Source organism: Gadus morhua, chromosome 10 (assembly GCF_902167405.1).
Source record: "Gadus morhua chromosome 10, gadMor3.0, whole genome shotgun sequence".
Lineage (NCBI taxonomy): Eukaryota > Metazoa > Chordata > Actinopteri > Gadiformes > Gadidae > Gadus > Gadus morhua.
In genome coordinates, this window is record NC_044057.1 from 1,929,415 (window position 1) to 2,001,503 (window position 72,089).

At 43.2% G+C, this 72,089-nt stretch overlaps 1 protein-coding gene and 1 pseudogene across 1 annotated transcript in view; both read right to left on the minus strand.

Annotated features, from left to right (window-relative positions):
• Window positions 1–29,399: 29,399 nt before the first annotated feature.
• Window positions 29,400–29,517, minus strand: LOC115552935 (uncharacterized; annotated as a pseudogene).
• Window positions 29,518–71,093: 41,576 nt separating this feature from the next.
• pcgf3 (polycomb group ring finger 3) overlaps window positions 71,094–72,089 on the minus strand; it is a 32,648-nt gene continuing 31,652 nt past the window's right edge. Inside the window, exon 10 of the mRNA XM_030369108.1 lies at window positions 71,094–72,089. This exon is cut by the window's right edge and continues 1,437 nt beyond it. The gene's annotated coding sequence lies outside the window, so the exon portion shown is untranslated.

Consider the following 72,089-nt stretch of genomic DNA (forward strand, 5'->3'; position numbering starts at 1 on the left):
TCACATTTAAACAATATCGACCACATGTAAACACTATCGACCACATTTAAACACTATGGACCACATGTAAACCCTATCGACCACATGTAAACACTATCACCCACATTTAAACACTATCGCCCACATTTAAACACTATGGACCACATTTAAACCCTATCGACCACATGTAAACCCTATCGCTATGCCCTATAACATCTATTATTTTACTCTATGTAATCTATATACTCGATGTATACACTATCGCCCACATTTAAACACTATCGCCCACATTTAAACACTATGGACCACATTTAAACCCTATCGACCACATGTAAACCCTATCGCTATGCCCTATAACATCTATTATTTTACTCTATGTAATCTATATACTCGATGTAGCCGTGACCAGCATGGAGCTTAAAAGCTGGTGGTGCAAGTCTTGCACCCAGCGCAATTTACTTTCTATACCGACACATGTATCGTTGCTAGTTTGCACCCGGCGCAAAGCTGATTTTCCCCAGCAGTCAACTCGTGCCACTAAACTTGCGCCCTGAGAGAAATGTCGGCGAAAAGAAGAGGCATGTTCCGGCGTAAAAAAAGGGCTAAGTGCACTAGCGATTAGCGCAGTTGGCGTTGCTATTTTGACGTACCATGGCAGGTCAGAACTGCAACATACGCTTACACACCAGTAGGTTATACACAGCACAAACATGCGATTGGCCTAATTGAAAAATTATAATGTTTCGGATTGTGGAAACAATTTTTTCCATAGGGTCTGCATGAATGAACACTGTAGAAGGCTATGCCATGCGTTAAAATATTAATAATATCAATAATGAACTTGAGCGAAGTAGGCTATACCCCAGGCTTCCAAAACAAAATTTTGTTTTACGGTAAATTATAACGTTGGTTAAATTGTTTGGGAAAGAACAGCTGATACAGTGGTAAGAAGTTGTACTTTTTAAACAATGCATCTGCAAACATCGTACAGCAAACACATATTTTCTTGACAGAAACATGTGTACAAGCCTATGATTTTTAGGATTGATGAGTATTTGATTGTGAGAAAACATAGATTTACCGCAAGTGAGTGTTAAAAAGAATGAATGAATGCGGGTGATGCTTGGTACGTGTGTGAACCCATCTGTTTAAACACACGCAAACTAAACACGTAACGCACAATACAGTCCATGGCAATGTATATTAACGGGGGGACACATGCATACTATGAACACAAATCGATAACGATAATTTATACAATACTGGTAACCAACGACATTTGTTAATGTATTGCCGCTTATCATCAATTAGTATATGCTACATGTGAACTTCCTAAGATGGCGCAATTTGATTGGTTCGCTATCTCGGGATATTGGGCAATATCCCATGATTGAGATCTCAAACTCGGGATATTAGGGGAAGGTCGTCTCGTCACGCTAATAAAAACAAACCGCTAATAAAAACCAATAAATCAAGGCGAAAAGTGTTATCTTGTTTATTTTTGGAGTGTTCATGGTGTTCGTGCCAAAGCACTTCTTCACTATGTAGGATACATTGATGTATCCTTTAACCGAAGCTGCTCTAGCAACTTGATTAGGATGCTTCACTAGCCTACTACCTATTGGGTCAGTGTGAACAATGACGATTCTGAAAACAGAGAATAAGTTATAGTAAGGGTGTTATCTATATAAAACAACAAACCGAACACAGCCATGTGTTCCCTTCCACCATAGTTAACATACGGTACGACATCTACATCACAAACAGCCCGTTCTCCAGGAATGGAGGAGGAAGATGGAGATGCAGAGAGGCGTATGAATATTGTATGTTTTCCATATGCCTAAGCAAGAAGGAGGTGGGGTTGAGCGGGATGTCCCCCAACGCTTTCTAAAAATACCGCCGCTCTCCAATAACAAATCATCTTCACTCACCAGGGCTGTCACAACCACGCAGCTCTCCTCTGCCAACCCGTAATCACAGAGCATTCTGAGGCATGAATACAGTCCTGACTCCTGATGGATCCCCCACTGATGGCAGGCTTTGTCTGTCTTCTAGTGGACATAAACCAGTTCATACAGCAGTTTAAATATGCCTCAGACATAATGCCATAAAGTTTCATGTTTGATTTCCGTTTTTGGGTTTAAACATCACCTATCGTCATGGGAAATCAAAACAACACAGTTTCGCTATTTCAGCTAACTGCCAAAGAGAGAACGTAAGCAATTGTAAACCACAGCTTCCTCACTCTCTCTCTCTTACACCCATACTCTCCAGGTCTTTTTATCCAGCTCATTATAATGTCTACACCTCGCTCCATCTCTCCTGATCTGCTTTTAATGGAAAATAACCCCCAAGCCACACATATTGAGGCACATGGAGGTTGGGGCGAGGTTGAAGGTGTTAATAAGACCTCTGAATGGAAGGGTGATGCTAGAAGGATTCGTATGGTGGTCATCTCCCATGATGCATTTGAAATTGGCCCTTTTGGGTGATGCAGGACCCCTGAGCAAAGCAGAGGGGTCTAGAATTATACTGAGTAGCTTATAACATGGTTACTAACTAAAGAAAACAATAATTTGACCAAATATATAACCACGCAAAAAAAAAAAAACCTCTCCTTTGCATTCTATGGTTGGACCTGTGTCCATAGCAGCTTAAACTCTTTAGCCTACTGAAAGGATTTTGGCGGCAATACCCCTTGTTAATTGTTGACATCGTCTATGTCGAGAAGTAAATCATCCATGGTTTTTGTCCCTATTGCGAGGGGCCATTCATTGTATCACAATTTATGTCATTGTCTCCTCTACTGCCTAATTTCAGAATTACACTAGGGGATGAGTTGAACAAAAAAACATGGGGGATTTATTTCTGGACATAGACAATGTCAACAATTAACCTGGGGTCATAGCAAACCGGCTAAATCCTTAAGGACTGGCCTACTTAGCATTATAACTCCAATAAACAATAAATTCCCATTATTGGTGAAGTGAGATAGAGTGAATGGGACTTCTTTCAGACATGTCATTTCATTAATTTCTATGTTCCCTTATTGCCTGGGCTTTGCAGTTGACGCCCCGTTTGTACTAGACTGGTTACAGCTGGTAGGCCTACCAAGGCCTATCACTATCGCTCAAGCAATAAGCAACTAGGAACGGAGCAATCCAGATCCTTTGCCATTACCTGGTTCAGAGGACAGGATCTTGCTCCACATTTCATATCCGTATCGTTGTAGCTCAGCTGCCCCTCATACGGCCCTCGCCTCTGTGCCCACAGGTAATATCTCTCTACTGTCAAGACCAGGGCAAGAGAAGAGTGGGACAGCCTCAAGTATTGATTGGGTTAGCATAAAAAGGGCAAAGGGATAAATACAGTTTGGTTTGTCAGGCTCAGTGAAGATGCAGCCCCTGTACATTTATTTTTTGATCTTTGAAAAGATCTTTGAGAGATCTCATCCGATTTAAATTAAGAGTCTCTTGTCAAGTCTTGATTGCCCTCTCTGCCTCATCTTACCAGATGCAGCTGTGTCTCGAACCAAACTTCGCAGTCCGTTCGCATTGGTGGAGACAGCACCTCGGAAAACCCAACATGAGCCTCTTATCTTATCTTACCTTTAGCTGAGATGGGCATTTGGTGCTTGGTAAAGAACTTTTTCTTTTTTTTTCTTTTTTGAAGGTTTTCTAATTACAGATTTAAATACCCTGTTGATTGATTTGAGGGTAGCAGATTCATTCTGTGGAGCTTCGGGCAGTGTCCACATATTTCCACCCAAATTGCTATACAGCTGGCAATCTAGTAAGTTTTACTGTTTTTAACTGATGCATAAAATGACCGCAGCACTTGATTGAGGTTTCCTACCCTGTAACTGTCAAAGTCTGGTGACATGTTTTTTTTCGGTTAACCTGTTTTAAAACACTTTCAGGTCATACCTATGGCATTGATAATTCATGTCAGGCTTTAGTGATCATTTCATGTCAGCTTTTCTTTGGTTTTGTCGATTTCTATGTAGTCCAGCTCTTTGTTGCTTTTACCTATATTATATGTTTCCTTCTTCTCTTTTTCCTTTCTTTACTGAGGACAGCTCAGTTATGAACCATGAATCTAAAAGTAATAAATAATAATAAAATATAGAAAATTCTTCCAAGGTATTTTATGATGGAGTAACTTTTCTGGCCCAGGAGTGGGGAAAGCTGACGATGTCAATTTGATTGATAATAGAACAACATTTACTTTACCTTCTGTGGATTGATATGATCTAGGTCCTCCAGTGTATATGATCCATAGCAATGCTCTGTTATGCACAGGAGTAGTCTGCTATTCTGAAATAAGAGACTGCTATCCCTTAATTGAACCAGCAGCAAGGAAACCCCACATATTTTATCAAACTAGGCCACTCACCATAAGTTCCCATGTTTTTCTATTTTTCCATCTCATTCTCTCACTCTTCCGCCATTTATTTTCTCCCCCTTCCCTCCCACCTTACGCTCTTTTTCTTCCTATTTTCTTTCTTCCTAACCCAATCCCTCCTAACTTAGTCTCTATCCTGCCCTGTATCTCTCTCCCTCTCTTTCTCATTCTCTTACCATCTCTCTCGCACCAAACCGGCGTTGGGTCGTTTTGATCTTTGCGTTCAGAAAGCCAATTACTTGTCTGTTGGACCTAATTAGGTTCAGATATTGATTACAGGCTACAGAAGTGGTTTATGCTCGAAAAGAAGAGTGCTTTTGAGGGCACGCATCCTTGAAATTGTTAGCTTGTGCCTCAGAAGTGTTCGGCTATTTCTTGTTAGGTGACGGGAGTCGGTGGCTTTGCGGCATAATCATGCTGGCGGTGACCCGGTGATTAAGGGGAGTTGAAAAGGATATTTTGAAGAGGCTCTTTGAATTTACTGCAGACTAACCTTCTCAAGCTGAATCATAAAGGGGAGCCTTCATGCATGAGTATTTTCTAATAAAAGAGAGTGGTGCTTACAGGCTTGTTGTGAAAATGACACAGAAAAGGACACGGAAAAGCTTGACTATTGACTTGTATGATAATTATTTTATATAATAATCTCTCTCTCAACACAGAACCAGCACCATGTCGAAAGGTATTAATAACCACACAGTTTGGTGAACCAAAATGTATTGTCCTTACATTGCAACAGTATTAGCATACCTTTTATAAAGTATAATTGCATAGGATTAAATGCACGTTTAACTGGGTCCAGCAAGACTTTGAGCTCTACCTCTGGTACTAAATCAACCAAAAAGTACAGTAATAAGCAACTCAGCCAGCTTATTTAAAACAAATTCGCCATGATGGCCCCATACCACCGCCAGCACTCTTTCCGGCAAACAGCCCTATTCTTAGGCCTCTTTAAAATGTTCAGCTCGTGATCCATAATGATTGCGATTGTAATGGAGTGTTAAACACTCATATGTAGCGACGCCCCACGGGACGTCCGTGCAGCGATCCTATCCAGCATGCCGCCAGCCGAACGCCAATACTCATCAACAGCTGATGAACGCCCATCACATTAGCTCCTCATCACATTAGCTCCTCATCACAGCCCCCACTAGGTGGACTCACCAGTCGGATTCAGAAACCAAGCAATACCCAGACGATTCGTGCTACGTAGCCAGGAAACACACAAACAAACTAGGCCTTTGTAGCAATACAGATGTGATCGATCGATCGATCGATCACATCTCTCTCTCTCTCTCTCTCTCTCTCTCTCTCTCTCTCTCTCTCTCTCTCTCTCTCTCTCTCTCTCTCTCTCTCTCTCTCTCAGGGCCAGAGGAGTGAGTATTTAAGCATTGTTGGTGTTGGCAAACGTGGTCAGAGTCTGCTTCCACCAGTTCACTAAATCATAGTTTTATAGTCGCTATTCATCTTTATTTATTGTGATGCCTGGGATGCTGGCCTGCACTGAACCATTAACAACAAACCCAACACCCCCCCCCACATTAAATCCTACAATATACTTAATATTTTTCAATAATTAATAATTTCCTTCCACACTCAACTAGAACACAGGGCATTAACCAACACGTTTTTAATGGTCAAATTCCCAAGCATGGAGACCGAAGCATTTGTAGTGTTATGGGAGCGTGTCACATGATTCATTCTGGCTCTGTTTGACGTCTCCGTCGCTCTTCTCCCTGATGACGGCTGCCCCGTTTCTCTCCTCTTCTGTTTATGTTCCTGTCAACAACCACAAACTGCTGAATTGAGCAATGCACTCTGACGAAATAGAACAGGCCTTTAGCAGCTGACTAGCATCCTGCATCCTGAATGGTTCCTCAAGGCTTGTCAGGAGTGATGGCTTAGGCCTATATCTACAGAGCATTACCCCAGCATAGCATTACTATGGTAAAGCCTTATAGCTCGTTAGCATTACCGCTACAAATCACTACTCTCCATAGCTCTAACACGACCTATCATTCCTATGGTGCAGCCTTAGCGCGGCAGAGCATTACCACTGAATAGCATTAGCGCTGCAAAGCATTAGCGCTGAATAGCGTTAGCACAGCATTAGCACTGCAGAGCAGGAGGCAGCACAAGCCAAGCTTCCCAGTAGAACCAAAGATCCCTCTGGAAGGCAGAGCAAGGTAAAGTGAAGCTTATCCATTGCTAGAATTAATCCATTATTCACCAGGGTATCGGGCTGGGTGAAGAGGGAATGTGGCCTGTTGTCTATAAAGGAGTCGATACTCAAATGCTCAAAAGTCAAACCATCTCAGTGCTTCCACCTACTCGTACACCCGGAGTGGCCTCGGGAAAAGTTGAATGACGGATTTTCGCATTTAACGCCGGTCCCTCACTGAGCAACAGCTATCCTCCTGTTCTCCATCTCTCTTAATCGCGCTTTTCACTCTTCCATTCTGTTCGTTGTCTTCTCTTTATTTCTCTCTGCATAAGTCTCTCTTAATTCTTTTTTTCTCCATCTTCAACAAATCCTTTATCGCTCAATATCTCTTTCTTCCCCTCTGTTCTCCATCTTTCTCTTTACATCTTTATCTCTCTCTATTCCTCTCTTCCCATCTGTTCTCCATCTTTCTCTATCTATCTTTATCTATCTCTTCCAATCTGTATCACTCTATCCTCTCCTCCCTTCTATTCTCCATCTATTTATCTTTCCGTTTCTCTCTGATCCCCTCACCCAATAATAAGCCTTCCAGTACAGCCCAATACCTGTGGTAATGAATGGGCCCCAGTTGTCCCACCATGATGTATTGATCGTATCAGTGCTTCCCAGGTTCCCTTCACTTGATCACATGATGTTAAGAGGAGAGAGTGGGTGGAACCCACGTACGATCGACTACGTTCTAGGATTGCATGAGAGAAGGAAAGCTTTTGACGTGATCATGTCCATCTTCATCTGCTGGATCAAAGCCTCCATCGTTTCATCAAGGTCCTCTGTCAAGACTGGTACAACCGTGCCAGAAGACAGACAACTGGAAATTAAAAAATAATATATTACAAGTTTTTCTTTCCATACCTAATGCTTTTCCCCTCAATTGTATCCTCCTATTGCATTCTATTCTACAAGCGACATGCTCTGAGACGAGCAGCGCGACTTCTGAGGATATTGGATGTTAATTATTCCATTATATAATAACTGGCTGATTAAATGGAGGTCTTTGGACGATGAGGAATGACAATAGCCCCTTTAGCTCTTAGCTGCAATTTGTATTTGTGCATAATTTAAACCCCCTCAGAGACTCGGCCTGCTACAGCCCAGGTCAAAGGCAAATTGGAAAAAGCAGCTCATCTGTATGACTATCTGGTTTAATTAGCAAATGTACTCCAACACTCTAATGCAATCAATCTAATGTTGATTTCTGCTTTTATTCTGACTTAGAAGTCTGTTTGGACAAAAGCTTCTTTTAAATGAAGAAAGATGACATGAACCAGTGCACAAATCTCTCCTTATTCCTGGGAGTTGCCACTGAATGTCTTGTCATAGTGTAAATCTGATTACAGAAGAGCTCTGAGGACCTAGCTGATGGATTAGTGGAATTCTGCATATAGGCTGGGCGGAGGCAATTGTGATTCTCCTCTACAACACCCAGACACACGTCCACTCCAAGTTGGATGGCAAATACTTTGAACAGGAAGATTGCTCTGTAAGACGCCATGCAGAAAGGAGATGAACATTATTATGGACTTGCGGACTCTCGCAGACTCTGATCTCCACGCAGCCCTCAGGATCACTGGTTTATTGATGTGTTTTGCAAATGCCAAGTGGGACTTTATCTACCACTCACATTTACTCCTGGAATACTAACTGTACTTTTTCGGAACATTGTCTAGTGCTCAGGGTTTTTCGGGTCAGAGCTGGAAGGTTCAGAGTTTGAACCCCAACGTCTGTCCTCTAACTGCAGACACCCTGAGAGAACTAACCTCTACATGCTGCAAATTCAATAAATCACAAAATAATGAATCATGCAAAAATCTATCTGAAAATATATGTATGGAAAATCTAAAGAATAATATAAACAAGCCAGTTTTGGTTATCTCATAATACCAATCACATTCACTAGGCTAAGTTGAGTTCTGATTTCGGAATGAACAGGCATCAAAGACCAAGTGTAACAACAGCACAACTGTTAAACTGGCTGGCCTGCAGTCCAGGTCTGTCTTTGATGGACTGCTTTACCAGTGTTGAAGGACAACCCTCTAACTATCTCTCCACTAGATTCCATACCACCAGAGAGGAACAGACAGAGAGGTTCATCCTAGTGAGAAAGATAGTAAACCCTGATGAACCAGTCTTTTTCTCCTGCTCACCTCAACGCTTCCAATTGTTCCATCAGTCTGACACAGGGCTGAACGGGGCCTTGACCTTAATTCCTCTGTAGAGGATTGATATTTGCTGGTTCCCCGCCCAGTGAACGCTCTTGACACATCAAGGTCATCAGAGAAGTTTGCATCACCTATGGATGTGTGAAGGTTAACAATTGCCACGACAAGACTCACTCTCTTTCTCGATCTCTGGAAACTCTGGTCTCACAGGGCATCTGTTTTGCATTCCAATTATTCTGTATGGCCTGGAATAATTTCCGGACAACCGATTGACAGCCATGGAAACCTCAGACTATAATTCAGCAATTAATTGCAGGATGCGATCATTCTGAGGGATGGTACGTGGGTTAGTTCCACTGGATTAATCCATGAAGGGGACAGGGCTGCACGGCTGACTGTCAGAGTGTGACCGACCTTAATTATGTTTAAGGATGAGGTGATGAGCAGAGGAGATATTATCACTCTAGTTATCTGATAATGCTGTTTATTTAATCCGGAAAAACGGGTTAGACATATAGCTAAATATATTATCTATAGCAGCCGTGAATACATTTACAGAGAGTTTGTTTTCTCAAACCCAAGTCAGGGATTCTGCTGAAAGGTAAAAACAATTTTTTATCAGTGGGGGTACAGGAGTTTAAGTCTATTTCCTGGATGCTGGCGGAAGTGATGAATGGGTTTTTTATTATGAGTGCCGACTACCCGCCTTCAACAATGACAATATTTGTAAAACTATGCCATGTAACATGTAAGAACAACATGCAGGGGTAGTTTTACTATGGTCATTCACTTCACAGCCATCTTGACTCCATCTTGGTTTTAAATGTTACCAAAACTGATCTTGTGTAAATAAGGCTCATTGCCTCCCTTTTAGATTATGGCAAATAATTTAGAACCACTCACAAACAACCTCTCACAAAGTTTCACAGAGCAAATTTGAAGACATGAAGGGGTAATCATCTTTTTGCTTTTGTCAGTCAGGATTCTGTGATCATAAAATAGAATGACACTCAAGCAATTACTGTTTACGAAAGAACATCTACTGTCAACAATCAATGAAGCCTGAAGGATTAAAAAAACTTCTTGCATCTTGTACAAATGCTGCTGATACTGGATAAAGAGCCGACAGGAGAATAAACAGGTTCTCATAACACTTGCTCAGTCCTCATGGGTGCTGTGATGGATCGTTTTATTTTGACATGGGGAGGGGGATGAGGGGGGATAGGGGACAGGGTTATAGTTTTAAATAGAACCAAACAAAGCAAAAAAAAATCTGCAGTGGAAATAGACAAATATTATCCGTCATTCACCGTATGAAGACGTCACACTACAATAACTATTCATGAAAGTAGGCCAATTAAAAATCACATTCAAAACAGATCATTACACCACACGGATTGCATTAAAACAGTCTATTAGTATCACCAACATGGCTATATTACACGTTCATATGTAGCAGTTGTTAATAGATAAAACACGAATTAAGTGTTTTAACACTGACAAACATGTCTTATTTAAAACTTTTTCTCTGCATGGTCCGCGAGTGTACACTGACTGAGGTCATATACTGTCTTAATGTCGCACCGAAATGTCACCTCTCGAACCCTACACATATTGGGGGGCATCCGTGGCCTACTGGGAGTTGGCCCGGTAACCGGAGGGTGGCCATCGAGTCCCGACCGGTACACAGAAAATGTGGACGGGGGGAGTAGTTGTGCAGCACTCTCCTACATCCTCATCCATCATTTCCAAAGAATTCAAGATAAAGTTCCCGGTCCTCTGGCCAGAGACAGCATGCAGTAAAGTCAACCTGCTGAATGGTATGGTAATCTCTAGCTAGCAAGAAACATGTTTTATATTAACTCTTGCCAAACAGATGCTAATCGCTAGTTAGCGTTTAGCATTCCAATGTGAATTCATGAACAAATTCATGGAAAGGGGAGTAATTTAAAGCCAATAATACAGTGTAGCCTATTTATAGCTTAATCATCAGAAAATCAATTAATTTAATAATTAATTTCTCCGCCTTCCGGGAAAATCGAAACTTACAGGAAACAACCACACGCCATCACTAGCAGCGCCTCACAAGTAGTGTTTGGTAAAGCACTGAGCCCCTCTGGGATCACACAATGAAAAAAAAAAAAAGTGATGTGTAAATCCGTGAAAGGATTTGTAAACTGTGCTCTCTGATTCAGAATCTGAGTGCAGGGTTTTCTCAAATTTCCTCGGATTTGGTTTGTTCTATAGAGGGGGCATTTCCCATAAAGCATTGTGACGCATATCTGATTCTGGCAGAGTGATCCGGAGAGGACGACGGCACTGGGTGGCCCGGCCCCACGCGCCCCACTGGGTGGCCGGGCCTGTACTGGCCTGCCTGACGGGTAGGTCTCCACACCCAGCCTCCACCACACCCCTCAGGGACCCTAAGACACCGTGACCGCCGCAGAGTCTGAGTCGGCCCCACCTGGAAGGACGGAGGACTCCCACCCACAGTTCTCTGACTTTCCTCCCGTCTAGACTATTGTAACTCTCTCTACTTTACATGCAGTGGCTAGGCTGCTAACTCACACAAAAAAACGTATTCGACCTGTCCTAGCCTTCTTGCACTGGCTTCGAGTCCAGTCTATTATACCATTTAAAATACTACTCATTTTGTTTATAGCTCTTCACACCCTGACCCATGTTCCCCCCAGGTCCCTCAGATCCTCCAGCCGAAGTCTCCTACACGTCCCACGGGCCTGGCTTCAGCAACAAGGTGTAACAGAGAATAATAAAGAAGAAAGAAAAAAAGATAGAAATAATACAATTAAAATATGTTCTTTAAATGTAATGATCGATTGATCGATTTTAACGATTGATTGATTGATTGAGGTCTGAGTTAGAAGAAGAAATACAGCCATGTTGCCAGCTAGAAAAATGTGACTTTGAGAACTGTTTATCTTCCAGTGTTAAAGTTTAACACTGAACTAGTGTGGGTTTGGTGCCACAAGATCTTTCTTAACAAAAGTATTGTTGAAACATTTGACGTTTCAGAAGGCTTTCTCATAGAATACGTTTTGCTTTATTCCAAACCGGTTCGGCGAACCTGTTTAAGTTAAACAGTTAAACACACGTGGTGCTCTGCTTAAAATAAAGATTCTAAAGAAACTAGAATCATAGAAATAGGTAATGCACAAGCTATGAGCAAGCATGTGTGACTCAGTGTCAAGCACGTAAGCACAGAAACTCTTTGCACAAACACCCCACACACACACGCACACACCCCTATGCACACACACACACACACACACACACTGGGGCATTCTCGACACACAGACTCTGGTAACTGACGGGTCACTAGTACAGCCTTGTGCGCCCCTCTGAGCCGAGACGCCGCTGGTCGGGGCCCCTCGGGGCCCATGCTTATCAGCGCCCCGCTCTCCCCTGCATCCTCCCCAGCTCCCACAGAGCATATAGCCCAGTAATTGGGGTCTAGATGGGTTTTTCTTTCGTGAACGGAGCCATCTGTGGGCCGTCTCCCTCAGCCCATTGCCCCCGCTTCAAACCGTCGGCTAGCAAGACGGTCCCCGTTCCTTCCGTTTGGTGGTCGCTCGGTGTCTGCCGGTAACAGCCTCTCCCGGAGCGCAGGTCAGCCTGCGTGCTGCGGAGACGCTCAAGGGCGCCGCTGACGTCTCCATAACAGCGGCTAGTGGCAGGATTGGGTGTGATCTAACATTTACAATATGTCGGCTATAACTGCGGGTGGAGGCTGACACACAGCTGCAGTGACATGATGCTTTGTGTTACAATCGAAACAAATTGTCAAAGTGTTCTGTATCAAGGAAGAGGAATGACATGGACATCCTCACAAAAACACACATACCCGCGCACACATTCCGATGGACGCGATGCATTTGCCAAAATTGGACGTCACTCCCTGTTACATTTATTCTGCAATTATTCTCCACACTTAAGTGAACCACGTTCCACTTTTTTCCCTTTCTTACATTCCAGCCCTGAGAATGTGGTGTTGGAGACACAGGTTGATCTCAGGTAGATTTTACAGGTTGATTTTGTGTAGAACAGAGATGGAGAGAGAGCGAAAGAGGGTAGGGTAAGGAGAGAGAGAGAGAAAGAAGGGCAGACAAGAAAGGGAGCGATGGGAGCATGGTAGAAACACAGAGAATGAATGGAAGGAGCTGGGGGGCAGAGCTTGAATTGGGAGTGGATCAGACATAAGGCTAGAAGAGGGGGGAGAGAGAGAGAGAGAGAGAGAGAGAGAGAGAGAGAGAGAGAGAGAGAGAGAGAGAGAGAGAGAGAGAGAGCGGGAGAGGATCACGCAAAGAGAGTGAGAGGAATGAAAGATATACAGTCTCAGCAGAAGGCAGATAAAAGAGATGGGGGAGACCAAGGGAGAGAGGGAGGGACAAAGGGGGAGAGAGAGCGGATACCGTCTGTAGCTTGCTCGTGTGTGTAAAAGATAAAAGAGATTATTCCGGGGAAATACATTCATTATACAAAGAGGAAGCGCAGTGTGAGGGAATAAGCTAACAGCACAGTTACTCAGACCTAGCCTGGGAAATACCACGCGCTTACAGATTCTGTTATCCAAAAAAGGTTATGATACATGTGCCATTCAGGAGCAGGTGTTTCATCCTACTCAGGCCTACAGGTTAGACTGCACGAATTGGGGATCATCTGTCGATACATGTTCCTAACACCAGTTATGTCCACATGTCTATCACAGCTGGGGTGTAACAAAGTAGGAGGTGGATGTAGAGTAAATCACACATACCGAGTCATTGACGTCTGTGATCCAAGATGCTGGTATTATTTCTGGACCATGGCTTTTGATAAGGTCTTCGAAGGAGTTTTCTTCTGATGCTTCCATTAAGTGATCTTTCTTATGAAAGACCTTCAGATGCATAAAGCACTGTCACAGCCAGGGTGCTCTAAAGAGATAAATTAAAAACACTTGACGTGTCCACTGTTTCAAATTCAAGGAGGAACAACCTCATTTTGAAAATATAACAGTATGGCTGAAAGGAAGCAGGGTTTTGAAGGTTGCATGTAAATACCTCTATGTCTGGAGGTATTTACATGTCTCTGCCAGTGAAAGATAAAGCCTCACAGTATTATAGAGGACCGGGCGAACAGCACGTAGTAAGGCCAGTAAGGCGGTTGATATTCAACCAAGCTTGTCCAGTACTGTCAAAGCTGAGATGCACCATGCACCACTTACTCATAGCGAGCACACAGACACATGACAGCTTTTGGACGCTTGAGAAGACAATGCTCATTTGTAAAGTCACAAACAATCAGAAAATACTGTGTTGGCACTTTGACATAAATCTAAAATCAGGGTTAGCTAACTGCAGGCTAGCGAATTGTGAATCGTACCAACCAGTTGAGTTTAGGGGAAACTCAACGACAGCTACTCAAATGCTTATAGCCGGATGTCACAGTCTCAATGTTATGGGGAAGTAGAACGAGTGGACCCAAATGCTCGAAACCAAGAGACACAGACACATATAGTCAATTATAAGGGGTTTTACTGAGGGCAACAAATAAGAAAAGGCGGGTAGTCGGACAGGCGAGGGTTCGGCAACAGGCGAGTAGTTATACAGGCTAGGTCTCAGCAACAGGAGGGTTGTCGGACAGGCGAGGGTTCGGCAATAGTATGGTCAGCAGACTGTACACAGGGAGAAGATTGTTAGTGTGAGCGATGGAACACAATGACCAAAACAATCTAGACACGAGGGCCAGCGAGGAGGTACTGACAGTTACGTGTAAACAACAATCTAGCGATGATTGTCCGGAGAACCGGGGTTGAAATACTGTGCGCTGAGGAAGATTGCCGGCAGGTGTCTAGAGCGCTGCAGAAGAATGGTAACGTAGGAAGAGAGACTCAGGCCCCCGCTAGACGGCCGTGGCGGATGGCGTGACACTCCATTTAGGTCATTATATCTACTTAATGTGATATCTCTATAGTTCAACTATGTCTGGTAATTGCTTTTCACAATTACATTCATTAAACCGAATGTCCATGACATGACCATGAAGGAAAATGCCCAAAGTGTTTAAATGTCTACTACTGTGTTAATGCTTGAGAGAGCATCATATTCACAGCACTATGCATAATAAATGAAATATAATTAATCTTGCACCACAGTGTGCCCTATTGGATGATACAGGAAAACACTTAAGGTTTAATAAATACAATGCAAAACAATTCTAATGACTCAAATCTGCAGAGAAAGGGACATTTGTTCCTACTAAACATTTGGGGACATTTAAAATATTTAAATCATAATTGCAGAATCTCACAAAGGCCATTTTCACTGTGTTGCTGCGAGGCCAAGCTCCAACCAGACTCCCAGTAACATTAATAAATCAGAAGAGCTCAAAATTATTAATGAACTTCGGATTGCTTTCAACTCAAGCGCTCTTGGTCCAGGATCTAATTGTGGATGATAATATAGATATTCTGGGCCTATGTGAAACCTGGTTAAAACCTAACCCAGTATCATGCGATTTCGTGCTCACACTCACGAAAATGTATCTCTTGAATCGTGTCCCAGAGCATGATTGTCAGACTTTTTTCATGCTAAAAAGAACAGAATCGGTTTGCGTGTATTGGCGTTTCCACTGCTAAAAGTTAGGCAAGGTCCCGAAATAAACGCGATGGGCGCCTTGCTGAGCCAACCTATTTTTCGGCACTCCTCTGTTGGGTTACCAAATCGTCGGAAAGGGTGCCGAAAACGTGGAGCTACACACACCGTAATTCTGAAATCACTTAAAAGATCCAGGTTGGTATGACCAGGTCACTGACATCTTTGCAACACAAACAGTGAGGAGGATTGACTTGATCTATAAATGAAGTCCCTCAATCTTAATTGGCTTAACACCATGACCAACATTCTGAAACATCCATTAACATCCACATTTGCCTCAAACAATGTTAGGCTTACAGTCCAGGTTAATAGTTGTGAATAATGTTCTCGTTGATCTTTAATTGTTCGTTACTCTGACCGTTACGTTTGATATCGTGGAAAGGATGGTAGTGAATGATTCAGTGAATTATGCATTTTAAATGGCATCACTTTTGGTCTTGGGTCTTTATTTTTCTTAAAACAACTGTAGTTGAAAATAAACATGGCCAAACATAGCAGCTGGTGGATTTGTTTAAATCGTATTCACATAACTATCCCTCCTCCCTGCTATTTAACAGAGCAAGCAGGTCAATGGCAACCAAGCACACAGTCCTTCCTCCCTCACTTTAAAAACCACCAGCCGCCACTGATATACACATATATATATATATATATATATATTCACTTCTTCTGAAATATATTTTTAGCTGCTAAAGGATACATTTTGTTTACTAATGCAGGCCAATTTTGGTTAGCTGTCTTTCAAGGAGATAAACCGATAATGGGAAGAAAAGACACCACTTTTAGTTATCAGTCCTCTTCTGGATCAGAGATAAATTGTCATATCATGTTTCCTGCCCCCAGTCACAGATTGGTCGAAATAACTTTAAAGCCAAAGCAAATGGAGCCTTGATCACACCTGCTCCATTCACCGACATTTGATCTCGTCTGCCATCAGACTTTAGATATTAATCCTAAATCGGATTTCTGAGATTAATCACTTACAGATCACTGCCTCAAGCAACATGATCGATCGAAGCAAATGTGAAGTGAAAAGAATTGAACAGCCCCGTTCACCCAGATTTGCGCTTGTCTGATATCTGGCTCAGATACTGAGTCTAAAGTATGATGTCTGTGTTGTGACCCTGGGAGGGGAGGTGAGGTGAAAGCTATTCCTGGGGAAAGCTTGGGTCAGAATCAAGGAAACAGGTGCATATCAAAGTGTACTCTTATTGTTTGATCCAGGAATATCTGCATAATAAGGACTGAACTCAGCTGTGCTGTTTTATTACAACCTAACAACATTCTAAATGTAAATGCTGGTGTACTTACTGAGTGCTTACTGAATACATTTACATAGTATATCTTAATATTTGAAGCAATTGTTCTGAAAATGGTGCTTGAATCTATTGTATTAGGCACAATATGAATGAATAGATATGGTGCAATGATATTATCCCTGTTATACTGTTGTTATTGTTGCTGAACTTGCCTTATTAAACACATCAAATTATACATATAGTTAGAAATAGTTCTGAGATTGAAAGAAGAAATTTATATAGACTATACTTGTATACATAGTTGTATTAAGAAGTAGTCTCCAGGCTTCAGGAGGGGAAACTGCTGCCTAAGGCACTCTGAATATAAAGTGAACAACAACTTTGCTCGGTATTTCATGTCTTTTACAACAATTCTTAAACTTTTTCGGGGGAAATAACATGAAAAAGATTTTAAAAAAATATATGTAAGATAGTGGAAGCCAGGATTGTGAATAACACGGAGGATTGTTAAGGATGGCGTGGCAGGAAGTGTGCAGCGTTGTTCCGTCCTCTCTCTTTGATCGGTAGGTAAGGCGATTAACCGGGAACACGGTTAGCGTCTTAGCATTGTTTCTGGAATGTCAGATTAGCATGTCTATTTTATTCATGCGGGCCCAGCATCACCATAGCAACAGCATCATTACATATCTTACAACATAAAAGCAGGCGGCTTACCACATTAAAATAGATTTCAAGAGATCACAGATTAAACCCGGTTCCATCACCTATCAAGTAGCGGCGCCAAAGAATTATGATTATTTGTATCCAGGGCAAATATATTTTTGACGCCACAAATAATGCTACACACTACAATATGATACGAATCAAACAACAAGCAGCAATGGTCATCATCCCTTTCCCAAATGAAAAATATGATTTATAGTTCAGTTTTGTTACATATAAGTCAGTCGGATGTCTTCCTATATATATTAACTAGAGTTTCTCCCCGTGCATTGCGCACGCTCAACCTCTAGTTGCAATTCAACCCATAGCTATAATGTGGAAACCCCAGTCGATAATGTAACAAATTTCTGAGCGCATAATATATAATATAACATTTTGCCTATAATGTTACGTATAACATTTTGGTTCACCTCTAACATAATGAAGCAAGCGTAATAATTGTAATTATCATTTTCTCCTTATAAACCGTTTTCACACAAGGCCTCCGCATTTTTGTCGCATTTGTGTATCAGGAGATTCAACCCTGAGGTTGATTCACACTTGATGGTGATTCATGCTTTATATGCGGACATCGATTTTGTTTAGACATAAGTAGAATCAATGTGGGGTTTAGGGGGGTGGGCTTGCAAGGGGCGAGATATGACGTAGGGTTTAAGTTCACAAGAGGCGGGATAAGTGCGGCCGCTGTCACTGACAAAATGGAGGCAGAACGGGCAGAACTCATCGCGATCATCTTAAACGTTGCTCAAATGATGCATCATATATTCCGTGCATCCACAAAATCCGAAGCATAGATTGATGAAAGATTGGAGCATGAGTAAGAGAAAAATAGAAGAAAGGATGAGCAAGAAAGGCGTCGCAAACGAATGCGTTACTGGATAAGAGAGCTTATTTTCGTTTCAGATATTACAAACACCGGGACAAATGTATTACATTTCTGTGTTTAACTGAGACAAAACAGGGAGTGGAGGGACGGGACCCTATGATGCAGCCCTTGGATCCCAATGAGAGAGTGTCTCGACTGATAAGGAGTCTTTATTTAGTTGTTTTAATACTCGTTACCATGCACCGTGAAAATTGTGAAAATTGAAACAAATGCAAACATTTCGAACTACAGAAACACCTAACCAATTTATTATAAAGTACTCTGACGACACAGTTGTACTGTCTCTCCTGAATAATTCCATCTGCCCCAAGATACACCAACAGGGGGTGCATAAAATGGTAAAATGTAATGACCTTAATGCTCTTAAGATTGACGCAAAGAAAACAGAAAAATTGTGTTTGGGTCAACCCCTGATTTAGACAGAACCCCTATTCTAATCCACAATGAAACAATCAAGCAGGTTTCCTCCTACAAGTATTTGGGAGTATGGTTGGATCACCTGTTTCCCTGGAAAGACCATGTAGACTTTGTCTGCAAGAGAACAAAACAGAGCATATACTATCTCTGCCGCCTCAGATCCTTTGGGGCGAGCAGTCAAATTCTTAATTTATTCTTCACCTCAGTCAAAATGAGCATTTTACAATACTGTAATATTGTATGGTATAAGAGTCTGTCTTCAAACTTGAAAGCCAAATCGTCACTGCAATTAAAAATCTGCTCCAAGATTGTTCGCCATCCCCTCCAGACAATATACGAAACAGCCTATCATAAAAACATGTTAAGGTTGGCTTACAACATCGTCTCTAACAGTAACCATGTCTTAAATAAAGAAAACAAACTGTTACCATCAAAGTGCAGATTCAGAGTACCCAAGTTTAACAAGATCAAACCGAAACACTCTTTTGTGCATCAATCAATCAATCCACATGCTCAACACTGAATCAATCTCTAGATCAAAGAGAAGGTTAAGGGACTGTGATGTCTTATGTTTGTGTCTTCTATGTTTTTGTGGTTTTCTGTTTGTGGTGTGTGATACAATGTCCTAAAATGTACACTTTGGACAAATAATGCTACATGTATGTGTTAAGTCACAATGGAGCAACTAAATAGATGCAAAACAAATTTCAGACCTTTCGGACAAATAAAGTATATCATTATGTATTAGAAAAAAAAAAAAAAATATATATATATATATATATATATTCTCGAGCTGCTCACCACATTATTATAAAACCATATTTTTTCTCTAAATATTTCTCATCACAAAAATGGCTGGGGGATTTTGGAGCGGGGGTTTTGAGGTGGCTCAGCCTTTTTTAGGGGGAGATTAAGCCCCCGCTTGCCCCCCCTCGCGCCAACGCTGAATCTATCCAACCGGGTGAAATGTGTTGTTATCTAATGAGAGTTCTGGTGACAGTCACAACGGAGAAGGGGAGCAGTGGGGCCTCATTCTCTCCTGGGGGATTTTAGTGCCCTTGCTGACATCCCCACCCACACACACACCCTTCCATCCATCTGTCAATCTAACCATCCACCGACCCAACCATCCTTGACACACTCGCACACACAGACACATACTCATCCTCCACACACGCACACACCAAACATACACCACACGAGTCACACATACAGACACACGTGTAGACGCTCATCACCCTAGCAGACACTCGACACTCCCCACAAAGACACATTCAGACGCAAGTGTGCGATTCTCCAAAAAGTACCATTAATCCCCCAGAGACTCATACAGGATATGCAAACTCCTTTGATCTATTTTATCTTACTGCTGATTCTGTGCTTTATAAAGTTAATTTGACAATGTCACTCACTAAACCCTTCTGAGAGCACTACTAGATGCAAAGTGAGGAGGGTCATTAAAACCCAATACGACAGACAATGATAGTCCACTCTGTCACTAACTGGCCATCGCCTCTGATAGCCTCCTCCAGGGAAGGGATTACAGCAGCAAAGTGAGCCGGAGCAGGTATTATCAAAACGCGACAAGCACTTATTCTGGAATATTGCCCGAACAGTCATATTTCACTGGTTGCTCTCACCGTTATGTTGTCGCTGAACAGCAGTACAGTGCATATAGTGCAGACATATAGAGGGCCATTTTTATTCCAATGACCAGCCCATTAATGTATTGTCCATCTCACTATTTATTCCCACTACGCCATAGTAAACATTTAGCAGCAGAACAGAAAACCAAAGTGTGTCTTCTTATGAAGTACAAACAAGCTCATATATTATATTATATTATCACAGTCAGCTGGAAGCCAGCATTTGTTATAATATGGACGGCCACATAGAGAATAATATGTTATTTCCCCAACAGCCTGCGGCCTGCCATTCAAGTATTACTTTCTTTTTTAATGCTGTATGAAACATTTAGCAGAAGAGCAAACAAAAGGCTATAATTGAGGCACGTGGGATGAGTGTGTCTAGCTTTAACCTCAGTTCGAACCATTCATCCTGAATGGCGACCAACGACTCGCCGGTCCTGTTTTGATCCTCTGCTATCTCTTGCCAAAGGTTATTTTACTAGCCGCCGCCATTCATTAAATATCAAATTTTATGAATAATTACAGCCAATGCTATTGTTTATCATGCTGTTAGCTATTATAATAGCTATAAGCAGCTCGCCAGAGAGGCAAGATGCTTATATGTCGGCCACCTGTGCTCACCCCTGAACCCCTGGATGCGTCCGGATGGAGGGTGCAGACAGAGCCAGAGCAAGAACCAGTCGCCATGGAGGCGAGCTGCGCACCCTCAAGCCAACAAGGGCCCATCTCACAGAAAGCATATGAACCAGACACTCTGGTTGTAGGAAACTCAACCATAAAGGATATAACCGGTAAGAAGATCAAGACATGCTACTTCCCACATATAATGGTTGATTTTATCGATCCGAAAATGGATTCAGATTTGCATGTCACATCAAATCAGTAACAGAATCTGCATATTATCACCTGAAAAACGTAGAGGAGACTTAGAGGGCTCATGCCCACCAAAAACTGTACATGCCTTTATCACTAGTAAGCTTTATTACTGCAATGGTCCCCCAAAAATAATCTAAGCCAACTACAGCTTGTTCAGAATGCTGCTGCTAGAGTTCTAACAAAGAACAAACTATTAGAACATATTACACCAATTCTTAAATCGTTACATTGGCTTCCCTAACCTATAAATCCCTTCGCGGTTTAGGGCCAAAATATCTAACTAATACGCTTCCACTACATAAGCCTTCTAGACCACTAAGATCTTCTGAGACCAATCTGTTAATTATCCCCAGAGTAAACACGAAACATGGGAAAGCAGGATTTAGTTACTATGCAACAAATAGCTGAAATAGCAGGATGGAGAGGATTTAAGACTTTCCCCAACTCTAACCAGTTATAAAACAAGACTAAATACTTTTAGGTTTGCTTTAGCTTTCTGTTAAATCTAAAATGCTATTTTAACTTTGCATTATTTTCTATTTTATTACTAAAATGCTTTTTTAACTTTGCATTTTAAATTCTACCTAGGTGTGGAGATGGAAAGCAGAACTAAAAATGACCCAGTGGTAGGGTTTGTGGTTTGAGAAAGCCGATATGTATGCTGGGAAGATGCACTGCTTGGTTCAGGTGTGAACACGTTCAGGTGTGAACACGTTCAAGACTAACGCTCATCTTAAGATTTTGGTAAATGATCACTATGAGGCAGAGGAATTGTTGAAAGCTTAATCGAAAAAGATTGACTTATTTCCATTAGAAACACAAGCAAGCAGAGTTCAAATTATAAATTTAAATCCCTCTTATATTGACCTTCAGCCTTGTGTCTTTCTGAAAACAGTCAACTAAAACTAGATTCATTTAAGGGTGAATGACCATGAAGATTAAAACAGCTGTGGCTCCTCCAAGTATCAAGTTTCTATGTGCAATCAACCCCGCCACACTCAAGAGCTTCTTTGTCACAGGAGAACCATCTGGCTGCCATGGAATTCTGACAGACCAGTTTCCGGGGGTGGCCGGGGGTTGCCGGCTCTTAGTGGTGGGGTCTTAATGACAGCCCTGGCAAGGCACCTGCTTGGCAATAACAAGCCTTCAGGTGTGAGCCGCTGTGTCTCTTAAATTACGATGCATCAGTTCGTTAGCGGCTCATTCAATTAGTCAGACGAGCGCTGCAGTTCTCTAAAAGAGTCTGAAACAGGATTGTCCAAGGACGCGTCCAATCAGGGCTTGGAGACAACGATTCATGTATTAGGATAGAAAACTGTTTAAATGGTCTAAACAGTTGCAACTATTGTTTAGACGGGTTAATTGTATTAGTTTGGCTTTTTAGCAGTTGGACTTCATATTCTTCTGTTTACTTTTCTTAATTATTTTTTGTGTTCTAGTGAGCAGGCTAACATGCTATCTTTCCATGTGAATCTGCGTTGGCATTCGCCATTTTGCATCCTGCTCTGCGCCGTGTAATTATATGCATATTTTCTTTGTGTTCGGCGTTGTTGATGGCGAATGACCAACACTGTTTTCGTTTTGTCTCAAACACCGGCCAGGTATGTTGTCTGTTGCACAGAAGTTATTGTGATTGGAAGTGTATTTTGTAATTCTGTTTAATTATTGTGAGTGACGTTGGATCTGACCGAGAGTGGCGTTGTTGATGGCGGATGACGAACACTGTTTTCTTTTTGTCCAAAAAAACTTGGCAGACAGCAATAAATGTCCAGTGCCAAAGCCAGTCTCTCCCATCGTCTGCTTCACACGTTAGACACAATGCAGACTACCGGTGAGGAGGCCGCGCCGGTAACATTCGGGCCTTGACCCGGATCCATCGTGGATCAGAACCAGCTTGGTCACCGGATGTTGCTGAACGTCATTGCAAGGTATTCTTTTGTTGTTTGAGTTTGCATTGAAGTGACATTTTTATTTATTTATTTTTTTATTGCAATTTCTTTTCTTTCACTCTTTTCATTGCCTTATGTAAACGGACATTTTCAGTTTTTGTTTGGATCTGAATAAAGTATTAAGTGAAGAAAGTGGCATTTAATATTGGAAGGGGAAAATGTACCCTATTTTGATTCTGGTTTTAGTTCTAGGAGGGGGAGATATATAAGTGAGCATACTCCAGTTAGAGCTCCAGGTAATGTGGGCTCACCTGCCTTAAGCTCCACCAGGCTATCTAATACGATATTCCCTAACAGTAGACCCACTGAAATGCTTTCAGCAATTCCAGACATTACTGACTCAGCTCTGAGTGATAAGCCTCGGTAGCAACCTATCACTGAAGCCCCATGAGAACCCAAAATTGATAATGGTTATTTTTTAACAAATTTTCGTTGAAATAACATGTTCAAGTATGTCTCTTGCCGACTTCTATGGCATCCCCCCAGAGGATTGCTCGATTCAGGTTCCATGCTCGATGAAAGCATGTTGTCAGCACCAAAACAAATGGGTGAAGAAGTGGTTTATGAGGTTGAACTGAAAGTGTATGGGGAGAGTTCTATGGTTCCAGTCCTTAGTGTTGCCAGGCCAACGGGATGCCATAATCATTGGCACAAATGTGATTATGTTTCTTATCCACCAGTTGAAAAGCAGCGATGATTATTGGCGGCTAGTCGCTAATGACGGTTTCTCTTCCTCTCCGGAGTGTGGGCAGTTTTTGGCGAACACATCCTGTTGGATGAGTGGGGAGCTACCAAACAAAATCGGCACAGCCAAGCTCTGGCAGGCTGTCACTCTTCTGGCTAGACAAGAACAACTTGTATGGGGTGGGCTTCCTAAGGATGTACCCATGTCACCAGGAAGTGCAGTCATTGTTGAACCCACCTCATCTAAATCAATGCCGCCAGACACAACAGTTGGCCGTGTGGTGACGCTGATGAGGGGTGACAGGTGGGTCACCATGAAGGTCACCAATCTGTCTGATAAACCCATTCCGCTAAAAAGTAACTGTCAACTGGTTGTATCCCCCTGCTTGGCTGTAGAGGATTTTGAGATCTTCCATGGCGTTTGTGAGGTTGAGAACACCTCTCCTGAGGAACATGCCACACCCATCAACCCTTCAGACCTTGAAGAGTGGCTGCAAGTTGTTGGCCTCAGCGACCTTGACCTAAGATCTTCTCACACTGACCACAAGGGGAGAGAAAAGTTAGTGCAGTTGATTGAACACTATAATGATGTTTTCTCAAAGCATGCATTGGACTGTGGCGAGTCAAAGGGTTTTGTCGTCTGCTCCGTCGCCCTTATCAGAGAGTTCCACCTGCCCAGTATCAGACACTGCGACAAACTCTGACAGAGATGGAGGAACAAGGGATAATACGGAAGTCGTGAGTGACTATGCTTCTTCATTGGTGTTAAAAATATCTGTGAATCTGGCAAAGGTCAAAGTCATATCCAAAATGTCCAAAACTGATCTCATGGAAGATGATGGATGTCTTCCATGTCCTCAGTGCGGAGGATCAATCCTTTTTGGGGACGATATTCTATGCTAAACCACTCTTTGCTCTCACTGCTGGACAGAAGAGAAAAGGAAAAGTGAGCGTTAAGATACAGAAAACTTAGATCTGATGACTTGACTCCAGCATGTGACGAAGCCCTTGTCAGTCCGAGAGTCTACTGAACTTAGTGGTTCTTGCTCACACTGATAACTCACACACACTGATCCTGTCAATCGATGCTTCTTTGGATGGGCTCGGTGCAGTATTGTCACAGATGACAATTGGTGAAAGTAAGGCACGACACATTGCTTTTGCAAGCAAGACCTTCTAACTATATGTATAAGGTATTTGGCTCACAGGCTTGAGATTTTGGCGTTGAATTGGAGTGTGCGTGAAAGGTTCAGCCATTGACTAAAAGGCAGCTCGTTCAAAGTATGGACCGACAACAATCCACTCACATATATAATGAAGAAGCCCAAATTCGATGCCTGCGAGCAGTGCTGGATCGCCAAGCCTGCTCCATACACCTTCAATCTGAAGCACATTGCATGGGTCAAGAACATAGTGGCTGACACTCTCAGCCGGTGTTATGTGTTATGACAATCTACTTACCGTCGTTGATGGCCGATGACCAACACTGTTTTCTTTTTGTCTAAAACACTCGACAGACAGCAATAATGTCCATTGCCAAAGGCAGCATCTCCCATCGTCTGCTTCCCACATTAGATCAACTCAGGTAAACGGTACTGAGGCCAGGCCGGTTACACCTACAAAGGAAGACTTACATGGGGAACTAACTCAGAAACTTAAACTGGGATTAGGATACTCATGAGAATAACAAGCCCCCAACATAGGATGGACTGAAGAGGGAGGGGTATAACATGATTTAACATTTTTCAGGCCTTGGTTTCTGCACGGGAAGTGATTGAGTTCTCTCCAGTGGTGCGATCAATATAATTTAATGGCTGGAATGTGTGTGCCAGCTTCAGAGGAAAACTGCTGACCAGCTGGAAAGTAAATGCATTTTTTTATGTTTTATTAAGGAATCTAAAACTCCTCTTTTGTCCTCCAGTGCGGCAACACCACCAGAACCACCACCACCACCACCAGCTCTCCATCATGATGCCCAGCTTGGAGAGCCTCGCTGGGCTTCGCACCCACGACCGGTGTCCCTCCCATCCATCACAGACTGCCGCATACCCATGGGTGCTGGAGGACAGTGTTTCTCATCACACTCCTCCAAGCACCTGTCAGGAGAGGAACACACACACACACACACACACACACACACACACACACACACACACACACACACACACACACACACACACACACACACACACACACACACACACACACACACACAGTTTCCTTATGTATGTGTGTTTGTACGTATCTGTGTGAGTGTTACGTTTCAAGCGACAGAGGCTCTGTCCAGCTGGTACCCGTCACGGCTACACGGTGACAAACTTTGCGCGTGTGTGTGTGTGTGTGTGCGCGTGCGTGCGTGTGTTGCTTTTTAACACATGAGGAGTTTTCCATTAGTGTTCCCTAGTGCAAGCATCCGCCCGTCAGCTCTGTCCTGATTGGTCCACACACAAACAGACACACACACACACGCTCACACACAAACAGAGACACACACACACACACGCCCCAGATGGCTTTATAAGGTGCTAGAGCAAGCATCTGGAACATCCATTACCTGGAACACACACACACACACACACACACACACACACACACACACACACACACACACACACACACACACACACACACACACACACACACACACACACACACACACACACACACACACACACCCCTCAACTCCCATCATGTGTAACTTTCTATGATTCAACGCTGTGAAGACAGAGTGACATGCTCTATTTGCCTTCATTCCCTTCACACTAGCATCACTATTAAGGAGTTCATCCTTAAAAAACAAGTACCTCTACTAGTACAACCCTTAACACTAGAATTACTTCCAGCACATTTTTACACACAAGCACCACTCAAGTACACTCAAACATCACTACTAGTACAGACTAGCACTGCTAGCACCACTACTAGTACATCCCTACACACTAGCATCACCACTAGTACAGAATGACTAGCATCACTACTAGCACACTCCTAAACACTAGCAGTTGTGCCTGGCTCAAGGTTTCTAAAGATCTCTCCTATGACCTCGGGTCTACCTCCACCTCACCACCCATCAGTAACGTACGACAGAACTAGTTTGCTTTAATCTAAAAACGGTTTTCCAAGTGAGCTTCAAAACTCAAATATTGTGTTGCTTAACATTTAAAAGGAGAGAGAGCAGCTTAATGCACAGCTTCTGCTGTAGCGAGTTGTTTGTTTCAACAATTAAAAGCACAGCTTTTGCTCTTCTGGTTCCAATGCAGCAGTGTCAACAGGAAGACTTTGATATGAATGAATCCAGCGTGTATCTCGCTCGCAGTCTCCATTAAGCGAAGATGTGTAATTATCTGTTGATACAGAGAACGCAACAGCATGCCTTCGGCAAGGAGTAGAGCAGAAGGAATGAATGGGTGGAGGAGTAGGAATCAGTGAAGGAGGAATATAACAATTTGCTGGATTTTTAAGGCTCTGCAGCATTCTCAAAATAACAAAGGCAATTCATCAAATACTCCCCCATATCCCCTACCCAGAGAAACCCGGTAACTCCACAAAATTCTCCCTCTCCCTCTCCCCCTCTCCCCCTCTCCCTCTCTCTCTCTCTCTCTCATGTATGTGTTCCTATATGCGAGTGTGTTTGTTTACTCCTACATTCCTTGTAAACTGCGTCTCAGGCTCTGAGGAATGCCCTCTGAAAGCCAACAGCCAAACTTCAGTCCTTAAAGACACCTTAAAGTTTGGGAGTGATGTTGTGAACTTTTGAATCACAACAACAAGTTCCCATTACATAGCACACTAAAAGTTAAATTGTATTTCTGCGTGAGAAGCGACGTGCCATTGCTATTCAAAGGGTCGTTACGTTGGTACTTACATTTATGTTTTTGGCACAGGGGAACGGTCAGGGCCCTCTAGGTGCCTGAAACATTCTAGGCATTCAAATTGTATTTTATGAATTCATAATTTGGCAATCAACATCCAAACAAAAGTGTTTGAGGAAATAAACCCTTCAAACCTGCCTATTAAATTTGTGTTTGATTACGAAGGGTTAAATGAAAGAGATCCCTTTGTCAGAATGTTGTTGGAGTTCCTGCAGTTGTTGGAAAGGGAAATGCTATGCATCTCTGTGATTGGTGCTCCCGGCATAATTTCACAGAGGTTTGAGTAATAGTATTTCAATGAGACTAATTTCCAATGACCAATCATATCTTCCCTCTAAATGGGTGGGCTTTGTCATCTAACTTTATGACAATCGTCGCCTGCTGTGACGGACGCCAAGCCCTCGCAGCAGGGGGGCTGTTTGAGGGCCTGACAACTTCTTGGGGGGCAGGGGGGGGGGGGGGGGTGGGGTTAGCGCACCCTCTAGTTATGTATGCGTCAAAGCAATAATACGTTTTTTCTGATTTTTGCAACAGACTTCAAAAACAAAAAACGGAAACTAATCATGTCCCAAAATGTATCATAACTACATTGGTCCATAGCAGGAAACGTAGTGGTTTGACAATAACGGCTCTAAAAATGGGACATGCCTACCTTTTTTGACCTACTCTTTTCAATGGGCCTCAATGGGTTTCCACGTCACGTGATCTGCAAAACAAGATGTCGGACACATTCTCAGCAAAAAATGCAATTAGTTGATATCGATCCTGCATTACATAGGCATTTGCAATACAATATACGGATGGAAAAAAGATAATTCAAACAATGAATTTGGTGAGAAATTTGCCTTGTCTACACTATTCTCTGTGAGAAACTATTCTCCGTCATTCTCTTAGCAGTACCTAGGCTGTATATTTCCATCCTCCTTTTGACAGGGGGCAGCATCTTGTGTTGTTGCTGCAGTGGGTGCATGTTTCTTGATACAGGCCTAGCTTTTTTTATTTTATTTGAAATTGTAGGCTATCACTGAATTCACTTCTCTACCACCCGCTGCCCAGAATCTTACTGTTGAGTCTCTAGGTCTTGACCCCAGGTCTATAGCTTACTTTACTGTCCTTAACTCAGAAGTCACCTAATAATTGCATCCCTTCCTTTAGGGCTTCATCCTCCTAATAATAATAACAATTCATTATATTAATTTAGCGCTTTTCAATGACCCAAAGACGCTTACAGTGAAGGGGGGGACCTCACTAACCACCAACAGTGTGTAGCAGCCACTTGGGTGATGCACGGCAGCCAATCTTCGCCAGAACGCTCACCACGCACCAGCTTGAGGTGGAGAGTCAGGGAATTAATGAGTCAGCCAATTGTACAGGAGGATTATTAGGGGGCCAGACTGAATGAGCCTGGTCGGGCCAGGACACCGGGGTAACCCCTACTCTTTTGCGATAAGTGTCCTGGGATCTTTTATGACCTCAGTGAGTCAGGACCTCGGTTTTACGTCTCCTCCGAAGGACGGCGCCTTCTACAGCACAGTGTCCCCGTCACTGCACTGGGGCTTCAGGGCCTTCCACAGCACAGTGTCCCCGTCACTGCACCGGGGCATCGGGATTGATGAGTGAAGGGGCCAGAGAGAAGAGTGCCACCTATTGGCCACCACCCGACACCACTTACAGCACCTGGTATTCCCAGGCGGTCTCCCATCCAATACCAACCAGGCCCGACCCTGCTTAGTTTCCGAGATCAGACGAGATCGGGCGGGTTGAGGATGGTATGGCCGCAATTCCTAATTGATCATTGTAGAATATTTAAATGCCCTATTTCATAAAAATTACCCCCCCACAACTGGGGCGTGGCAACAATTCTCCTTATTCATATGGGGAGAGGGTGCTTGTGGACAGCAGGGTTACACCAGACATAAATAGGAAGCTTGCACTAGTCAATACACACTTAGGATGAGGAAGGACCTCTCACACATCATCAATTAATGAATTGTTTCAAATAAACCTGCCTCGTTAAATCAATGAGCTTGGTGTTTTGCAAATAGGTTATGGGATGTGTCTTTACCAAGTCTGTCCGTGCGCATCTCTCGGAGTAATGAAACTAGCCCCTAGACAGGGATAAAAAAATAAATAAACTTGTCATATTGATTACAAAAGTAACTTATTAATTACAACTAAACTGTGTTAACTGGTGGTGGCCTTCAAAAGGCACCTTGGAATATCTGTATATTTCCTAGCCAACGGAACCTAGTTTACTGCAAAAACTAAACGATATACGGCAGATCAGCTGCCACAATTAACGTTGCTATGGTAACGAGGGTTAGGGTTAGGGTTAGCATGGTTTGGAGCCGTTGTTGTTTGGAGTAAAAGCTGGCTGAATCATTTATCTTTAGATTAGTAAATGACTGAAGTGCAGTATTAAGGTGACACATCTTCATCTACGTTTGTGTAAAGGACACTTTACACAGAACTCGTTTGCAACGTGAACTGTGCTTACATCGTGTACATCAATGTTCCTCAGTCCCGCATCTATCAAAGAAATCTAGAATCAATCTGACGAAATCATGTTGCATCGGGTTGTATGTGATACCTGTGAATGACAAGGTCAACCAAGGAGCAAAAGCTTTCCTTTTGGGATAGCTTTTACTTTGAGAAAGTAGGTCCTGGGCCAAAGATAGATTTAGAAAGTTCATCCAAGTCAGCCCTTCGCCATCGAAATGCTTCAAGTGATCTGAAAGCTACTATTTGTTCAAACATGTGGGGGAACAACACAGAGATGTCCTTTCTCATAATGAGAACGTTAGGAGGAACCGGGACATTTAGACATTTCTCATTAACTGAAATTATATATTTTACATTATATAACCGTAATCTAATTTCCAATCTTACCTCACTTTAGCTTACCTTATCTACCTTATGCTACCTATATTACTCCATCCAGCTTTGCCTTACCTTAACTCCTTCTCTATCGTATTCTGAATATCACCTTAACCTAACCACTCATACTTTGCTTCCAGCACTATTAGTCTTTAAGTCCTAAATGAGGTCCTATGATCTCTGAAGGGTAGAGGAGGTAACAGATGGAAACTCACCCACCTCCTCTGAGCTTCCTTGGAGGGAGATAAAGACGGGTTCGACCACCCGAGGATTAATCACCAATTCTTTCACCTCAATACGGTTCCTGTTTGTTTATCGCCTTTACAAGGCTGAGAGAGTGAAATACGCAAGGAGTTCGAGAAATTATCCAGGAAACATATTTAAATATTTGTACATACATGCTGGTTTGGCTCTGCAGGGTTCTGCGCCGTTGAAACATCTCTAGGAGAATTCTGTTTAACACCATGGTGTAACTAACTCATGTCTCAACTAACAATGTTTTTTAGATTCACATCTTAATGTCCTTTCTACACATTCATACGAGCAGTCCAGCAGTTGTAAGTGTACAAACGTGCAGATTGATACACATAAACCCCTCTCTCTCTGGGGGTTCATTACAAAGTGGGTTGGGGAGAAAAGGGAGGGAGTAATTAGAGAAGCAGCCATTTTGGCTCAGGCTCGACAGAGAGTCTGGCTGTGGCGCTCACCAAACAGCTTAATGACTTCCTCTTGTCCAACAGAATCCACTTCATCTCACAGCTCTTAGTCCAGCTGAACACAGAACAACACTGACTAAAATGAGCGGCCATTAGTATGTGTCACACACAATTAGTCTCAGCCAACCTGTTCCATATAACATTCTTCCCAGCAACAACGTGCCCCGAGATTCTTTTGTCCCACTTTTGACATCAGCCATTGTGTTATTGTCCAAGGAAAACAAATGAAAGGTCAGACTCCCTGCTCAATGTTGACAGATTAGGGGAAAGTAATCAATAACAACAATTCACTTTTCACCAAAGTTCTAAATACCTACAACCACCACAATTATCACTGTTGAAATGCCAAAGTATTACTAACAGCCCCCTTCACTTTCACACCATTGGAATATTTCAAAATCGGACTGCTGTGCGAGGTTTACGTCAGACAGAGTCCTGAGAATTACGTGTGCAGTAAGTTTTTGGATAACACAATATGCATGGGATAATGCCCGACGAGGTGTCCATTATCAGGTATTAATGGACCACACGGAGGCCCTAGAAGTGTCCGACAATCACAATTTACCTGCTCACGTTTTGACGGCTGAACGGACAATTTGAATGGAACTACTTAGTAGGTGCTCATGTTTCAGGGATTAATGGACACCCTGTAGCCAATCAGAATCGAGTATTCCCCAAGACCATGGTATAATTAAAGTTATTGAATGGTTAGATTGGTTCTATCTGGATATATTTGGTACATTCTGGTTTTATTGGTTATTGTCTGGTACCCTGTGGGGTTTATGTTGTCTTGTTCTATGGGCCATTCTCTAGAGCAGTGGTTCTCAAACTGTGGATGTTATTTGCTATTGAGTGTTACAGAGGAATTTCCAAAAAATAAATAAATAAATATCATTTAAAACATAATAATACATAAATTAACCATGAGATCAATGGGGTTTAAAATAAGTTTTGCATTTCTTGTAATATTTTGTTTCAATATCAGTTTCGGAGACATCCACAATTACACAATTATTATTAAACCAATGAGGGTGCCATCTCCCATCTCCTCTAGGAGCCAGCGTATTTGAACCAGTTGATATTTTGACAGAGACAAAATATTGAGACAGATGCATGATGATGACCAAAAGTAATTTCAAACTTCAAATGGCTCCGTTTATGGCTAAATAATAGCCCTAATTCACACGTGGAATAGCGTTTTCTTCTACAACTTCAGAAACACTGAGTGAAAGAGAACTTAACACATAGCCCATGATATGCAGTCCTGTTGCCACAAAGGTGAGTCTATTTAATGATATGCGGCAATACATTAACAAACATAATTTGTTACCAGTATTGTATACATTATCGTTATCGACTTGTGTTCATAATTTGCATATGTCCCTCCATTAATATAGATTGCCATTGACTGTATTAGGCATTACGTGTTAAGTTTGCGTGTGTAAACAGATGGGTGCACACATATTGTTGAACTGCACGCCAAACATCACCCGCATTCATTCATTCTTTTAAACACTAATTTGCGGTAACGCTATGTATTCTCACAAACAAATACTCATCAATCCTAAAAGTTATGGGCTTGTACATGATGTCTGTGTCAAGAAAATATGTGTTTGTTGTACGGTGTTTGCAGATGCATCGTTCAGCTGTTCTTTCCCAAATAATTTAACCAACGTTATCATTAACCCTAAAACAAGATTTTGTTTTGGAAGGCTGGGATATACTTTGCTCGAAATGATTATTGTTTGTATTTTAATAATACAAATATTTTTTTCTAGACCTAGACGTAGTTTTCCATTGTTACATTTATTAACTAGACCTTTTAATTAATTTCTAATTCTCAAGTATTTCAATTTCATTTGCTATTTAGACATTATATATGAAGATTATCGCTTAGAACGTTTTAACAATAAACTCTAAGATATTTAATGTTTGTTTCGCAAGAGGCCAACAAGCACATGCCCTCTCTCATTTTGATTCTTAGTATTTATTTAATGTTTAACCCTAACCCAGAATAATCCTAGAAAGCCAAGATTACTGCCTAGTAAATCAATAACAGTTAAACTCCTAATGATCGCACAAGAAACTTTGCTCCACTGTCCTATTGCACAGCATATAAAAGTGCTTTTTCGCCAAGGTAACAAGTTTGCATGCCTGGGTCTTCCTGTTGACACTGCAGCGTGACGCTTCCTATTGGAATGTTTTACGCTTTAAACTTCTACTATACGACAACTTTAGATGTACTTAACTATTTACTACATTGACTTCGTATTGACGTAAAAATACTTCTAGAGAGAGAGTGCTCTGAGAAAGAGTGATGATGCTGTTGCTTTTATTTTGGTGTTAAATTCTCACTGTGTCCTGTTGAACCGCTGGAGCGTTACGATGACAGTGGTGAGTTTGTTTTTGCGGCTCAGATGATAAACAGTGAACAGAGAGAGTGTACAGAGCTCCACTAGCCACTATGTCAATATACAACTTTAGCACTTTCGATTTGTTTGCCACCTACACACACACAGAAACATCCCCACACACATAACCCAAGACAACCAGAGACAGATAGCTTGTCAGTATAGAGTATGAAATTTGATGTCTGCAAATTAATGTAAGAGATTGGGCAAGCATCCTGTTTTCATTACTCATTCTCCTCTCACAGGTGCATTATGGGAGAGCGAGCAGGAGGTCACATGTGAATGGTGTGGACGTTGAAAGCCTATAATTTCACCGTCATGTGCCATCCCATATACTCCAACTCGTCTCCCTAACTCTAACAGCCCCTGTATACAGAGAAGAGATAGGGCATTTCAGTTCAGTGGATTTGAAGAAAAGCATTAGGACTGGGTATGGCTGCCATGCAGCACAATCTGTTCAATAGTTAGCACTATCTATTGCTCACTTTTTCATCTCAACTCTCTCTTCCTCCCTCCATCTTTAAAACTCCCTCTGTTTTGCTGTCTCTCTCATGTTTCTCTTTTCTACATCCTCTCCCCTCCCTTGTTTCCGCCTCCCTGTCTTTCTCATCTTCTCTCAGTTACTTTCTCTATCTCTGCAACTCCCTCCGTCCATGGCCGTAGCAAGCTATGCGGTCACCGAGGTCTGGACCTCTGTAATTATTTCCCAAAAATAAGAATAACAATAAAAAGATTATACAAACAAATCAAATAAATGAAATTATATATAACTATATAATCGGGAGTTGAAGCGTCTGGTCTATCCTATCTCTCCTACCTCTAAAAGCCAGCATTAACTAGACTAGAGCATCAATGTTTATAAAGTAAGCAGCATTTCACTTATTCGAACTGAGTGCAAAACTCAAGGAAGGGTAGCTGGATCGAGGCTATGAGAGCTAACTAACTAGTTAACTAGCAAAGAGACAGGCCAGGCTGCGGGTTGGTGTTCTCAAATTAAATTCTGTAATTAATATTTGTAAATTGATAGAAGGATTTGGCTTAAGAAGTGCCTGTCCTTTCATATTTTAAAAGACACAGAATTTAAAATGAATCGCATAACTATAGAAAAATACAATGAAAAAATGTTTGATCATTTAAAATGTTATATGGCTATAGCATATATAGCAGACCCTGGACGTGTGTTTTTTCCTTATATTTGGTTTTATTTATCATTGTATCTCCCTTGCTATTTTTTCATAATAATAATATGAATTCATTCAAACCCCTTAGTAAAGTATCTTAACATTAACCAGAGTATCATGAACAGTAACATGTTGAGGGACAGGCCAGACTGAGAAGAAGAATGCCAAAAAGATAACGGGAGAATACGCTAGATTTATTTATTGTAAAAAGAAAACCTAAACAAGAAGAAGCCACGGAAAATTGGCGACATGGAGAAAATAGAGCAGTTGAGACAGAAGAACAGAGAGGAGGAGAACAGAGAGAACGGAGGAGAACTGAGGAATTTCCCACACACACACATTTTGCAGTTTTAATAAAAGTATGTTTGTCAACAAGTCCCTCTGTATGATTTTAATTATAGATAATTATAGATATGAGTTTGTGTCCTCATAACTCATATCATGTCCTCCTATCTTCAAGTGTATAGCTTGGGTTGTGGTAGTAGGTGTCATTTTGGCATGAATTTTTCTCCTCCAGAAATAAAGTAAATAAGCTCCATTAAAATAAGAAACATTTGGACCTCACACATTTCTAAACCTTGGCTACAGCCCTCCCTCCGTCTCTCGTCCCCTCTGCATCCCAAACCCCTCTCATACTCTTTATGGCCCCCCTCTTCACCCCTCTGTCTCTCTTCCCCTCTGCATCCCAAACCCCTCTCCGACTCTTTATGGCCCCCCTCTTCACCCCTCCGTCTCTGTTCCCTGATTAGAAGCGTGGCCGTGTGTGGTTTGAAGCATCATTTCCTGCGAACTGCTGACGCCTTTGTGCTCATCCTCCTATACGATAATCACCACCTTGCCAGCAATACAAGTCGCAAGTGCTTGCTAATTGCTACGTCTGCAGCAATTATGAGCATGATACGTGCAGTGTTGTAAAATGTGCCCGTAAAGTTCACACTGTTCGTGCTCTAATGATCGTTACCAGCTAGCTCTATAGACAGATGTCAAACTTTTGATAAAAACCATACACTTTGAACAATATTTTGAAGAATCTAGATCTTAAGTGATATCATCTTAAATGTGTGCTTCAATCTTATTTTTTCTAAGCCCAAAGTTTCAGATGGGACGAATAGTTTTGTTTTATCAGCATCAATTTGTATCTATCATTGTTGTGCTGCATTTGTATAATTGTACAAGCAGCTGGTAACCGTTGTGTTTGACAAAATTCTTTCAAAGCTCAAAACTTTTTGACTTATTTAGTTAAATCTTAGTTAATCTAATTTAAATCAGACCATACATTTCCCTCTTTTAGGAGAGTCAAGAACACCGGCTGTAAGATAAAAGCATGGTAACATCAATTATTAATTATACTCATAGTGCAGCATATTCCTCGTTGTCACCCAAAGCCGTGATGTGTTTCTTATTGAGCGGAGGAAGAGTAAGCCTCTCTGGCTGGCGTTCATGTCAAACATTCAAGACATTAGGGGGATTTTAGCAGGATTATAATCTGCCATACCCAGTGACACCAGCTGCCAGCCTTCTCTGGTATTATCAAGGCTGGAGGAGGCTAATGAGTGTAATGAACTTTATACTGTCTTCCACCATTTCTGATCCCTTACTTGATGTGAGCTGTGTACATCGGTTAACAGTCCCGACGCAAGAAGTAGAACAACAACAATAGACAGATAGAATATATATGGCTTTTTTTTGCAAAATTATTTGACAAACTGTAGTAACATGCAAGTAGCCTGGCTCCGCCCGCCTAAGTACTTCCGCTCAATTTAGATTTCCCTTCAGTGCTAGGTCTGGGTCTGCGGTATGCTAATTGGTTTTCTCCTTCCAAATTTTCTGCGTCCAATCAGCGAACATAGGGAGTGCCGTTCTGGATATCACTTTATCTTAAGCCCCTCCCTCTCTCCACTGGCCCCTCCCTCTCTCTCCACCGGCCACTAAACTAAACAGCTGGCGCTCTCTCCAAAGCATGCTCCGTAATTCTTTCCCGGAAATCTAGGGGTTATCATGGATTCAGATTTACATTTCGACAGTCGCATCAAATCAGTTACAAAATCTGCATATTATCACCTTAAAAATGTAGCAAGACTTAGAGGGCTCATGTCCACCGAAGACTTACAAAAACTTGTACATGCCTTAACACTATAGTAAGCTTGATTACTGCAATGGTCTAACAGGTCACCCAAAACAAACATTTGAACATATTAGGCTACACCAATTCTTAAATCGTTACATTGGCTTCCTGTAGGTCAGAGAATTTATTTTAAAATCATGTTGCTAACCTATAAATCCCTACATGGTTTAGGCCCAAAATATTTAACTGATATGCTTCCACTACATAAGCCTTCTAGACCACTAAGATCCTCTGAGACCAATCTGTTAATTATCCCCAGAGTAAACATGAAACATGGGAAAGCAGGATTTAGTTACTATGCAACAAATAGCTGGAATAAACTCCCTGAGGATTTAAGACTTGCCCCAACTCTGAGCACCTGTAAAACAAGACTGAAGACTTTTATGTTTTCCTTAGGTTTTTTGCTAAATCTAAAATACATTGCACTTTCTTAAAAGCTTTTCTAACTTTGCCTTTATTTTCTATTTTAATCCTAACATGCCTTTTTAACTTTCTATTTTACTAATTTCTTTGCATATGTTTTCTTTTACTTATCTATTTTTTTTTTTTATTGTATGACAATGTTTGTATGTGAAGCACTTTGAGTCTGCCTTATGTAGGAAAAGTGGTATATAAATAAAGTTGCCTTGCCTTCCCTTCCCTTCCCTCTCTCTTGCTAATAACACACCATCAAACCACCATGTCCCGGCATCTAGGATCAACAATAGATTTCATCACAGTCGTTGTGGGGGGTTTGTATATCACGCTGCTGGTTAAATGCCTGAGAGGTCATTGTGTCCCTGTGTCTGACCCAGGGACAGTTCATTTACCACTCTCCCACAAACACACACACACACAGCTGGTGAGAGACTGATTGCAGAAGAATGAGATGAGGCGAGCTGATCATAGCAACACCCAGAGTGGCCACGGCTGCCCTCACCCACACGTCTATCCTTTAGCGTGCACGACCCACACACGCTCGACATATCAAGTGAGATTATCTTATTAGATAGTGAAGCGTTGCTAAGCTTGTAAGTACATTTTGAATCCCTGTCAAAACGGCTTGGCTATTAATATATCTCTTTATCCCTCTCTCTCATCAAGCCTCTGTCCCTTTCTCCCTATTGTATTTCCCTGGATGCCTCTTTCTCTCTTCCTCTGTTGCTCTCTGACTCTCATATTTCCCTCGATGCTTTTTCATGTGGATGGAACGGCCCTGCTCAAGGGCAACATCAGGGTTATCGTTTGGTATTTACCCTGACCTCATCGTCCGATCACATGTCCCTTTCCGTTCACATGATCCAGGCACATACCTGAGGCCATGCGTGGATCTTGACTGGACCAACGGCCAGGTGAGACTTCTACATGAGGATCTCTGTTGCAGCTCTCTATGTAGAGACCGTTCGAGACCAGTTCAAGTCAAGAAAAAATTATCGTGTTCAGCTGAATACATTTTGTATTTTATTTGCCTGTCCTGAGAATAATTCATCAATGCAAAAATTATTCCTGCATCACATACATTTTCAGATTTAAGAATAATGTCTTTAATTATAAAAATATAATTGGAGAGTCGATTTATTTTTCTGTGGGATGAATAGATTAGCGTCAAGGCGAATAGATTAGAGATGAGATAATGGGATAATGGTGCAAATAATGTGTGTGTGTGTGTGTGTGTGTGTGTGTGTGTGTGTGTGTGTGTGTGTGTGTGTGTGTGTGTGTGTGTGTGTGTGTGTGTGTGTGTGTGTGTACATACCTGTGCGTTTTACACATGCTAAACCAATTGTTGTAGCTGCCCAGGTCAGGTAATCTTTACTAACTACGGCATTAGTCTTAATGAGCTCTAACCTTAACAAGAGTAAATCTTTACAAGAAGTCTGACTGTGTTTCAGGCTCACCCTATTGTTCTTCTAAGCGCTCATCTACGTGTATCTTCGACTGTATCGAAACAGAATTTCAATATCATGCATACTTTTTTCAGAATCACAGTTTAAAGTGTAATTCCCGCGGAAATTTAAGCCAGGGTCTTATGTTTTGGCATGTAAAAAACAATCAAATAAGCCTCAAGATACATTTTTCATTGAAAATCGAGTATAGAGTTTGCCCGGCGCAATGTTTGGCTTCCATGTTATTGGCTAGGGGCACAGCGAACGCTTCAAAATCTGCATTTTTTAACCAATAATTTACGGTTGCCGGTCATCAACTTCCAACTGGTGAGGCACAGACTTGGAGAAAAGTATTTTTTAATAAACACCCGCTACGCTAACTAAGTTGTTGATGCTTTGTGTGATGTGTAGGGACCCTAATCCTGCTACTGCAGAGGCTTGGTGCTATTTTGAGCTATATTAGTCGTTAAAAAAATGCAGATTTGGAAGCGTTCCCTGTGCCCCTAGCTAATAACACGGAAGCCAAACATTGCGTCGGTCAAACTCTATGCCTGAATTTAATGAAAAAAGTATCTGGAGGGCTTATTTGATGGGTTCACATGCCCAAAAGGATCCTGGGTTCAATTTTCACCGGAATTACAGTTTAAGTTGAATTTCATACCCGCTTCGTATATTTCCAGTTGGTCTCATTGACGGTCTCAATGCTTGGTCTAAAACGATGCTTGCCTGTCCAATAGTAATTAGGGGCGAGGGAGGGCCATCAGACCTGTCACTCAAACCTCCGCGCCAGTGGAGAATGTTTCATGATGGTCGAACATTAGTCAAACATTTTATGCATGACTATTTTGAGCTCATGTACCAAACATAAATTTTCTGCTGCCGTGTCCCGGCAGACGGAGTGCGCGTGCATGTCTGTGTGTGTGTAGCGTAAACGTTCTTAAGGGCTTATTCACACCCGCCTTGTTTGGTTCGAACCAAACCAAAAATATCGCTGTCGCAGACATTTTGGGCTGGTGTGAATACGAACCATCGAACTTTGGTGCGGACCCAACAGTCGGAACGAGACCCAGCCTGCGAGGTGGTCTCGGTTCGGCGACCGAGACCAGTGAAGACGCGGAGAAAAAGAAAAAGAGTGAGAATAGATGTTGCTTCTCCTGTTGACAAGACAATGCGGATGACCTGTGGGGGCTCTCGTTAGCGGCTGGCTTGCAGACAGACCTCTGAGGTGAACTTTGGTGAGACGTGCTTTCTGTTCAGATGAGGTTCCTAATACATCTGCGCTGCAAAATGGGAGCTCTGAAAGGTTATTAATACCATCAGCTTCTCTTTCATCACTAACGACCCTATCAGCTAGAGAAGAGATTAGGAACTATCCCTACGCTCGTGAAAGGAGCAGTTATAATTCCAAATGGCATCCACCAACTGCAAAACGACCAAAGCATCCCTGAGCAAAATTCTAACCTCTTCCTGCTCCATAATTATATGTATCTCATAACTACATTACTGCTACTACTCTCTGTTTGAGAAGAACCATCTCCCAAAATCGGTAGTGCGTTAATGCCCCCCCCCCCCTTTAATATCATTGACCATCTTGGAACTCGACGCATAGAACACTCGTTGGGCGACAACAGAGTGCTCCGAGGGAGGGAGGAGAAGAGGAGGAAAGCAAAACACACAAACCATCCGATTCACTTCAGGTCCATATGGTAACCACTAGAGTGTTGTAAATATTCCCTTTGATCCCATCAATCTGGCGGCATGGAGTGGTGTGGTGGGTTCATATGAGGTATAAGACTGCGAAGGGTTCGGGAAACAAGGACATCCCAGGTTTTCATGACGGACTCCGCAGATACATGTTTAGCGGGCAATCTGCAACCTGGCCCTTTCCTGAGCCGACGAATGGAGCAGGAGGACAGACAGGGGCAGATGGAGCAAGAACTTTCATCATGGCATTAATGATGACTGTTGCTAAGGCAGTGTTCATGATAGCTGCTGCTAACATGTAGGTGAACTCTGAGAAAGTGAAAGGACAGCCCTGACCTATTTCTGTGCGAGGGGTAATGATTCGTGGAGGTCTCGCGTCAGAGATGAGAAATGAAACATACCACACAAGGTTATTTTTACGTCTGAGTTTCTGTTTTTTACAGAAGATGGATTGCAGGGGATGGAATGTTTAAGACTATGCCTATCAAAAAGTTTTGACGTCAATGCAGTCGAAGATGTATTTGCAGAACCACTTTTTTTCAAATTTTTAATGGTTATGCTTTTAAATGGTTATCTCCAAACCTCAAACCAACAATCTGTGATCAAAGAACTAAACCACCACCTTCTCAGAGAGGGCTGCAGCATGGAAGCTCCATCTCTGAATTGTAAACGAAAAAAGCAACATAGTGCTTGGCTTGAAACCTAGCAGCCACAAGAGAAACACATTATAATTTCGGATAGCTCCAGATACAACAAAAACTTATATTAAATGCAGAAAAATATGTCATTTTCTCTGTGTCACTGCCTCATGTGTCTTTCAAGGGTAATCATCATACTCGGCTATCTAATATCAGAGAGCCCTGCTCAATTCGCACAAAAAAAGCGGTCTGCGACATAAAGAAAGATCATGAAAATTCTGCCCAAATCGCCATGAAACAGACTACCATTATTTTCAGATCATGCATATGAAACCCGAAACTCTATTATGTTCTAAAATGTTTGGTATCCCTAACAACAGCTAACCACTTTAACTACTATAAGCATATAATTAAATATAGGTTATTGCTACACTGGTCGGCAGTATTCTCAAGTTGAAAAACAATTCCCATGTCATCATCAACTGCATCTGATCCTGAATCAGATGCAGTTGTATGCTAGACATCAGCTCAACATCACAGAAACATCTGCAATAATACCTGTGCACTGATCTTAACCAATGGCGTTATGAGTGGCCAGGGGAAGGATCTTAGGTCTGTTTCACATGTAGGGTGAGAGAGGAGACAGGAGCGGAAGAGAGGAAGAGATAAAAGGGAAGGACATGAGAGGAGAGGAGGTGAAAGTGGGTGTAGGGGGGAGTGAGGTTATGCACAAAGAGATGAGTGGAGGGTTAGGTGGAGACAGGACAGGGGAGAGGACGCAATGTGAGGATAAAAAGAGGGCGAATGGGAGAGGTAGGTAGTGTGGGTGTGTTCATTCCAGCCAGAGGAATCCTCCTATATGTCTACAATCCAAACAGCCGACATGAAAGGAGAGTGCAATTACCAAACCATATGCCCAATCAACAAGATGACACAACCAATAACTCAACATTTCTCTCTCATTCTCTCTCTCTCTCCCACTGCCCCCCCCCCCCCCCTCTCTCTCTCTCTCTCTGAAGTGAAGATTTCTTTCCCATCAAGAGAAACTTGTTCCTCTCAAAACTTTGGCTTCGCTGTTCCCGGGGGAAAACAATAATTTTCTCAGATCTATTACTTGCTGCTAAGACAAAATCCTTCCAATTCACGAATAACTTTAAACAAGATAACTCTCAATTTTCAAACGATGACATTTTGCCTTGCTTTCATGGTGGCTTAGTGGTCAGCACAGAAGGGTCAGGTTTCAAGTTTCGTCTATAAAGAAAATGTGGGTGCATTATTCTGGGGGTAGTAAGCTCACTTAGGGTAAGTGCCCAAAATGTGCACTGATATTTAATGCATTCTAAGCTAACATTAAAGCTGAATGTGACTGAATACATATTTTGCGATTTACATAATGAATATGATTATTTGTTGCAAAAAACCGAGAGTGTCAGTTTCAATCCCTCCAGCCCTCTTTCCCTTTTTGAATAGATGGCATCTTGATCTATAAATAGCTTGCAGTCTCTCTCCCAGAAGCCCTCTGGATGACATGTGATGAAGGCACATTCTCTGCCACTCACCGAAACAACAGGCAATGCGCGCCAAATCTACCTCGGTACCTTATCATGCGCCTGCCATCTCTGAATAGGTCAATTGTGCAACTAGGAAAGGAGAGAAATGATATGAGGGGCCGCCTTGGACATAATCATGCTTGGTCTTACACACACTATTGTAAACCTGCATATACACATCTATGCTCATATACACACAGACTATTAAACTCCTTATATATGAATGTATGAGATAGTTTATAGTCATGTATGTGAGAGAGTATAGTAGTATGTGAGAGAGCATATAGTTTGGTATGTGAGAGAGTATAGTAGTGTACGTGAGAGAGTATAGTAGAGTATGTGAGAGAGTATAGTTATTTATGTAAGAGCTCCTGCAAGATTTACCACGATAAGGAGAGGAGGAGGCCCTGAGACTAGAGCACCCCCTTTCCTACAGCGAGCTCACCCAGGCAGAACAACAGCAGAACTCTGGCCGGACACCTGGTTTAGATGGTCTGTTGGGGGAGTTCTATAAGGCTTTCTGGTCTCCTTTAGGACCAGACCTGCATAGCGTCCTCCAGGAGTCAATTGGACAGGGAAGTCTACCTTTAAGTTGTCGTAGGGCAGTCCTGGCTTTGCTGCCAAAAAAAGGGGATTTGGGATACTTCAAAGATTGGCGCCCTGTCTCTCTCCTATGCGTGGACACAAAGATCTTCTCCAGAGCACTCACCAATAGGTTAAAGGCTGTAGTAGGCTCAGTGGTCCATGGTGATCAAACATAATGCATTCCAAATCGATCGATTTTTGATAACCTGTTTCTGGCTTGGGACATCATAACCAAAGCTGCCTATCATAAGCTGAACCTGGGCCTTCTCTCCTTAGACCAGGAGAAGGCTTTTGATCGGGTCCACCACGGCTTTCTGTTTAGGACTTTAGAGGCTTTTGGGTTTAGTACAGTTTTCATAGGCCTCATCAAGCTGCTATATAAAGACATTTTTAGCATCCTTAAAATAAACGGCTCACTCACCAGACCTTTCTCTGTTTCCAGAGGAATACGGCAGGGGTGGGGCCTCTCTGGGCTTCTTTATGCCATCTCTATTGAACCTCTCCTTGTGATGCTGAGGGCACGCCTGGACACCATCGCTTCGCCAGGGATTCCACAGGCCCCTACCGTGACACTTACAGCCTATACAGATGATGTAACTGTGATTCTGCAGTCGCAGGAGGATGTGAAGGTACTCTCTCAGGTTTTACAAACCTACCAAAGAGCTGCATCAGCTAAGATTAACTGGGAGAAATGTTCTTCCTTCTTAATTGGAGCCTGGCAGGCCACCGGTACTGCCACAACGTTGGGTCTGGAATTTGGATGGTTTTTTGGGGGTACAACTAGGAACTGTTGCATATATGGATAAGAACTGGGAGGGAATGAAAGAGAAAATAGCAGTTCGGTTGCAACGGTGGAGGTGGATATTACCACAGCTCTCATGTACAGGGCGGGTGCTGGTGGTCAATAACCTGGCGGCGTCGATGTTGTGGCACAGAGCGTTCGTAGTTGACCCCCCTGTCTCCCTCCTCTGTAGTCTCCAGAAGATTTTGTACATTTATTTTGGGATGGGTATCATTGGCTGGCCCCGGGGGTTTTGTGCCTGCCAGTTGCTGAAGGAGGGCAGGGACTGATTCACCAAGCAAGTAAGGTCGCTTCTATGAGACTACAGACGGCCCATTGTCTCCTCTATGCGCCCGACAGTGTGCTTTGGGTTTCCTTTGGGGCTTTTCCCCTGGACAGACAATCGATGGATACAAGGGTTACAACTCCCTTTTTTCTATAAATATGTCCTGGAAGCATGCAATATACTAACTGTCTCTAGAAAACCAGATGAACATTATGTTACAGTAGAGCCCCCTTTTTTTATTTTCTCATGCCCACCCAGGAGAGAGACGGGGATAGCTTGATCTCGGCTTTCACGGGAGCAGGCTTGACCAAGTTGGGTCACCTGCTAGGCCATGGGAACGGAAGGTGGAAGTTGGCAGTGGAGGTCAGTGCCCAGACTGGACCGAGGAGACTGGACCTGGCCTGGAGAGACGGCGGGCGGGAGATTTGATTTGTGCTTTGCACTATGATTGTCAAGATCTGTTTTGATTCATGCTTTTCACGCAATTAAATGAAGAAACATTGATTGTTCGCGCTGTCTCCTGCCCCGTTTCTTTGTTACGTTTGAGCCGCGTAACACTGCGCCGGGTGGCTGACCGGTTTGACAGGCTCAGAGTCTCGCTCCCGACCAGTCTCAGTGCTGCAGCAAGCAGCGTGGTAGCTGGAATACAAGAACGGGTGGTTTTCCCTGATCTTCGGATATCTCCTAAGTGTGTATCTAGAGGAGAGGGACACCTGCTGACCTTCAATGGTCATACTGATTTAGTTTTTGCCCTTAGTAGACCAAATGTCACTCTATCATATATGCAGCAAATCCCTATTTTTTCTGCAGTCATGGTTGGGGAAACTTGTATTTTCAGTGCGGTACATTAGGGAGAGAAAGGAAAATGTACACTGGCAAATTTCCTTCTCGGTCAGGCAAAGCTAGCCATCTATAAAACAAGCCTGAGAAGGAGGAGGGCAATGGGAAGGATTTAGTGGGGGTGTTTAAAGTGATGGTCAGGACCAGGGTGGCAGCTGATTTTGCGTACTATAAAATGACTGAGTTTTTGTGCTTCAACCAGCGGAGGTGCATTGGTGGTGTCATATGCTCAGTGGACTCCACTGATGGAATCTCTTTCCAGTTTTAAGACAATGTTTTTATTTTTTGTGAGAATGTATGTTTTTTGAGGTAACACATGGCCGAGTTATGGAATAAAAAACAAAAGTCTCTCTCTATCTCTCATTCGCTCTGTGGAGCACGTAAAGAAATGCTCCCTTTCAAATTGAATGAGTTTTTTGAGGTCTTCCGCAAAAATGTGAAATATTGGCATCTATTCTTACTACTATATAGTAGCAGGCCTTTCGGACAAGTTACTGCACACTTGGTCAAGTGCGCATGTGCCAAGTAGTCCCAGGTCACTTGAAGAGATGTTTAGTCTCAATGACGTGTTCTTCTGGTAAAAATTAATAAATAAAACATTTTAAACTCTCACATCAGGTAGCCAATCAGCAATCTTGCCCTCACACCCTGCCTTCTCCCTCTCCCTCTCCCCCACACAAGCCTGTGCTTTATTTCACTATAATTCGGTAGGATGCTGCCTTAGCTGTAGTTACACTTGGTAACGATATGCGTATGGAACCGAAATCGCGACCATGAACCTGTCTCGCGGTGTGAGAAGGCAGAAGCGCGACAGACCCTTCCTAGCTCCCATTATCCTTCCAGTCCAGATCCAGCCACCTGATATGAGCTGTTAGTGGCAGGGTTTCCGTTGTCCGGTAATAAAAAAAGACTAACACGCTTTAACGGGGGCGTTAGGCAGAACCCAAGTGCACAGACTAACAATGGTGACAGGGCAGTCCAAAGGTTTATGGATTGCACCGATGATCAGCGTTGGGGAAACAGTTCTGGAGTTGCAGGAAAGCTCTGTGAGTGTCGAGAGACGATCCGGCAGAGATTGATTAGAGAGAGAGGATTGATATAGTGGAACAACAGGTGAAGGTGGTTGAGCTAATGAGGTGAGATCAGCGTGGCAGGCAGGTGAACGGGAAAATCAGGAGCGGACCATGACACACACACATGCTACCGCTCGCTCTCCTCGCTTGTCCACTCACTCGCTGACGTCACTCGCTCACACACACACACACACACACACACACACACACACACACACACACACACACACACACACACACACACACACACACACACACACACACACACACACACACACACACACACACACACACACACACACACACACACACACACAACTCGTACTACTATGCCTCGTTATTGCGAATCAGACATTCATCATCGTTTTTTCCCTTCTATTTGAAAGTTAGGCTATTAAACATGTTGCATTCTATGCGGCCTGATTATGTCATTGTTTAAGCTACATAGCCTATTAAGAAGCGATAATAGGATATTTGACCGGCATGTCATGAGAACGAAACCTATGCAGGTCACTTTGAAATTACGTGTCCCAGATCACGAATGAATAGATTAAATGACGTGACAGTGTCACATATTTCCGTGAGACTGTGTTGGCCCTTTACATTTGAAAAAAATGATTGGGTGCCCTCTGGTCTGCCTTCGATAACGTGCCTCAATGAGTGCCCTCTTAATGCCCTTACAGTGCCTCCGTGGTTGAAAAAAAGTGCCCTCTAGAGTGTTGAATACGAGAGAAAGTGCCATACATGATGCTTCATAGCTTTTTTGCACGCTGGATTGGCCCCATGTTGTGCAGAATATGCCCTTTTTATTTTTCGCCCCTGCCCTTCAAACAGTCTGAGTCTGCCACTGCCTCCGAGCACATTTAGGTCAGCAGTATGGCAGCATTTCAGCTACCCGGTTGAAAAAAAGGATCGCAATCTTCTTTTCGACAAGACCTGTACCATTTGTCGTAAGTGTTTTAAAACGCTTCCTCAAGTGACGGGAAACACTTCCTATGCAAATGCACATCCAAAGGCACCATCCCGAAATTAACTTAAGTGGAGCCAAGAAACCCCAGCAACAGCAGTCTACTCTGACAAATTTATTCCAAACAAAGTTGCCAATTTATTCGGACCGAGCACAAAAGATAACAAGGGCAATTGGACTATTTATGGCTCTGGATATGCGCCCTTTTTCTTTGGTCGAGAACGAGGGATTCAGAAATTTACTAAATCTGCTCGAGCCCCCTTATGAACTGCCAAGCCGGGCACATTTCTCTCAAAATGTGCTTCCACAACTCCTCAAAGAAGCAAAATGTAGGTTAGAGGAAGAATTGAGAAGCACTGACTCCATCGCAATCACCACTGATGGGTGGACGTCTCGTGCCACGGACTGTTACTTAACCATAACTGCACATTATATCACGGACCAATGGCAAATGGCAAACCCTTTCCTTCAAACACGGGCAGTGTTTGAGAGTCACACAAGTGAGCATTTGACCGAAATCCTGAGACAGGCTATGGCAGAATGGAAAATCACCAGATCAGACGTCCCCGTTCTCGTGACAACTGACAACTCAAGAGATGTTGCCAATGCTGTCGTAGCAGCCGGATTTTCCCCACATATTCGGTGCTTTGCCCACACTGTCAATCTAGGTGCGCAGAGAGGAATGGCCGTTAACCAGATGTCCCGACTACTCAGAAAAGTTGTCACTTTTTTTCACAAGAGCCCAACAGCTGCAGCTGTGTTAAAAGACAAGCAGAAGATGCTGAAGTTGCCCTCACACAAGCTGGTCCAGGATGTTTCTACTAGGTGGAACTCGAGCAGGCTGCTGTTTTCTCAGCCTTCACAGACAGGAGTGTGAAGAAAAATATAAAGGACATTGTCACTCTCTTTGATACTGACGTTAAACTTGCAGAGGACGTCGTCCAGGTGCTCAAACCCCTCAAATTTATCACTACCCTCATGAACACGGATCAGATACCGACGATATCAATGATACTCCCAAAGAATCAGAAACACAGAATCCTGGCCTCAATGAAGGACAGCGACTCTGACTCAGCAATAGTTAAAGCAACCAAAACTGCCATTGCAACTGATTTTAAGGACAGCTACCCAGATACAGATAGGGCCAGCGTTCACGTTAGCCGCCTATAGCCGTACATTGGCCGATTGCACGCACGCATGGCCGTTATGATAAAATGTAAACGGCCCACGTGTCCGAGAAAAAATAAAATAAAGAAGTTTGCATTTATTAATCAGTAGCATATGAAAACCAGTAGCGGTTCCTGGCCGAGCTCACCAGGGAGGCAAACACGAACGTGCATTCATGAACGCGCGCAGTGCACCCGCACATGCATACACATTTCACGCAGTGCCCACGCTATTGAACGCTGATTGGCTGTCATCACGCGAAATTCGCGTCAGTTGAAATATTTCAACTCGAGCGAATTTGTCGCGGCACAAATCCTCTTGAACGCGCTCGCCTGTGTACGGCGAAAGTGTGGCACGACAAATCAAAACTTGTCGCCGGTTTTCTCTTTTTTTTTGTCCGCCCAAGAAAAAGTCTAGCGTGAACCCTGGATAGGGCACTAACTGAGTTTCTCCATGCGAGCACTGCACTTAACCCTCGGTTCAAATCCCTACCTTTCCTGGATGAGGCCACCAAAGCCACAATTTTCAACAGCCGCCTCCGTTCATTTCAGTGAGGGAAGGGCGGCAGAGGGGAGGCGGCTTCAAAAGAGGCTGTAGACCAGGAAGCGGTTGCCGCCCACGTGAACGTGCACAGATTTCGTCCTACCGCTCAGCTTTCCCCGTGTTGAAACTTTCGGCGGCAGCAGCAGCAGCAGTAGCAGCCGCTATGGAAAACGCGTGGCCCTTCACACCGCCGCGCTGAACCCTCCGGCAGCGAGGCGGTTATATCGCCTGATTTCCACCGGTGACGTAGGCGCCGCGGAACGGCTGCGCCGCGGTCACCGCTGCTGGTCGCTGCCGGTCGCTGCTGGTCGCTGCCGGTCTAATCAATGAAACCATTTCCACCGGGCGCGCTGCGGGACGTCTCAGCAGCGTCCCTGGAGCGGCTCGCCACGCCACAGCGCTATCATTCCGTAGCACTTCTATTTTTGACGCGAGCCGCTGCTGAACCGCGTCAATTTCAACAGAGCAGATCGAGCCGGGCAGGAAGTGAAAAGGTAAAAGCCATAGAGCATCCGGTCAATTTTCAAAATAAAACACAATACTCAGCTCATGTAGCCTATCACAACTTCACATCAACATTATTACGTCATGACCGGTGGCACCAGGTCAGCAGTCAATCAAAGGGTCTCAGAGGGTCGGCAACATGGACGACGAGAGACTCATTGTCGAAGTGGAGCAATATAATATAAGGATTATCGCGTGATCTCGTGTGAATACGGCTGGCTCGCAGTGCTGCATGCAGCGCTCAACTATTGTTCTTCATAAGTTTTATTCATTCTTTCTTTCTTTATTATTCTCTACAAACTTTGGGACCTATCTCCTTCCTCAATTCTTCACCTAGAGACTCCATTCAAGATAAGATAGTCTATTATCTTTTTTTTTTTAACATGGGAGTCAATGGGAGGACGGCAGAGCCGGCCTCTGGTACTTCAACTGACGTAACAAAAAATAATTGTTCAAACCATTTAGCAGTTGGTCCCATTGAGGCCTTCTGCCCATTCTGACACTTAAATACTCAAGACATCGTAACTTGGTCAAATTTCTACCGTTTACCATTGTTCAAACCATTGAACAAATGTACACACTTGTATCTTCAATAATATCCAAACGGAATTTCGATATCATTTAAACTTTATTCAGAAAAACAGTTTTAGTTTCATACCGGCTTCGTTTTCAGTTGGTCTCATTGATTTACGTTGATGCTAGAGCGTGAGGACGTTCAGCAGCGTTGAAAGATTGGGCGTTTTTTCCCGCCTGATTGGGCTACTTTTAATCACACATCGGCTGGCTATTCTCTTGAAGACACACACACACACACACACACACACACACACACACACACACACACACACACACACACACACACACACACACACACACACACACACACACACACACACACACACACACACACACACACACACTTGACCTTTAACATTTCTGCATTTTTAGCAATGCTTTCCGCTTTTCATTCCGCTGTCACTTTATTTGTTGCCAACCATTAACTTTTTCTTGAATGGTGTGCATGTTTACATTGTTTACTCCATTTAGACTTTTGACCTTTGCTTGATTTAAGCCATTTAACCTTTCTTTATGTCTTAATCTATGTGGCTTTATTAAAAAATATTTTCAACCTCACTTTGTACTTCAGCACTCACCGCATTTTCTGCAGGAAATGCATTATCTAGTTAACCTTTAATATTGATGTAATTAATTTCAATAAAGTGCTGTTTAAATCAGTTAGGCTAGGCCTATAATTGAAATGCACGTAGTCATACGATAATGCGTAACTTTAATAAACTGGCTATACTGCAATCTTATCCTGCATTACTGGATTCCATAGGTTACTTTGATGTTAATTTGATCTGACAACATTATGTTTCAATTGTGTGTTTGTCTCAGGCCCAGACTTCCAGGGAGGAGACAGAGGAGGAATCAGAGGCGGCCTCCAGCAGCAGTACCAGTGCCAGTACCAGTACCAGAGCCAGAGCCAGAGACGGTCCTCCTCCTCCAAAGAGCACCAACGGCTGAGCTGTTTGGAGACTTATTTCCAACAGAACATGGAACACCATCCAAGCCTTTCTCTCAGGTGGTGGAAGAGGAGGTACAACATTACCGATCAGTGCAGAGCCCCTCAGTGGAGTCGAACCCACTCGTGTGGTGGAAGGACAAGGACAACGTTTAGCCAAGTGGGCTGAACGTTTTCTAGGAGTCCCAGCCACACCTGTCCCCAGTGAGAGAGTGTTCTCCACTGCCGGGGAGCGGGGACATTGTCACAGCACACAGAGCAGGCCTCTCACCAGACAATGTGGACATGATGCTGTTCTTCACTATTTTTAAAAAAAATCTCTTAAATCCACCATTCAGGTTTGGTGAAGGAAGCTGTTTATTTTTTTTTTGGTTTGCAGCACAAGTTCAAGTCTGCTACCTCAGAAGGAAAGGGGAGCTATTTAATTTAGTTTGTATTAGAATAACTTCATTGACATGGTGATTTGAATCCTTTGTTCAATGGAGTTAAATTCCATTTATTTTTCTACAGTATTCTTTTGTAACAGAAAATAGAGAAATCTTTGGTTATTTATTCATTTTGCTATACTTAAATATTATTCACTCTGTTCAAATCTGTTGACAAAGTTCCAATTATTTGTTATTAAATGTTACATTAAGTTAATAGTTATTTAAGTGTTGTTTAAATAAAAAGGCTATACTCTCTCACATACACCTCTATACTCTCTCACATACACTACTATACTCTCTCAGATACACTACCAAAATATATCACATACCCAACTACTGTATATGCTCTCTCACATACACTACTATGCTTTCTCACATACCCAACTATATGCTCCCTCACACACTACGGACCAACAAAAGGAGCATAATAGTGTGTGTGTATGAGTATAGTGGCGTATATGCGAGATTATAATAGTGTGTGGAAGACCAAGTAGGTATTATGTCCCAGGCGGCCCCTCATAAAACGCAACACATCGCGCACGTCAACTCCACAGGAGGAACAAGTAGTAGCAGAGTAGAAATGTGCTTTTACCACCTGGGTAAAATAATGACGAGCTGAAAGACGCGTTGCGCCGATGCTTCGCTTAACTTCTGGCAAGTCTTATAAGTGGGATGTTGCAGAGAGTCGTGAGTTTGATTGCCCTTGATGCTCTTTCTCAGGGCCCTAGCACAAATAACAGGTTTCCCTCGCTGGAGAAATGTCCTGCTTCACGTCAATGATTTGATACAATGGCCATTGTAGACGTCATTAAAGTCATTAAAAAGATTTCTACGGCAATCTTGCGCTCTTATTTCTGTTCAAATTAGAAAACCAGTCCTGAAGCTGTGAAATTCCTAGCTCGGTTTAATTAAGCTATACTTGGGACAAAATAAGTGAGAAGACACAGAGGCCTTGTGCATCTGTTTCTATTGTATTAATACATTCCATTTTATTTGGCGAGGACCGAAACCACCACACACCATTACCGTAGATTCAGTAGAATAAGCATGGAAGCTAGTTGGCAACATTCATCAGATTACCTACGAGATGCTGAGAGATCGATGTGGCAAATGTTTCTGATCTACCCAACTCAATTAAATTATAACTTAACTTTTCTACTACTATTCTACAGTTCTACGAATTTTCATCTTATTTAATATCTTATCATATTGTATGCCATCAGCTTTAAGGTATGGAATCACAGACACAACCCAAGGTTGTGTTTCTTACGGGGGCAAATGCAAACAAGTCTTACAGAAACAGAATTAAAGGCAGAGGCGGGGAATTATGGAAGGCAAGTGGAGGGGGGGGGGGGGGGGGGGCACATCAAAGGTTCAACGCCAAGATCCTCTATCTTATGCAAATCAGCATGCAGAGCCCTACATTCCTCGGGTGTCTGCTGTACATCTTCACCTGCTTCCCCTCCTCCAGCTACCGAAGCAACCCCTGAACCCCTGAACCCCGTCCAAATCAAGGTGTTGAGAGGAGAGGAGCACGCGTCCACGGGTGTGTTTGACGTGCACCGAGCTGCGGGAGCGAAGGAGCTGACGCACGTCTCCTCAGTGGGCGTCAACCTCACAGCAACCCTTTCGCTCGTCCCTGTGAAGCGTTGCAACACCCAGCCTAGCATCTCATCTCTGCTCAGACAATATCCAACGATGGAGACCCGATTATGATCTCCTGAAAAACATTTAATCAAACTCTGGACCTCCGATTGACTGGGACTGTTTCATGCCAAGCATATTATTTTTGTGCTTTGTTTTGTTTTTCCTTTTAAAAAGAAGAGACGAGATGCGTCAGGATTCCATTTAGCATTTCTGTCAGGCCAGAAAACAGGGTGAATAGATATGCAGCTGACCCTCTTCCCTGCGGGGGAAACTATTCAGCATATTTTAAATGAGAACCTTTCTTCCTCTCTACATACACTGGCTCTCCTCTCTTTGTGCGTCTCGATTCCTCTTGTGACAGGAAACCCCTGTGAGGCAAACTTGGGTAATTCAGCAGAAACGCTAAGAATGCAAAGTGTGGTGACGTTAAGTCCATCGGAGGTATATTGTCAAGGATACTTAAAGCATCTCATTCTCAGTCAACCATTTGAAGAACATCTCCGCCTCTAGCCTCCCGTTGGACACAAAAGCCCAGGAAATAACGTCTGGTGTTCCACAAGAGACTTTTCTCAAGGAGGAGTCGGACAAGCTTTGATTTCCCTCACCCACATTTTTTCTAATTAAGGTTTTCACGCTCTTGGTTAGTTCAAAGGACTAAATTCTCTAAAGTGAATGAAGGTGAAACACCGAAATTGGGTGATAAATCACCAGAAGATGAATCTGAAAAGTTAATGATGTATCTGATGAATCGAATGACTGATGTTCCACTTCGCAGCAGACTAATTTGGTACCAAACTTAGACTTAAGTTCACCAAACTTAGACAAAAATTAATCTTAACAAGAAAAATGCATGGGTTTACATTTCGTTCGGTGCAGTATGAATAAAGTCGGACAATCATGCTCTGGAACACGACTCAATAGATTACTTTCTACGTGAGCATGAGCATAAAATATTTTTGAGGTCTACTGTTAAAAACTGGGAAATCAGAGTATGCCTTATACACTACATTTACCGTTTAATGCATTTGTTGTTTTGACACATACATAACAAGGGTGCACTTTACTATCTGCGCACACCCCTTCTGAAGCCTCCCTTTCTCTCTCTCTCTCCCTCTCTCTTTCTCTCTCTCTCACTCCGTAGATTGCTGTGTATCAATGTCTTAATGTCGATAAAAGCTTTGTAGCGTAATGCAGAACGATGTGGGTCTCCAGTCATGGAGAACGAGTGGACCACACTGGGTTTGTGGACTGCCAGACTGGAGAAAATAATTACAAAATGGAAATGTTGTACCAGACACCACAGGAAGAGGGTCAGGGGTAAAGCACAGCATGAACGTGTGTCTGATTGTATGATCTCTTAACAAAGGCCCTAATGTGTGTGTGTGTGTGTGTGTGTGTGTGTGTGTGTGTGTGTTATCATAATCCAGACGTGATTAACAAGACAAATTTAATTAGAATGTATGTTAAGGATTGAAATATTCAAATGTAAAATATTCCCTATACACGACTGTGACATAAAACTATTCACATCTCTCTGGGGCATTTCAGAATGTGTTACCACGGAAACGGCAGAGCAGGTTGGTGATTGGCTGATGGGATTTTGCTATGACCTTGGTGTCTTTCACCTTCTCCTGGCTGTTTTCTTCCAACCGGGGTGCTGCTCGCTCGCTCGCTCTCTCTCTCTCTCTCTCTCTCTCTCTCTCTCTCTCTCTCTCTCTCTCTCTCTCTCTCTCTCTCTCTCTCTCTCTCTCTCTCTCTCTCTCTCCTCTCTCTCTCTCTCTCTCTCTCTCTCTCTCTCTCTCTCTCTCTCTCTCTCTCTCTCTCTCTCTCTCTCTCTCTCTCTCTCTCTCTCTCTCTCTCTCTCTCTCTCTATACACGTGCCTGTTCCAGAAAATGACCCCGATTGTATTCCCTCAAACCCCCAAAATAAGCATGAAAAGCGCAACGAGCAGGTGACTAACTAAACATCATAAACAATAAATTTGCAAAAAAAGGCAAATTCCGTTTGAATGTATAATCGATATCAACATATTGCATTTTCTATTGAGAATATGTCCGACCTCTTGCTTGTTTTTGCAGTCAGCAGTCAAGTGACATGGACGCAGGCCCATTGAAAGGATAAGGCCAAAGAAACATAGGCATTTCACGTCGCAAAAGTCTGAGAAACACTCCCTTTCAAAATGCATTGGTTCACATTTCGTTCTGCGTGGCACGAAAAAATTCGGTCTGCTTAGGTGTAGATAAAGTCCCATGACCAATGCAAAGTCATTTGTCCTTTGAATGAATGCCGATTTAAACCTTTCCCACACAACAAAATCGTGTGTTCTTTCATCAAAACGAAAGAATCACTAATTGCACTAAGGTTTTTCTGAGAGTCATTGAGTACCACTGACACGCTGAAAATGTATTTTGTGTCCCGGGGGGGGGGGGAGGTTGAAGACCCCCGGCTTAAATATTCTCGTTTGTCTTTCATTTTAGCTACAACGCCATATCTCAACTGCTGGTCTCATCTAATGTGACCAATCCTGTCGATAAAGCTTAATTCACTGGACGCAACAGTACTATTATAGGGCCCGCTAAGACTGACTGTCAGACAGACTCTGTGGTGGTTATCATGGTGGTGTAATTGTAAGTCTGCTGTGTGTTCCCCATCAGTGTATAAAGATCCCGGTGGAACAAAGTGACAAAGAGATGGACTTGAGAGAAGACCCAGATCACATAATTACAGTAATACAAGAAAACAAGACTGCAGGCATCAGCCAGCCATGAGACAAAGCAGAGGTTATCTTTAGGAACGTTTGATGGTTGCTCTAAAGTTGGTTGGACGGTTAGCGAATCAGTTGGTTGTTTATGTAGCTTATCAGTAAATTGGTCAGTTAGGTGAATAGTTTATAAATTAGTTCCGTTTATTGTTAGTTTTTTGTCGGTTGGTTTGCGTCTCTGTCTGAGAGATTGAGAGATACAGGAGGAGATAAGAGATTGAAGCCGTGTTTTTTTATCAGTTTATCTTATTCTTTTTTTTGGAGTTCACAGTAAAGAAGTTGGGATGGTAGCCGGAATGTCTTTAAATGTCTGTTAAATGTATGTTGCATGTCAACAAAAACTATACACATTAACGATACAAATTTGCACAACGTGTGCAGTAGAACAGAAACCCATCCCCTCACAGTCAATAACAATTCCACTGCATTTCTTTCTGTTTAATGCTAAGGTCCGGACCCTGAGGTATCGGTGGCCTTAAATAACTGAGCACTAGCTAACCGCTAATGAGACTGTAGCGTCTGCATCATTGTTATTAATTCTGCCTGCTAGACTTAGGAAATGGACATCAAACAGGAAGCAGAGTGTTTTTGTCCGGTTGAAAGTAAAGGAATCGGGAAAAAAAAGGAAGATGGTTCCACCTGTATTTGACGGTTTGAGATCAGTTGCTATGCAACTCTGGCAAAGCGAATGGTGTTTATAGCCAGAGGCGGACAGAGTACACAGCTTCCTTACTTGAGTAAAAGTACAGATACCCCTTGCTAAATCTTACTCAAGTACAAGTAAAAGTACTACAGTCAGATGTCTACTTAAGTAAAAGTACTGAAGTACTTGTTTTTAAAAGTACTTGAGTATCAAGAGTACAAGAGTATGTTTTCTAAATATTGCATTACTACTGCCACAGTGCTTACATTTATGTATAGAAACGTCCTACATGGAGTTATGAAAAATTTTAACACCATGGAGAATGTAAAAGGAATTGAAAGTAAAATCAAGTAATTTTCATCTTTTTACCATGGCAATAGCACAATAGTATACAGTATAACAGTATACTCAAGAACATAAAAACAATTGCTCAGCTTACATAAATATGCAATATCAGAAAAGAAAATTCAGCTAACAATTCTATGTATGTGTGAGTTTCTCCGTTTTTTTATCAATCAAATCAACAATCGTCTCTCATCTAATTCTGACCATGGAGTTGGCTTTGGCGGAAAGCGAAGGTGATTGCTGATAGGCTGAAGGCTGTCCTAATCAGTTTGAGAGGGAATCACGTTTGAGAGGGAAACAACAAATTGAGGGTTTCCGTGATTTTTCTTTTCTCCTTTTATTTTTCAGAAGGAGTAACGAGTACTCACGGTTATGGATAGAAATGTAACGGAGTAAAGAGTACAATATTTGCCTCTCAAATGTACTTGAGTAAAGTCATGAGTACTCCCAAAAAATGATACTCGAGTAAAGTACAGATCCCTCAAAATTGTACTTAAGTACTGTACTCAAGTAAATGTACTCCGTTACTGTCCGGCTCTGTTTATAGCTCTGATAACTGAATCAGGGTAAAAAATAACATGGAACGAAAGTTAAGTTATTATTTACCTCACCGCCCTCTCCAAAAAAGATGTTTAAATAACACAAATTTTATAATGTTTCTTATCAAACTTAGTATAAGTCAAAGCACTCTACTCACTTATACTGGATAGTACAAAATAAACTGTCTATTAGTGCTACATATACTGTATCGTTTTACATTGCACTGGTTTATACAACCTACTGTATATGGTCTCGTAAAACCCACACTGTACAGTATACAACCTATACAGAGTTTACACTGTCGGGGTCATAGGTCGCCTGACAGCTTTGCAAGCTGTGTTTAGTCTAAAAACAATATCATACATACAGATGACTTTAACGGCACAACCACAAAACAAATCCAATCACAAATCATTCACAGCTTTATCTATGAGAAAGCCCTTAATTAGAATAAATAGTAGTATATCGTTTATTGGATGCAAAGCATTGAGTCAATCTCAGAGATGTGAATACCTTCAAGTGTGAAGGCCCACAGGTGCTAGAGACAGACATTGCCGTCTCTAAATAGCGAGGTGCTTCCGTTTGCAGGAACACACTGATAGAAATCTAAATTGTCCCTAACGTGCCGCTCCTCACTCGACATCGCTTCCTATGTTTATCAGGCGGGCTTCCTTCAAGAGTGCCAATGCAGTGGCACTTTTGAAGAAAGAGCCAAGCCAAACCCAACGGGAGCCAAGCCAATCCCTGGAGGAGGAGGAGGAGGAGGAGGAGGAGGAGGAGGAAGTGGGGAGATGAAGGAGGAAGAAAGATGGAGGAGGAGGAGGGATGGGGGAGGAGAAGGAAAAATGGTGGAGGAGAGATAGCGGTGAGGAATATAAATGTAGGAGAGGAGGAGAGGAGGAATCAAGGAGAGATGGAGGAGAAGAGGTAGAGGAGGAGGCTTGATTGAGATGGCAGAGGGGGCTCTCACTGTATCAAAGAAGGAGATGGGAGGAACTGTTGCTTTCAAGCTTTGAGCTCCCATGCACCGAACGGGAAGACACATCAAGTCTAAGAGAAAATTACAAATCTCTCAACAGGAAGGAACATCAACAACAACAGGAAGCCAACGCGTCAACTCAATGAATGAATGATCCTGAATCAACCCTTGATCATTTTGTTTGGATAGAACTACTATCCTATGGAATTCATTGTTATGAATGTTGTAAAATACTAAATATTAGGCATGAATATTGAACATAGTGCAAGTGTTGTGTCTGCCAACTTGAACTTGAATTCGTCCCCCCCCCCCCTCAAACACAGACGCACACACACAAAGCAACACTGTCAATCTCAAAAACGCGCTGTCAATCCCAATGTGTTTGGAGGTAATAAACTGCCATAACATCTTCACTGGTTACCTCTTCGAGGCTGCGAGCATCCTGAAAACGTTCTGTGAAATCTTCGTGCCTTCTTGACTTTTGTTTTATAACTTTGCTTTAGTAATTTACAGTTAATTGGTCAATGTAAATATTTAAATACACAATCGTTTTATTAATTTATAAATGTGCATCCTTGTCAAACCAAGCAAAAAAAAGTGTGTGTGTGTGTGTGTGCGTGTGCGTGTGCGTGTTGATAAGCCTGAACAGCTCATAGTGTGTACATTTGAGTTTTCTTGAATGCTTTCCTGAGTGCACTTTCTAACCATTCTGCTCAGACAAGTGCATATTAATGCCCGACATGAACGCTCAAATGCTCAACCATGTAACCTGAGTGGTGAATGTGGGGTTGGCTAGAGCCTCTGACAGCTGTTTCCTGAGATAAAGCCCTCAACGAGACATTTGATTAGAAAGGAAGAGGAATGATTGAATCCTGTCTAGCTGTCCAATCAGCATAGCAAGTCACTGACATGTGATCAATCACTCCGTACAGCTGATCAGTGTGGAAGAACATTGAGAGGATAACTGGCCTAAGTGAATTGTGTACAGAAACTTTTTAATGTAATTGTGTACATAGATTAATATTTGAAACCACATTTTTTGTGTGTATAATGTAGAGACATGAGGTTTTCCACATATACATTCAACCTACTGCAGTGGAAACGTCATGTATGTTTATAAATCAATAATTACCAAATCATTACATAAAATCGATGGAACCTGCTGTGATTTAGCGAGACTTTTTTTTTGTGTGGTGTTTTTGTATCATCATTGCAACGGGATAACAGGCTTTATTCATTGCTGATCTAGCTTAGTGTGTGTAACCACAAAAAGACAGACCACTGGTGGCCAGTACATGAAGTCCTGCAGAGCACCCCGTTTGGTACAGCGTCAAACCAATCCCAGCTGATACAATCTGACACTGAGGAGATTGTCTTCCATCAGGTTCTGATACTTCACCGGACTCCACAGCCAATCGGCGGCTAGCTTTCAGGAAGAAAACTAAATGTCTACATTGTTGCCAGGCGGAAACAACCAAAGAGCTAGGGAGTAGCAGGCAGCCTCCAGGTATGAGAGAGAGAAAGAGGGACAGAAAGAGAGGGAGTCAGTGAGACAAAGGGAGAAGGGCGGTGGGAGAGACAAAGGAGAGAGCGAGAGAGGACAGGAGGGAAGGAGAGAGGCAGAGCAAAAGTGAGAGAGATATGGAGAGAGAGGAGTGGAGACAGATAGAAATGAAGGGAGAGAGAGAGAGACGGCGAGAGACAACAGAGGGTGAGAGAGAGCGAGAGCGATGCAGGTCGATGAGGAGTTGTTAGGCAAAAGGGATCGATATTCCCTACCAGAGATGAACCCTAACACTGAGGTCTCTTCAACATAGAGGAACTACCTGCGGAGTTGGAGGGGCCACGCGAAAGGAGCCGTGCCCTCCTCACTCCGAAGGAACCCCCTATTCTCGAGAGAATATGATGTTGGTATTGAATGTTCGGAATGCAACAATCAATACCATCGAAGCAAGGGTGGAGACCAGACAGAGTGGAGACTAACGCTCGCCAGGTGCTTCATATAGACGCTACAGTCTCATTAGCGGTTAGCTAGTGCTCACTTATTTAAGGCAACCAATGCCTCGGGGTCTGGACCTTAGCATTAAACAGAAAGAAATGCAGTGGAATTGTTATAGTTGTAACATGCAAGAACGTGCATGCACATACTGTGGCCACCCGGCCGTTGCCAATTAAGAAGATGAAGCGCACCTGAGGAACAGGTGGAGAAGCAGGGCTTAAATAGCCTGCTTCTCCACTTATTCGGGGCTCTCGCAGCCCTGGAGCTCCTCTACGGAGAGACCGGTCCTCGTGGGTGACGGGAGTCCACCCACGAAGGAGGGGACCGTTGATGCCTCCCGGGTTGTTACGTTATTTGTGTTTTGAGAGACTTTGTTATGTTCTGGATTAAACAGGCCTTTTTTGGCTTTTCCCCTCAAAGTTGGGTCCTGTTTGGGAGGAGGTGGTTCGCTCACCGTGCCGGGTTGCCACATATGGTGGAGGATGCAGGGCAAATCCCAAACTAGACCATGACATAGCCGGAGAAGACGTAGCCGAGACGACGCCGCCAGAGATGCCGCCGCTGCCGCAAGAGACGCCATTGCCGCTACTGCAAGAGGAGACGCCGCCGCTGCCGCCGGAGACGCCACCGTCGCCGCCAGAGACGCCACCGTTGCCGCCAGAGACGTCGCCGCCGCCGCCAGAGACGCCGCCGCCGCAAGAGTCGCCGCCGCCGCCGCAAGAGACGCCGCCACAAGAGTCGCCGCTGCCGCCAGAGACGCCGCCGCCGCCGCAAGAGTAGGGATCGACCGATACCGATTTTTTTAGGGCCGATACCGATACCGATATTTTTTCATCAGCCTTAGCCGATACACCGATACGCCGATACCGATTTTCTTGAGCCGATTTATTTATTTATTTTTTTTTTTTAAAGAAACATTTATTGAACTTCAATATAAAAAACAATATTTAACAAATAGTAAAAACAGGTGAAGTAGAACAAGTAAGAACAAGTAGATGAACAATATTTAACAAATATTAAAAACAGGTGAGGTAGAACAAGTAAAAAAAATAAATAAATAATAAAAAAAAAAAATCGGCGAAAATCAGCCGCGTATCGGCCGATACGATACACGTAAAAAACGCGAATATCGGCCGATAATATCGGCCGACCGATATATCGGTCGATCCCTACGCAAGAGACGCCGCCGCCGCTGCCGCCGGAGACGCCACCGTCGCAGCCAGAGATTCCGCCGCCGCCAGAGACGCCGCCGCCAGAGACGCCGCCGCCGCAAGAGTCACCGCCGCCGCCGCATGAGTCGCCGCCGCCGCCGCATGAGTCGCCGCCGCCGCCGCCGCAAGAGTCGCCGCCGCCGCCGCCGCAAGAGTCGACGCCGCCACAAGACACAATACATGAACGAGCACACACAAACACGTCAATAATTGATTATAATTATTATTAGAATTGCTGTGTGCAATGAAAATAATGTTTTGCTCTAGCATTTGCCAGCAGGTAGAGACTCTAGGGAACGGAATTGCTTTGCTTTATGGCACTTAAAGAGGACAAAGGACCCTCTAACTACCTGCACCTCTCCCAACGAGGTAATCAAACAAATTACCTTTCCTTTTGATAATCAATGTACATTTACCACACGCTGTTCTCCGATTGTTTATTTAATGGGATTATTTCACAATAAAAGCTCCCGGAGGCTGTTCCAGAAATGTCTACTCGCCCAGGAAGCAAGGAGGTAATTACATCATCACCTTCTATTCAGACACACAGGGTCTATTTTAATAGCAGCAGCACCACAGCAACTGCAGAGATAGATCTACACCAACAACTAAACAAGTGAGATCTTTGACAAAAGAGGGCTGTGCTTGTGAATAGCTGCTTTCTCTCTAAATAAATTACAACAGAACAGGAGTAACTCGGATCAGATTTCGATATGATTGTCTTGTTAACTTACAAAATGACTAAGTGTGTCATTTAGAATCGAATAAAATGATGAGTCAATAAAAATAAAGAAATAAACATGATAGCCTATAGTTTAAAGGTGTGTCATTAAAACGTAACATTATATTAAGTCAATATTTCAAAACATACTTTTAATAACGAGCAAGTGAGCACACATGGTAAATAAGAAAAATAGCTGTGATTCTTCAATGGGCCCTGTGCAGCTTGATGCTAGCTACCGCTGGGCTAATGTCGCCAGGCAGGGAAGATAACCAAAGAACCAACTCCAGAGTGGTTCTTCTCTACAGGGAGGTTGAACATCTTTAGTCCCCTGCTAAACAACACTCTAGCACTCTGCAAATTGGCACCACAATAAATGGATCTTTCCACCTTGGCATCAAGGTATGTGTGGATGGGTGGATGCTTACCTGCGCGTGTGCATGAGGGTCTTTCATGTGATTTAAGTTATCCGCAGTCCGTCGGAATATGTATGTGCGCACGTGTGTGCGTGCATGCATGTTTAAAGATAGGTGCGTTTAGCCTGTGATTTAAGAGACGGATTCACAGATGGAAACATTAATCATAAACCTAGGGCTGTTTGGTTCATCTTTTTATTTTGTTAATGGACTGCATTGACAGGTTTGAGTTATCCATTCCAAATAAAAGATACCACGCACATGTTGCTCAGGACAACTGTAGTAGTGAGAGAGTTAACACTGCCAGAAGGACGCAGTGTGTGAAACATGTGGGCGTTCAGAAAGACATGTTAGCACTCGAACACCATCATCAGACTCTGAAAAACAAGCTGCATTTATGTTCATGTATTATACTACCAGGGACTAACGAGGAAAAAGTATCTTGTTAGTCAACCAGAGAACCCAGCAGGGACGAACGCCATTCCTCTCTAGGCTTGGAGTTACATTTTTGATTTATGGACTCTAATCTAATTTAAGAGACATTGGATGGAGATAAAGAAAAAATTATTAACATTCACTAATTTACACCGATTGAAGATGGTTCTTATCAATGTTGGGTAGTATAACCAATAATTAACACTTTACATTTTCCAAATCCTCCTGACCTTCTCTAGAACTCCTTCCAAGCGTGAGTAATGAAATAAGAATAACAATTTCCCTCAAAAGGTTCTCAAAAAGGGGTGTACTACAGAAATCAATCTGCTGTAGTACACCCCTTTTCAAGTCAAGAGCAATGATTAATTTGAGCATTAAATGTATAACACACCCGTTCACAGGAGTCATTTCCTTCAGATGAACTCCTGTTCTGGTGTTCGTTTCACAAAAGCATAGTTGCCAACTTCCTTAGAAACCTACCTCTTAGGGACTCAACAGTTAATAGGAAAGCTTTTCACCTACATAGGAAGCTCCGAATCACGGACTTGTCCATCTGAACCCGCCTGCCCAAATCCCGACTCCACATATCCCGAAACTTGATCGGCCTAAGGCTGATGTTGGCGTAACAATAGAGGACTGGAACGTGTTCATCCATCGCTGGGATGTCTTTCGCACCGGCTCAGGCGTCGGAGCTGCCCACGCCCCTTTCCAGTTATTTCACGGACAAGTCCATGATTCAGTGCACTGGGCCTGAACGTCATTCCGTCATTCCGGTTGCCACATCTGTCCTGCGCACTGAGCTGCTTCAGTTGCACCAGGAACGTGCCTTCACCGCCAGGGTGCGGGGGAAGGCGGAGACATGTGCCTATATTGCGGTATGCGAGTGTGGCAAGGATGTAGACTATACCGACCACATCATCCGCGATGTTCTAATCAACGGGATTTATGACTCACACATACGTCGTGAGACACTGGGGATGCCTGACATTCTAACGAAGACCAGTGAACGATGTAATTGCAGTCGTTGAAAGCAAGGAAGTGGCCCGCAATGCTCTCCCGTCGTCCACTCTGTCAGCCACGTCATCATTCCAGCGCCTACAGAAAAATCAGAGCCCGAGCTCCGCCACGACCCCAGCCCCAACAGACAGGGCTAGGTAAGCCTCGTGCCCGGGCTGTAAAAGCACCTTTAAGGTCTTCACGGAGGGATCTGGCGGTTGGAATACCAAGCCTCACCAGATTTGTGTCGGGTGCTATAAGGCCCGCCGACAGAAGAGGTGACAACAGCCGTCAACCAACAGTCAGCAGGCTGCCACGGAATCGGTGCCGATCTCCCAGATTTCATCGGTTCGACTCAGAGTACGCCCTGGCCGACGCTACGGGGGCGTCCGCCGCACTCGGGCGACGCACAGCAATGTCAGTAGTCCCACACCCATCAGGCTCGGGCACCACCATTACTCCAGGGGTGAATGGAGGCGGGCCAAGCTAAGAGACCGACCCCGAGTCTTAATCACCATCTCGGTTGACAGGTCAGTCAGACCGCGGGACAGCATCAGCAACCGAGGCTCGGACAATGAAGTGAACATATCCGCCATTGCAGACACTGGCGCACAATCTGATCTTTGGTCCCTAGAGGAGTTCGTCGCCTGCGGATTCTCACATGACGTCCTGTCAATTAGCCTGTCAGCCGCCAACCGCTCCCCCATAGCCATTGAGGGAGCATTCTTCGCTAGGCTCTCAACAGCCCCCAGCGACAGTGGTGTTACGTCCTGCCGCTTGATGGTGCACGTGAGCAGCTCGGTTCGGTCAATGTACCTCTCCTACGAGTCGTTGCTTAGCCTCGGCCTCTTCCCTGCGGACTCCCCATCGGGTAACAGTGGAGAAGGACCAGAGACGAGAATGGCCCTGGCGCTCGTGACACACCGATCAGGCCCTTGTATGTGAATGCTACGAGGTCTGCCTACAGTGGCTGCGAAGACCAAAGTAATCCCCCAGGACGCTCAGTGCTCATGCCCCGAGCGTACAGCCCCTCCACCACGGCCTCAGGCGATGCCGTTCCCCTGCACACTGGAGAACAACGGTCGGATGAGGGATTGGCTACTAGAGAGACACGCCTCATCTACATTCAACACTTGCCCTCATCAAGCTTTGCCTTGCATGCAGGGGCCACCCGTCGAGGTGTACGTGGACCCAGCAGCCACGCCGAAGGCATGCCACACTGCGGCCATTGTGCCTCTGCACTGGCAGCAAAGAGTCCACGACGACCTCCTTCGGGACGAAGCCCTTGGAGTCATTGAACGTGTGCCATACGGTGAGCCAGTGACATGGTGCCATCGTATGGTAGTCACAAGGAGGCACGATGGCTCCCCCCGCAGGGCCGTGGACCTCTCACCGCTCAACAAGTTCAGCCAACGTGAAACCTTCGCCACTGAATCCCCATTCCACCTCGCACCCCAGGGGGACACCTGGAAAACCGTCCCGGACGCCTGGAACGGCTACCATAGTGTGCCCCTGCGTGTGTCGGATCGTCGTCTGACCACCTTTATCACGCCCTTTGGCCGCTGGCGCTACACCAGGCCGCAGCAAGGTTTCCTGTCATCTGGGGACGGCTACAACCGTTGTTGGATCGGCAGACTTTAAACATCAAAAATCGATCATTCGAACTAAGGAAACAAGACGCATCTGGAAGGGCTTGAACCGGTGGAAAAGACCATCAAAACCTGTTACTCTCAGGCCAAGTGCCCTAACCACTCAGCCATTTGACTCTTGCACGGCAATGGGGAGAAAAGTATTTTTTTTACTTACTTTACACTACCAGAGAATAGTGTAGAATTCATTGTTTGAATTATCCTTTTTCCATTAAGGTGTCAACCGTTTGCAGCACCTATATTGTATTGCATAGAGAGCCTATGGTGATGAAGCCACCAGTGTAATTAAATTTCATGTGACGTTTTTTCCAAACAAACAATTATTTCCGAAATTGTTTCTAATGTTAATACAAAGGATAGGTAGGCTAGACACAATCAGGTTGGCGAATATTAACCACAACTATATAACAAGCATGTAATCTAAATATCCAAGTTTGTGAGGCTTCCGCCTGTGAATGATTGAATGCCTCAGAGCAACTCCGAATCCACCTTCAGAAAACATCAACGAAGAGGTCAGCTACGTATTGCTATGGTGGAGATTTTTGGGAAACACTCGTACTTCGGCTGCTGCATAGTACAACTGGGATTAGTAAGCTGTCAAAATGCTAACTTCATGACTGTTTTGGGAAACGCACCCCTGCTGCCTAACACACAGACAAACACACATACACACGAGTGTCCACCATGGAATCGCAAGGAGAATGGAATCGTGCTTTCTGGGTCACATCATGCAGAGTTGGTCTTCCAAGCCTGTTTCATAATTATTAACTCTTAATCGTTTATCAGATGCCTTCATCCTATGCAACATTGAATTCAGTTACATGTCATTACGCTGCAGGTGGGTTCTGGCATCTTGCTCAAGGTAGGGTTAGATTCTATTGACGGATGCTTTTATCCAAACTCACAAATACCTACACATAGCTTAAACCTGTCAGTCAGAGTCATGCGGTAAATAATGGAATCGTAAAGCTCTGGGAATATGCATAGTGTAAAAACACAGACACACAGGCACACACACACACACACACACACACAGGCACACACACACACACACACACACACACACACACACACACACACGTGAGTATGTGAGGAACACAGGTACGAAGGAAACAAGTGTCGTCGTGTTGTGAAAAGAGGAAACAGCAGGACTCCAAATTCTTCTGGCATACATCATCATTCCCGTAATTAATGAGCCCTGCGATGGAGAATGTGGCAATGTTGTGGCTCATTAAACATCATAGCCCCCTCCATCCTTTACACCCACCACACCCTTAAGGGGTGTGTTCACAGAGACAATATGGTCCGTTTGTGACCAAATTCAGGGGACACATCGGGGGTCTCTTCATCTGGGATCCAACAGTCCTATGTTATTGCAGAACTTGTAAACCAGTTGATGGTAGTAGTTCTGCCACAACAGAAGTTGGAGGGGGGGGCGGGGGAGGGGGAGACAACTCTCCAGTATTGTGAATTAGGATTGCCGTACCACTTTAAATGCTCAGTGTTACACATCTGGTGCAAGTAAACTATTGCGTCTAGCTCTATATATTTCCTGATAAACTGGTTGCAAGACCTGCAGAAATGCTATTTGCATTTGCATGACCGCTCAGGCAGGGACTACACAGACCAGGGGATGATAAGCAACTCTCGGCTTCATTAAACGAGAAGCCTACGCATCGCAGTGAATATACTCAAAAAAACGTATTCAGCAGCCTATGCAAACAACCAAATGTCAATTTCCAGATGAACACAGACCCCTTTTGTATAGTGTGTCATGGTTTCGACTGTCTTTGAGTGACATTAAAGTGCCTTGCTCAACAGCAGGCGGGTGGTGCTTTGAGGGAGCGTTACGCGTGTTATGCAGTTACTGAGCGTTGTTACCAGTATGGAGCCAACTGCTGCTGTGAATAATTCCATAAGATAACACTTAAACAAAATCAACATTCGCTGCTAATATGTATCCATTCGACAATGCATGTAGATACAGCAACCACAGAAATCGCCTTTGTTACTCAGTTTTGAAAGTACACACCAAACATGAAACAGCAGAGCACTGATAACACTTTTAAAAAGGCATTTATTGATGAAATACACACTTAGGTTTTGACAAAAGCCTCAGAAATTTTTCTACGTAAGAAATTCCAACCCCGGTCTCGAACCCAAACTCCTTGACTTATATGTGGCAATGAAAGGAACATTTCATTACATGTGCAATAAATAACATTCATAAAAAAAAGGCGGGAAAGGGAAATGGACACCTGAATAAGTGCCTGCATTCACCAAGAAAAATGAACGATAACAAAAACAGGAAACAAACAAAGTCTGAAAGGAAAAACTGTCATAAGAACCCGAAATAAGAGACGGAAAGCGTAGTAAAGTCCAGTCGTTTTGTGTTTGCGATGCATTAGTGTAAATTCTGAGATTCCCTGGTTGCCTAACTGAAGGCAGTGTGTGTGACCTGAGGAATCGACTGGAAATAAAACAGTTTGAGCTGTACAGTGAAATCAGGAACTGTCTGAAAAACACATATTGCACATTATTCAAAATAGAATCTTTGTAAATACAAATGAACACTGCCAGATTGAAGAGAAGTATTTTGTGTTTCACTTTTCCCTCGATTCAAATATTAGCAAACCTTTTATGTGTGGTTATTACACTGAAAAATGTAGATGAGAGCACGAACAAGAAAAATAACATGAGATGTATTTTGTTATAAATTCCAAAATTTCAAAAGAACATTTGCATGAGTACAGTAGCCTGTTTCAAAATACAATGAAGGTTGATGGAGAGAATAAAGTATACAACAAAATAAACACATGGGAAAGAAATATGTTTTTAAACAAAACACAATATCGGAATATTTTACAGCCTCAATAAATAATACTAAAGTGGACAGATTTACAGAGGTCGTCTGTTATGGCTCATGGGGGCGTGCCAGAATATAGATAGCTGGGGAGGGGGGCAAATCAGTCTCAAAACACTAGAAAGTTTGTGCAGATTAGTCCTTTCCTCTCTACAGAGAACATGTGTCTGCATGCTTACATTGCCTAAAGGCTAGCCTGCAACACAGTTTGTTGTGAAGGCCAATAGTTATGTACTGTATTGCAGAGTAGTGCAGATTTCTTTAAAGCGCAAGCTCCAAGATGGACTTCTGGAGTTTTAGTTCCGTCGTACTGTCGAGCTGACCTCTGCTAACCCACAATTCTGTTTTGTTGTCTGACTGACACACACACACACACACACACACACACACACACACACACACACACACACACACACACACACACACACACACACACACACACACACACACACACACACACACACACACACACACACACACACACACACACACGCACGCTTGTGCAGCAACCCGTGAGCCCACATGCCACTGCCTTTCTACTTGAAATGCTGCGACCTAGCGCCTACAGGAACTACTTGAACACACACCTACACCTCAAAGCACCCATACTGTTCAAGACCACTTAGTCGGGTTCCACAATGCATTTTAAATAAAACATTTGTGCAGTACCTGCTTTTAATGTAGTTACTTCACAAAGAAAGCGAAGACTCACATTTTCTCTCCCTGAATAAATTTGACTAGAGTATTTAGAAAAGTATCAGGTCAGAAGATGTTAGCACCATAGTTAAGCACCATGGGAAAGGAACAGACGAGAAGCTCCTCCCAGTCGCCCAGCTTCAAGATCACCGTGGCAACGCCCCCGAAAAACACGACTCTTGAAAACGCATAAAAAAGAAAAGAAAAACATGATACAAAAAAAAAAAGTGACCTGAATATGCACTCCGGCGTCATGCCAACACATAACATGACTGTTGGGGATGTTGGTGAGTAAGGGTCGCCATCTCAACGGCTGCAGGGGGGGCTTTTGTGTGTTCAGGTGTATTCTGAACGAATACCCCAATGTCTGACAATGATGCTGTGTGATGTTCATGTACCAAACGTTTTAATGCATCATGGTTTTCTGCAGGCCGTTGGGAAATCTGTTATGCCCAAGGTCTTAAATTAGAAGGAGCTGATGAATCACTGTCAAACCATGGCATGGCTTAGACAAAGGTCCGAGGACTTTGAGAGATCTTTTGGGTTGGTTGGATTATTCGCCAGCGCTGTGGGGGGGGGGGGGGGGATTTTCCGGTAAATTATTCTGTATTGTACACATTGAAGGTAAAAACGCTGCCAAAATTAACACGATGAGAATAGTGGACAGGACAATAAGGGGTTGTCATGGGAACTATGTGAATCTACCATGAGATTGCCTTATTGTCATAAGATGGGCCGTTTTAACTGTGTAACCAACACATTTCCGGCTAATTTAGAATTGGAAACCTAGGATTAGATTATATGCAAGCCGGGATCTCAAGATAACCAAATAAGGCGAATAATAAACAATAATGAATTAATAATTATGGTTAGGGTTATTATTCTCCTGAAAATATTACGAACAAAAACAAAAAGCGTTTTGGTCAAGCTGTTCATGACAATAATCACAAGGTATTTGACAGGATTCACACAATTTTCTTTCATAAAGATCAAACAGCCAATAATGTTCCATAGTCTTCCTGTTATAGATTCTGTTGTGTCTCAGGAGAGAGTTAATACACCGTTAGCACCTGAAACATATCAAACAACTTAGTTCACCTCACAGAAGCACCTCAAACAAAGACACAGTGAATCGATGGAGAATGTGGGCTTTACCACAACAGGTCGGTTGCCTTGGTGACCGAGGCAAAACTTTCCGTTCCCACTCAAATCAAACATGTAGGTTGTTGTAGAAGGAAAAATGAATGAAACTTCCACTGAATCAATATGGGGCCTGCCCGTAATTCCGACGCCTCGTTGTTCCGACGTCTCAATGGTCCGAAATATTTCCTATTAGATCGTCATGCCACTATGCCGACGGTTCAATGTTACGAAAGCGGAACCCATTGGTCCGAAGGGCCGTTTGTCCGACTTTTCAAAAAGGTGGCACATTAGGCCGATGGTTCAATATGCCGAATAGGCCTACATATAAAGACTCACTCTTGCTCTCTCTCTTGTCACTTTGCTCTCCAAAATTCATCGTGAACGTGATATGTAGGTCTAGGTTGTATTTTGGTGCTTAGAGAGAGAGAGAGAGAGAGCGAGGTATAAATCTCTTTATATGTAGGCCTATTCGGCATATTGAACCGTCGGCCTAATGCGCCTCTTGTTTGACTTATCGGACAAACAGCCCTTCGGAACAATGGGTTCCATTTTCGTAACATTGAACCGTCGGCATGTCGATCTAATGGGAAATATTTCGGACCATTGAGACGTCGGAACAATGAGGCGTCGGAATTACGGCATGGCACCAACGATACATTGGTTGAAACGACAATAACACCATCTGAATGGCCAGGGTTAAGGCTGGAGAGGACCTCAATAGGGAATAGGGAGGTGATGACCACATTATGGGATAGGTTGGGGGTCGATGGTGATCACAGTAGTGATTAGGGTGGTGGGTGTTGGTGATCAGAGTAGTAAACAGGGTAGTGCTGACCATTAGGAATAGCGTGGTAGTAACCAGACTAAGGGATATTGTGTTGGGTGGTTGTGATCATAGAAGAGAGTCGGGTGGGGAGGACTACATTATCAGATAGGCTGAGGGTCGACGGGATCACAGAAGGGAATAGGGTGGGGTTGACCACATTATGGGATATGGTGGGGGATGGTGATGCTTCCAGTTTCGAATGAGAAAGCGATGATCGGAGGGTGGTTAAGGTGGTTAATGGCCATTGTATAACACAAGTTAAAATGGCCAGTTGAAGTGTTGGTTATCAGAGGTTGGGCATTGGTGTGGAAACAGGGTGGAAATTACTCAGAAAGCTCAAGATCTACTTCAATGGCTTTGCTGAGGTCACAGTTAAAGTCCGACAGTTGAGGAATCTTTCCAGGGTACAACATACACACATCAGCACCAAATGACAAAACAGCCATAATTTTTGTTATACAATTGTGCATCAAAACTATTGAAAAATGACTCAGTCCCCTGTGAAACATCTTATTTTGTTCATAAATGGTATTTTGAAGTGTTATTATAAATTTCTTTGAATCATATTTTTCACATTAACACCTAATATGCTAATAATCCCAATATATCATTTTTGCCTTAAATTTGCCAAGTGGGAAATTGGTGGACGGAACCAGTTTCCGTCGCGATAAGACCAGTATCTTCGAGAAGAAGCAAGCTAATAATAAGCTTCTAGCAATAG